Below are 72,089 nucleotides of genomic sequence, written 5' to 3' on the forward strand. Positions count from 1 at the left end.
CCCCTAGTCGACACAGGAGGGTCAGCAGAGGTGGAAGGTTGGGGAGCAGCTTGGGGTGGGGCAGCAGATGGGGGATTGTCCCTTAGGGACCTGGCGGTGGACAGCTGCTCCGCAAGAAGTTCATTCTGGCGGCTGAGGTGTTGGCCAATGCTTACTATGCCAGCCGCCAGAGTGTCGTTAATGCGGGTCAAGGCCTCACACTGCAGCCTGTTTGTGGCCTTCCACTCCGCCAGAAATTCCGCCACCTGCTGCTGACGGATCGCAGCATCCACCCCTTGCTGCTCGATCCTCTCCAGCGTCACCATCATGCTCTCTTCCCATGTCTCCTGTGGCTGGGGCTGGGGGTGTCTTCTTGGTGGAGGATGGACCACTTGCTCCACCTGTGGCTCTGCAGAGGAAGATGCTGCCGGTACATCCTGGGTTTCTGCTTCTTCTAGGATAAGAATTGAAAACAATGTCACCATCACATACGCAATAAAAAATATCTTTCTAAATACAATGCATTACTGTGACTTACCATCAAAAGCAGCATCAAAGACCTCCGCCGGGAGCTCACTGTCCATATTGGAGATCCCCCTGATCTCCCCCACATCAATCACGTCCAAGGAGTCCTGCTCCAGGGGGGTATACTCCAAATGGTCAGGCATAGGACCTCTCCCGGTGGACATGCTGTGGTTGTACCGGTCAGTCATCTTCCTCTTCAGTGTACTTTTGAAGTCAGTCCACCTACAAGTTTAAAAATACAAATATCACCATGAGATATGTGCACCACTGTGCTACGTGTAGGGTTACCACCTAGTCCCTTAAATTCCGGACACATGTTAATTACACAGGTTCTGTGGCAGTTTAAAATTAGGTGAAGTGGAGTCTTGAAGTCAGCCAGCCACAGAACCTGTGTAATTAATATGTGTCCGGAATTAAAGGGACTATGTGGTACCCCTAGCTACGTGACATTTCCTAGTGTGGGTGCTCTTATGTTTTTTTGCCATATGTGTCCCACACACACATTCATGTCTCAATTAGGAGGCATTTCAGTGTCTCATCTCATTCATTAGGCCACTAAATGCACATACATACATCACTATGCAGAAATGACATCATCCATGGCCAAATTAGGCACCTCCACCTGGTGTGAAACTACACATTCCACCATAGCTTGACAATGTGGTTATTATGGAGTAATTTAACTATGGAATGGCATACTGGGATGTGTAGTTTCTCACCAGCTACATGTGCACAGTTTGGTCATTCTTGTTTCAGTAGCATCATATGGAACATGTTACAACAACTCTTTCAAAAACACACTTTCTCTTGTCCCATCACATACTTCACATGAGCAGAACTGTGCCCATAACCTCACATCACACCAATGGTGCATGTTTCATATATCAATGTGGGTTATTAGACATGGTTGTGTTCACATGTGACATTGAAGTGTAGCACTATCTACAAACACACCTTTCTATTAGTCTCAAAACATACATGTAACATATGTACACACATATGACATCAGGGGGACAAAGACCAGGGCAATTTTTCAGCAGTCTCCAGCAGGAACTAAGGCCCTTATTCTAGTTCACTCTTTCTGCCCAAATATTTCTTTGATGGACAAAACCATGTGCACTGCAGGTGAGGCAGGTGTAAAACCCCACCCAAATCTGATTATCTCTGCACAAGTAACACCTGCCTCACCTGCAGTGCACATGGTTTTGTCCATCTAAGAAATATTTGGGCAGAAAGAGTGAACTAGAATAAGGGCCTCAGTTCCTGCTGGAGACTGCTGAAAAATTGCCCTGACAAACACACTAACCTTTTCTTCACCGCGTCCCAATTTCTGACCACTGGTGCCACCTGGTTCACTTCCTCTGTGATCTTCTCCCAAAGGTTTCTCCTTGCACTGGCACTAGGCTTCCTGGTTGCCAATTCAATCCATTCGCGTGCCCTGGGCACTAGAATTCGCATTTCGGCCTCTACAAATGCAGGGTTTCTCTTTCTGGTGGTGGTATCCTGCTCAGTCCTCACCCTAGATGTTGCAGCACGTTTTCTGGTGGCCCCAGTTCTCTCACCATGCACCTGCTGGGTCACACCTGTTTGGAGAGATGCAACCTCTTGTTCTGGCTGGTTGCTTGGCCCTTGTGGAGCTGGTGGAGGTTGAACAGGGCCTGTTACTGAGGGGCCCGCTTGGCCTTGGGTCCTCCTTGTCCTCTCCTGCTCCCTCTGCCTCAACCTTTCCAGCAAGGATTCTGCTCTGGCTCTCTGGAGAGCGTCCTCAGCTGCGGAATCGTCTGAACTAGACATGTTTGCAGCAATTGTGGCCTGCATCTGACTGAATATTTATATGTTAATCTCCCGCCATGAACAAGGGGGCGTATATTTTTTCCCGCAATTGACTTGCTAATTTACGCCGATATTTCCCGCCGATAACTGCCGCTTAAATTACGCAGGTCTCCGCGCACCTGATCAATCACCTGTATATGCACATACACAGGTTGTGGAGCATTGTGTTCTGCATCGTGAAATGTGTGCACCTGACATTCCAATGATGAGTGTTGTCAGCTGGTATCTGTTGGAGTTCGTGTATGCTTTGTGAGTCACATTTCAAAACATCGTTATAATGCTTTCCTTACATATGTAATGAGTCTGAAATTGTCATACACCAACATGTTGCATTGTGCCCCTTTAAGCAGCGTATTTGTAAGTAGACGCTTGCGTGTATTAATTTCCGCACACTGTATATACAGTACGTCTCTCCATGGAAAACGGTGTATTGTGCCCCCCTTTAAGCAGCGTACTTGTAAGTAGACGCTTGCGTGTATTATTTTTCGCACACTGTATATACAGTTCCTCTCTATACATTGAATGCATGCTGTTGGTTTTGGTCTGTGTATATCGGAACGGTCTGCGTAAGTTTCTATTCGCATCCAGTTTGTTCATGTAAGAAGGATTAATAAAGTTAATACCAAACAAACAATTTTTTACACCAATCAGCAAGCACCAAAAGTGATATATGTACCTGCAATTAATAACTGCGCCATTGCCACCATGACTTCAACCAGGGCTAGGGCGTTTTCTACCCAGGAGCTATTGGCCTTGGTTGAGGTCATGGACCGCCGCCTGGGGCCCAGGGGCCCTTATGTGTCAAATAATGACAGGCGGCGGGCATATAATGCTGCCCGCCGGCTAATTTTCGCCCGGACCGGCGTGGATAGGAACCTGGGACAACTTGAGCTACGCTGGTCTGACCTGCGCCGGCGGCAGCCAGTGTTGCTTTGCTCACTTCGCCGCCATATTGCCCGATGTAAGTTTTTATTTACTAGTATGCCTGCGTTTTTTTTTGCGAATGTTTTCTGTACTTTTTATAAATATGTTCCTGAGTATGTGGGTGTATAGGGGGTGTATATGGGGTGTATATGGGGTGTATATGGGGTGTATAGGGGGTGTATATGGGGTGTATAGGGGGTGTATAGGGGGTGTATAGGGGGTGTGGGGTGTATAGGGGGTGTATAGGGGGTGTACATGGGGTGTATAGGGGGTGTATAGGGGGTGTATAGGGGGGGGTTTAAGTAGTTGCTCAGTTTTTGGGTGTAGCATATCAATTAGTTTGCATGATAAATGTCTGAAATATAACAGCAATGATAATTTGGAAGGTTATGAGCATGACTAATGTGAATTTTTCTTTCCCCCTTTTTTATGCAACCCAATCTTCGATTTCGATGTCATCAACATGAACATTTCAGCACGGGCAAGGGCACGCATGGAAGCCCGGGAGCAGGCAGCCCGGGACCAGGCAGCCCAGGAGCAGGCAGCCCTGGAGGAGGAAGAGGAGGAGGAGGAAGAAGAGGAGGAGGAAGAGGAGAAGGAGGAAGAAGAGGAGGAGGAAGAGGAGAAGGAGGAAGAGGAGGAGGAAGAGGAGGAGGAGGAAGAAGAGGAGGAGGAAGAGGAGAAGGAGGAAGAGGAGAAGGAGGAAGAGGAGAAGGAGGAAGAGGAGGAGGAGGAAGAGGAGGAGGAAGAGGAGAAGGAGGAAGAGGAGGAGGAGGAAGAGGAGGCCGAGACAATGGCTCAAGCTTGGGCCCACACAATTTCCCCATCCCCTTCCCCCACCCCCTCCCCAACCCCCACCCCCTCCCCAACCCCCACCCCCTCCCCACCCCATTTCCTACCCCCCTACACCTCTCCACCACCCACCCCCAAACCTCTCCAATCCCCACTCACACCCACTACCTCTATCCAAATTCCCATCCCATCCCCCTTGCTCCTGATCCCCCCAACCACCGCACAGCCAACCAGCGGCGACCAGGATGGCTCAAGTAGCCGTAAGTAAATAATGTGTCTAATGTTTACCTACACATTTCTACACATAAACAATCACAACAACCACATATGTGTATCCAACATCAACATTAGTTGCAACATATCACTGCAGGGCGACCATGAGGTGTGTCCAGTGGCGTAACTATACCTCCGCAGCCCCCGCGGTGGCGGGGGGGCGCAGAGAAATTGGGGGCGCCGCCGGGGGGGCTGCGGAGGTATAGTTACCTGTGGTCTTCGTCTCGCCCGGCTCTCTGCCGGGACCTGCCTGACGTCACGGTCCCGGCCGGCTCCTGCTGCAATGAAAACTGACTATTATAAAATGGCTGCCCCCATACTGCAGACAGTTTTCTGTCTGCAGTATGGGGGCAGCCATTTTCTAAGAGTCAGTTTTCATTGCAGGAGCCGGCCGGGACCGTGACGTCAGGCAGGTCCCGGCAGAGAGCCGGGCGAGATGCAGACTGCGGGGACAGGTAAGTGTGAGAAGGTGGGGGGGTGGCGGGTGGCGGGTGGCGGGCGGGCGGCGGCGGGGGGGGGCGCCGAAAAAACATCCGGCGGGGGGGCGCTGAAAACCTAGTTACGCCCCTGGGTGTGTCCTGTCCTTCTCCAGGAACAAGGGTCCCCTTGGTGGTTTTTTTGAGTGTGGCCATGCCTCACCCCTTGAATAATTGACATAACAGTACATCCAATGAGATATCCGACATTAGTGGTGTGGTAGTAATGTGGCTCCAGGTGTTGGGTAACTCCAGTTCCCAGCATGATGTGCAACATAAATGTAGAGATTGTTTTGTTAATAGTGTGTGAGGCCATGCGGATGCATGCTTTACAAACATAGCTGTAGGCCTATAATTTGTACAGCAATGTCCTAAATTTAAAATAGTAAGGAGTGCTTAAGCCACAACAATGTCATAACCCTTAAATAGCACAGCCTAATTGTGAGGTTAGAGGACAGTCCCCCAAAACCAAACTACCAATTGGGTCTCAGCATACATACATTCAAGAAGGAGTAATTGAATTAATGTTATTTACTATGTACAGTATGTGTGTGTTAACATATTATTTTTTAGTACTGTGTTTACAGCAGACCCATCTTCAATGTAGATTAAAAATGTATGTGGCCTTCACACATAACTCTGAACTTTTTATTATGTACAAATACAACAAACATTTGTGTATGTTATATATAAATTTTTTTTTTTTATCCCTTCACTACAGACACTGAACAGCAGCAGGAGGAGGTGGCAGCCCTAATGCGGGAGATCGTTCTCACCCTCCTGTACCTCCAGATCCTGTTTGGCCTTCTGGAGGCCCGCATTTAATTTTTTTTTATCCCCCCCCCCCCTTATTATTTGTGTTATAAATAAAAGTTTATGTACAGTTCGAAATTGCCTGTGTTTTTAATCACAAATATGTTAGAGGGCTTGTAAGGGTAGGTACATACAGATGTGTACTGTAAGTTATACTTGTAATTTGAGGTGAGGGGTAATGATTGATGTGTGAATGTGTGTGTTTTTGAGTAAAATAACACATAGTGAAAATGCATGAATGTTTAATGTTGTTCGATTAAAACATCACACATAACATCAGGGTAGGTATACATGTTACACATTGTGGACAAAGTAATTATGGACATAATTTAGTACATATACTGAAACACCAACATAACTTGATTTAAAAGTAACAGCAATATGGGGACACATAGATAGTGATTAAAATGCCACATTAGAACATAACAAATATACATGTAATGAGGGTTCAAATGTTGTTTTATTAGGTCTTTATTAAGGTAGACAATTGAGTTAATAGAAAACAATAATAGATTAACAAATAGATTAATTAATCAATTGTCAGAATTGTAGTTGAAAGGCAAGATTTGCAGGTCCATATATGTGAAGGGTATGGCAGCGTACACGGACGTACGCTCACTCTCACGAGCGGTGACAAGCTGTGTTTTCCATTGAAAACAATAGGGACCCGTCCGTGCAAGCTGGCGTACGCTCAGATCTACGCAAGAAGTCGGTGGGAAGACGGACGAAAGACGTCCGTAAACGGCGCCGTACGCTCAGTTGTACGCCTGTTGTCGGAGTGCAAGGCTGAGCCGTCCGCGTACGTTGCCGTACGCTCATTTGTACGCCACTCCCCTTCTGCGTTATTTCTGCCCGTACGTAAGCGGCTGATTTGTGGGTGGACTTAACCCCAACGGCCGCGTACGGCTAGCGTACGTTAATAGTGAACGTACGCACGTTTGGCCGCTCCGATCAGAATAAGGCCCACTGTGTGCAGAATCTTGTGTAAGAGGCATTGCGGTGTGTGGCATAATGCATTTTTGGGGGCTGTCCTGCTTCCCACCTGGGGCCGGCTGTGTCCTGCGGTGAATAGACGGTGTGCATATGCGCACACCGTCTATTCATAGAGGCTGGGGGCATGGCCAGCAGCTCTCAGAGTGCTGGCCATGCCCCCATAGCAGAAAAATGGGGGAGGCGGCCTCGCAAGAGTACCACGGTAGTAGGTCACCCCCCCTAATTTCGGGCGCATGCCGATGTCCCTTCTCCTCTGCCTCCAATGTTGGGAGGTATGTATGCGGCATATTGGACATTGCAGTGTGTGGCATAATGCGTCAGGGGGGCATTATAGTGTGTGGCATAAGTGTAAAGGGCATTTTTTTGGTTATTATGCAGGTTTTTTATTTCATTTTTATTTTAGTAGCTCTTCAGGCGGTTTATTTTGTCGCGAGTAGCTCTCGCCCCCAAAAAGGTTGGAGACCACTGTTCTAGATAGATTCTCAAAAAATATACACAAAGAAAGAGAGCAAAGAATGTCTGTTATGGTGCACCTTGAAAACAATTGTACAATAAAATTTAACTTTTAATGAGGATGTTTTAAAAGGTTGCGAACATATAAAAACACACTAACATACATACACACACACAACTGGTGATTTAAAAGAGGAAAAAATCCTTATGCAGTGTGCCCCCAGATTGTAGTAATAATATCAAAGATTTATTATGTACGTCTCCTGGTGTGTATGCACCTAGGAGAAACCCACTTGTAAGTGACTGTTAGACTCAAGAACAGTTGCGGTTTTTACGCGACCCTTGAATGAGATCTACCATGAGATCGGGTTCATACGTATAAGTTCAATCTGTGTTGTGGGGAGGCTGACTGCCTGGACCCTATCAACCGCGGGTACCTGAGGTGTGTGCCCTAAAGTGTGTTTTTATATGTTCACAACCTTTTAAAACATCCTCATTAAAAGTTACATTTTATTGTACAATTGTTTTCAAGGTGCACCATAACAGAGATTCTTTGCTCTCTTTCTTTGTGTATCTCAAATTTCATGTCTCATGGTAGCACACCCTTATAAGTTTACCTAAGTGAATTTCACACGAAATAACCTTATAAAAGGGTCCACCTGATTAAACTAATACCACATTTTTCCTGTACGACTGGTACAAACCCTTGCTTTGTTTAGATTCTCAAAAAATCAGCAACACTACGGCACTTCATTTCAATTTTAAATGCTGCAAATTTTAATCTTATTCTAAAGGTCCATACACACTAGGCGAATATGCCCAGCGTGTATGGACAGCGATGATAGCGTTCATTGCTGCTGGGAAAGCCACTCAGTGCATACACTGAGCGGTTTTGCCCCTGCCCGGCGCTGACAGAGGGGGGCATGGCAGAGCGCTATGCAAAGCCGTCCTGAAAGTCGCTCATCTGCTGGTATAACCAGCAGATGAACAGCTTTCCCGGCGATTTTGCGGGAGCGCACAGCAGCGCTCACCGCAGGGCCATACACACTGGGTGGCTTTGAGCTGAAAGCTGCTCAAACCTGCTGTTTTGAGCGACTTTCAGCTCAAAGTTGCCCAGTGTGTATGGGCCTTAAGATTAAAATTCACAGCATTTAAAACTTAAATGGAGTCCCAGAGTAAGGCTGATTTTTGAGAAGCTATATATATATATATATATATATATATATATATATATATATATATATATAAATATATATAGACCTAATAAAGGACTTTTTTTGCATCTAATCCAAGTCTGGTTGAGTGCCACCGCTAATCCTCTACTGTGCATTTGGGATCCACAAGGTCTACAATTTTGGATGGCACCTCAGCATTACTTCCCACATTAAGGAGTGCCAGATTACAATGGATATAATATATATATATATATATATATATATATATATCCTGGATAGGGCTGGCACACACAGTTACAAAAACATCCGTCTGGGGTTGCACATCAGTGATACCCCTTTGACAGGGTCACAAACACAGTCCAATAGTAATAATGGCACTCACCAGGGCTTCAATTCTTCCAGCAAAGGGTTTTAATCCATATAACAGGAAAAACTTTTTACAGGCATAAAGTCTGGTCGACGTTTCGGCCACGGAACGTGGCCTTAATCATGACCGCCTCGTTCAAAGACACACAGGTAAATCCCTATTAACATGTGCCAATATTTAAGGGAACTCCAGTCCCGCCCACCAAAATACTACCAATCAGGAAAATATACTCTTAAAATATGTTGCAGAGTATTTCAAGCATACTGACACACAGCCGATAACGCACATAATAACTTACTTATTCATCCTAGTATTGCTGCCACAGCCGCACCTCTTGCTGCAGCCGCGAACAAGCACAGCCATTCCGGCGTGCGTTCCACTGCGGCGGAAGTAGCTCTGTCCTCTGTCATCCAGGACCCGGAGCTTCCGCTCTACATCAGCTGATCTGCGTTCCACCCATTAGTACAGGTGGAACGCACGGCCATATTTAAATCAAGCCACATACTTTATACCAGCTTTATAGCTCTGTGTATGTTCAGCTTAAGCCACAATGCAACCTACATAATGTATTTATTATAAACCCATTATCGAGGTAATCTGGGTCCCTTCTCATATTTAGCACATGTTACTACAATTATATTAAAAATATCAAAATTACAAACTTACATACAAATAACATTAAATAATTGATGGTGCATAGATATTCAAAACGATACACCATCGTATCCGTAATCCGGTACATAAACACAATGTGGGCCTCCAAATCTTAATATTCTCCACCCTATACTGCATACAAAATCAGCATATCAATTCAGGCAAAAAAAAGTATATATGAAAAAAACAAGAAAAATATGAAAAAATCAAATTCTCTGTTTGACATGGAGCCTTATTGCAGAAAGATCCCAAGGTGATTGTATTCATTAAGCCCTTTTGGGGCCACAGTGTCCAGATCATGTATCCATCGACACTCTCTTTTCAGTAAGAACAAGTCCCTGTCACCACCCCGGCGTAGCGGAGGGACCCAATCAATAATCATGTATTTTTTTTAACATTGACACTTGATGTCCCTTCTGTACAAAATGTGCAGCCACTGGTTTGTCAGTATGCCAGGCGTATATCAGAACGATGCTGCGTCATTCTTTCATGAAAGGATGAATAAGTAAGTTATTATGTGCATTATCGGCTGTGTGTCAGTATGCTTGAAATACTCTGCAACATATTTTAAGGGTATATTTTCCTGATTGGTAGTATTTTGGTGGGCGGGACTGGTGTCCCCTTAAATATTGGCACATATTAATAGGGATTTACCTGTGTGTCTTTGAATGAGGCGGTCATGATTAAGGCCACGTTCCGTGGCCGAAACGTCGACCAGACTTTATGCCTGTAAAAAGTTTTTCATCCTATATGGATTAAAACCCTTTGCTGGAAGAATTGAAGCCCTGGTGAGTGCCATTATTACTATTGGAATATATATATATATATATATATATATATATATATATATATATATATATATATATATATATATATATAAAGGTAGAACCGCACACTGATCAATCACAGGACAACAGGGAGGTGCTCCACTTTAGAGGAATCAGTATCCCAAATATAGCAGTCTTGTTTGAAGCAGGCACTCACCAAAAGGCATCAGAGCAAGTTGAATGAACGATTTAATTTATCATCATGCAAGTCAACGTTTCGATCCGCCACAGGGATCTTTGTCAAGACAGGACAAACAGCACCAGGTAGTGTCACACAAAATAAACAGTGCAGTAGGTATTTTTTGCTGTGTGTTAAGGTTTAGGGGCACCTCCATAGTCAACATTCTAAGGTAATTCACTGCTAAGGTAATACCTGCAGCTGCCAATCATTTCTAGGAAAAGTCCCTTATTCCAGTAATAAGCCTACAGTAAAATCTGTGTAAGAGAAAGTGAAAGCAAGTGAGTGCAATGAGTACAATCGTTTATTTTCCCTCTGGGAGTAAAAGCTGCTTCGGTTGCAGAGAACAAAACAGTTTCAAGTTTCTGAGCTGCAAAGAAATCTTCAGTCATTAAGACAACTAGTTTTAAGGTGAGCAACCTGCAGACATTTAGCTAATTATATTGCAATGATGTAAGATCACTGCATGACGAGTAATGCACAGGCATACTGTATAAACTGTATTCTCAGCCTGTTCTTACTGATAATGCTGGCTGCTGTTATTGTGATTGTAGGTTGTTGTTGTTGTTGTAGTCTTAGACAGTAGCTTTCTTGCTGCCCAAGGTTAACATAAGCTGTTTTTCCTTAAAGGTGAATCCTTTCATTTCAACCTTTCATAAAACAGACACTGTTCCCTTCTAAAAAGTCATATAGTCTTTAGTTTGCTAACCAGTAGGTGCAGGATAAGGTAGAGACTCTTGTGTTAGTCTAGGCTTGGTGAGCTATGGTGCTCTGTGACTAGTAGCCTGTGCTTCCTCTCTTCAGCCCAGCAATATCTGCTGGATTGCGCTGTGTGTGTCCTAGTCTGCATTTGCATCTCTGACCAACTAGTTTATCCCAATTACAGGGCTTCAGGGTCATGTCTCTCAAATTGTTACCTTTCACCAAGCTTTGAAAAAACCCTGAAAAATGTATCATAAGACTTTTCTCCAGACTTTTCTATTGAAGGTATTGGTATTGCTATAATTTTGCTGAAAAATTAGAGGTTTTCTAATGGGGTGTACACATGGCCCGATTCAGCGGCCGCCGATATAGATTCAATGCATGCAGAGTGCCGGCATCTGCTGGCAGGGATGGAGGGCATGGGGGTGAGCGTTATTAATGACATAGTAGAAATAGACTGTGCTGCAGAGTCTATTTCTACCTTCGAAAGAAGGCGTAGTAACAATAGATGTTCTACTTACAATACTTTTACAAAATGACCTAAATATAATGGAGATATGAGCTACTGTATACATTATTTCCTTTGCACTATACACTTTAGGACAACAAATACTCATATTTTCTATAACGTTTGAATTCACATACAGTACCCTGTATAATGAAAGTATACTGTTCCAGTAAGATAAATAACATTAAGTTAGCATGACATTAATGAGCTATATTTATGAAATAATAAAGTCTTACATCTGGCAAAGGGGTGTATTCAATGATTTTTGCGAGCTGTGACAGCGAGCAGTACTGCCTACTTGCTGTCACAGCTCACAGGGTCAGTATTCAACTGACCCCCTGCACACGCCGTTTCCCCCTCGCTAGGTTTTTGTAATGATGGGAAACGGCGAATGCGGCCGCTAAAACAGCGAGGCTCGCAGCTAAATGCAGCAGGCTCCCTGCATTAGCCGCAAGCTGTTTTGGGGAATCCTTGCCGACCTCTGATTTTCCCGGTGCATTGAATAGAGTGAGCGGCCAGCACGGGGTTAAACGGTGAGGAACACTTGTCACGAACACGATCCTTGCTGTTAAACCCCTCCGCCGGCCGCATTGAATATGGCCCAAAGCAGATGTTTTAGCTGGAAATATGACTTGCTATTTATCAAGGGGGTCACTTTTGAAATGAGGATTCCCGGGGGGCCAATATTTATCAAGCCTTGTTTTGTGGGGTTTTATTTATAAAATATCCTGCGATTTTTCTGATGGAATTAAAAGCTAAACAGCATATTATGTTTGAATACATATAGATTATTTACTGAAGTGTTGCCTTCAATAACATCGCTGTTTTAATTTGTGCAAAAAAATCAATGTTCACCGAGACAGGGACACGAGAGTGTTCATTCGTCTCAAACGCATGCACGTTGGGACATAAATGTCTCAATTATGTTTTACATTTTGTGTGCATTAAAAAACAAAAGTTACATAATCAAACTGAAATAGAAAGAATTAAATTGTATTAAAAAAGCATATGGAAATACATTACATCAATGGTTCCCAAACTTTCTTGAACCATGGTGACCTATAGCAGTGGGTTTCAACCTCAAGTACCCCCAACAGTTCACATTTTGCAGGTCTCCACACAGAATTGCAAGTGAAATACTGTATTTAACTTCACCTGTGGATCTTTTAAAATGTGTAATGAGTGCACCTGTGCGCCTGCTGAGTGACCTGGAGACCGGTGAGAATAGAGACACATTTGGAGCAAGGAAGATGCTCAGTGCAGATAAGTTGCTTAGAGGAGCTATTTGCTGTAACTTGAGCAATTAAGTTCCAATTACTGTATAAAAAAACAAGTAATAATAACCTATAATACAGAAATGTAACGTAGCATGGATTAGCTTAATCAGATCTCATTAGAAGTACACACACCATGCTTGTTAAATTAAGTTTAATATGAGATATTCACATTGCTTAAAGTGTATAGAAAAACAAGTAATGCAATTCCCAATGTCAGGTTGGCTGACATGTTTTATTGAAAACACAATACATTCCTTTTTATTTCCATGATAATTGTATGGAACATTTTCTTTCCTTTTTTAAATATGCATACAGTACTTGCTTGACAGTGGGAACACCCACATATACATCCCATTTAGCACCAGTTCTAAAGTGTCACCCCCAGGCAGGTATTGAATCCATAGTTTTACATTCATTTGTTATAAGAACTGTAGTGGAAAGTTATAGTAAGACTAAATAGTGTATTGTACCATCCCATACTTGGATATGAAAAATTTACTTTTGAAGATGTACCATTGTTGTTATATGGTCATATATTTTTGGTTATTTAAACTTTTAATGCTCATATGCATCACCGTTTATTGGGGGGTGGGATAAGAAGTCGCACATGAATTCATACTATTCAAAAACGTTTATATCTGGACCCTATATATTATAAATTTTGTTTGTAAATTGTGTCCAGCCTGAGCCGCAAAGAACGTGCACCAGTCCTCACTGGGCACACTTCAGAGGACGCGGTGGTGTGACGTCCACAATGTGGGCCTTATTCTGGTTGGTGCGGATATATCCGCGTGCGTTCGGGCCGCCGATGTTTTGTGTCTGCGCATGTGCAGAGGCGTCTCTGCGCATGTGCGAGCGGGGCGTACGGCCAAATGCCGCATGATATGTGAACACTCCGAACAGGGGGTGGAGAGGGGCGTGAAGGGCTATTTGGGCTCATTACCATATGCATACGCCCCGCGTTTCATGGGGGTTCCCATGTAAACGCTTGGCGTACGTATGGTAATGCGGCCGTGACGCACGTGTAGGGGCGGACATATGACATCGCCGGATGTCAGCTGCCCGCCCAGATCCCTGCTTTAGCACGGAAAAATGTCTGTGTGGTCTGAGGTTGCGGGAGCTGGTGGAGCACTCGGTCCTGCATTCGATGGTCTGCGACCATCGAATGATGGGGGAGGTTCCCTTAGATGGAGGAGGCGTATTCCGTGTAAAATACACGTGCGGTCCATTCGGCCAGCTTCTTACCGCGTGCGGACGGAGTTGGCGATCCGTATGGAAGGCGGGGTTTCGCACGCACGATCCTGGCCTCATAATCGGATCCGGCCGCACCGACCAGAATAAGGCCCCGTGATACTCTGATCTAGTGTGCAGATCCAAAGCCGACAGCGCTTATCTCAGGCGCGCGGCCGAATCTGTCACCTAGCGGGCGATAGCAGGAACCGTGTGCCCGAACGGTGGGGTGGTGTGGCGATCTGACTGTGAGGTGGCAGATCACGTCAGATGCTGACACCGCACTTGGACACAGGGTTAACCATATACCTACCCAGAACCCCGCCAGTGTTAATTTTGCGGGTTATCTATAACAATCATTAACCTACCTATTGCGGCATTGATCCCCATAGTATATTGATGCGGCCAGGTGGGCAATTTAATTGGCTCGCACATCAATTATAAATAAATCTGGTATGATACAGTATATAACAGTGGATTTATGATGTAATTAAAACTGATAATTTGGGAAACCTGAAAAGGGACAAAACAAAGTTGGGGTTTACTGTATTATCCCTTTTAAATCACTTTTGTGTTTAAATGTTTGTGGTTATGTGTGTCCAATATTTCGCTACTTTTTAAAGATATAACTAATAAAAGTTACTTTTTAATAAAATTACTCTCTAGGTGCATCACCCAGTGACATACTTTTTCTTTTTTTGCAAATTTCTGCATCACCGTTTATATTATTATCTATATATTATACTGACATAGTTAGACTGTTATGGTCCGTACACACTGGGTGATTTTATACAGTGTATACTGTATGCTGACAAATTCTGGGACATTGCTGTGCTGAAAAATGCTCAGTGCATACACACTGAGAGTTTTTCGACGATTTTCGACTTTGAGCTGAAACAGCAGGTTTGAGCAGCTTTCAGCTCAAAGCCACCCAGTGTGTATGGCCCGACTATGAGCGGTGCTGCACGCTCCCGCAACATTGCCAGGAAAGCCGCTCATCTGCTGGTTATACCAGCAGATGAGCGGCTTTCAGGACGGCTTTGCATAGCGCTCCGCTATGCAATGCCGTCCTCCACCCCCCCCCCATCGGCGCTGGGCAGGGGGAAAGCCGTTCAGTGTGTATGCACTGTGCGGCTTTCCCCACAGCGATGACAGCGGTCATCGCTGTCCATACACGCTGGACATAGTCGCCCAGTGTGTATGGGCCATTCATTTTATTGGTTAATTTATGGAGCTGGACTTGTGCAAGCTTCCTTATAATTTACCAGTTTATATTGAATCACCTGCACACATAGGAGGCAGCCATTTTGTGGCTGAATCATTGTTTATGGATTTGCAACCTCTTGATTCACTAGGATGTTGTAGTGCCTCAGTAATATCCCATGAATAGTGACACAGCTCACTGTGTGGACATAATAAATACCATATACCACAATATACAAAGGCAGCAGACTTGCAACAGAAACTGTTAAGATTAAAGCCATTGTGCATACAAGGAAAAATACAGTTGTCAGTTGGTAAGGAAAGAAAAAGCTAACAAAAAAGTTACCTGGGATACACCATTTATTTAATATTTATAGTGTCTTGGTACATTTTTTCACCAGTGGGAATGTAATCAGGTAATTTTTGTTTTGATTGCATGCCAAAACAATTTACCATTCTAGTGCTGTGTACACACGGGGGATATATATTGCTCAGCCATATATTGCTGAGCAATATATGGCTGAGCAATATATTGCTCAGTTTCTCCTGTTCATCAGCGACCAGAGATGGTCGCTGATGAAAAAGAAACTACCCGGGGGAGCCCAGCAGTGGTAATCAGCTGGTCGCAGGAGCATGTTCCTGCGACCAGCGATCACCACAGGGGCAAAAACGGGAGCGCGCACCCGGCGATATATCGCCGGTGCACACTCCCATTGCGGGCAATTTGGTCGCTCAGCGACCATATTTCCCGCGATTTTGGACAAAATCGCCCCCGTGTGTATGCACCTTTAGAAAACATCTCCATGTTTCCCTAATTCCTCGCTGTCACCTGATACATACATACTGTACTTACTTTTTTTTTTTAAATATATTTTATTGGGTTTTTCAATACAAAATAAAGAAACAATTGTCAAACAGATGACCGATGAAAAATAAGCGTGACATAGCAGGATCATGGTACAGATACAGTGTATACAACAGTCCTATATGACAGTGTCACATACAAATAACTTTACTCTAGAACAATAGGAATAATATAATGGAGATCCTAGAAAATATAATTATATCCGATCTAAGAAAGAATAAAAATAAATTAAAATAAGATAAGACTACTCTTGAAAACAAAAGAGCTGTATGGGGGGAAGACAGACATACAGGGGGGGGGGGGGGACAAACATTAGGAAGACAGTGTAGGGGAGTATAAAGGCCCTTATTCTGATCGGTGCGGCCCGATCAGAAATATGCAGTGATGTCCGTCTTGGCGAATCCCCGCCTTCCATACGGATCGCCACCTCCGTCCGTATGCGGATATGTGGCGGTCCGCATGAATGTGGACGGGGATACGCCTCCTCCATGGTGGGAGCAGCCCCTGCATTCGATGGTCGCCGAACATCGAATGCAGGGCCGCACGCTCCACCAGGTCCCGCAACACAAGACCACACGGACACTTGTCCGTGTGAAATCTTGTATGGGGGCGGGCAGCTGACATCCGGCGATGTCAGATGCCCGCCCCGTACCCACGCGTCACGGCCTCATTACCATGCATACGCCCCGCGTTTGCATGGGAACGCCCATGAAACGCGGGGCGTATGCATAGGGTAATGAGGATAAGTAGCCCCTCACGCCCCTCTACGCCCCCTGTGCGGCGTATAGAGAATCCTTGCGGCGAAATCGCCTGCACATGCGCAGAGTGACCTCTGCACATGCGCAGAAGATAAACATCGGCGGGCCGTACGCAAGCGGGAATATCCGCACCGATCAGAATAAGGGCCAAAGTGAGAAATCAAGGTCAGAGGATCTGGTGATGCTGTAATAAAATAAGAATGATATATATCGTATTTAATCTATCAGGAATTTCAATTACCAGTCGCAATCTGACGTAGCAGACTCCAGGAGGTATTTTCAAACAGTCTCATAATGTGATCTTGAGATTGGGTATCAAGAGTATTAATAAAGTACTCCCATTTTTTATAGAATTTCTCTACGCCTGTCTCAACATCAGGAATCGTAGAACGTCTGTCACAATATAAAATTTGGATCAATTTCTGTTTGACTTCTATAAGTGAGGGAGCAGACCGGGTAGTCCAATGAATAAGGATAATTTTTTTAGCAACTGTGATTATTGTGGCTAGTAGTCGAATTTTATATTGTTTATTTTGTGTATCGGAGCCTAAATTCCAATTTTTGAAGTTTCCACAGATGCATGCCAATGGGTCAGGGGTCAAGTGCAGGGAGAGCATGGAATTAATAAATTGAATTAAAATTTCCGTATCTTCCCGCAACCCCAGATGCAGTGGAAGAAATCTGCGTGTGATGATGTGCATTTGACACATGCCCCTGTCTCTAAATCTGTCATGTGTTTCCTCTGGGCAGGTGAGATATATGCTCTGTGGATCATTCTGATATGGACTTCCTGTAAATAGGAGGAGTGTAGATATTTAAGGGTAGAATCATATTGGGACAGAAGATCGGGCAGCGCGGAGATACTTGGGGTATCTGTGGACCATTTTTGTAAGGTTGTAGACCAACTGGAAGACGCTGTTAAAGAAGTTAATGGTATATATAGGGAGCTGATTCTGTATGGGACAGAGGGGACGAGTTTGAGAAGAGATTGGAAAAGGCATGTCGAGTTATCAGAATTATTAGGTTTAGGAAGTGATTGGACATAGTGCCTAACTTGAAGGTACATGAAGAAATTTTGAGAGGGGAGTTGGTATCGCGATTGGAGGTCAGCAAATGAAAGCAATTCACCTCCGGGGTCAAACACTTTATTAATAGAGGCCAGGCCCTTTATTTTCCATTGGGAAAAGGTGGAGTTAGTTAATGACGGAGGAAAGGCTGGATTGCCCCATAGAGAAATGTATGGGGAATATAAGGGACTACAATGAAATTTCTTTGGTTAAACAGGGTTGGTGTAGCGCTAGAGTTACCTGTGTGCGAAGGGGCTGCAGACCTAGAGTGGTCCAGACTCTGTTTACAAGTGGTTTGCAGATGGGGAGTTACTGCGCTCACCTTCTGGGTGTTAATATGGTGTGAACTAGATGCTATATGAGGCCCCAGATTAATATATGAATGACACTGCAATTGACTGATGCTAAGACACTAAGTGGTGACTAATGACACCTAAGCACAATGATAAGAGGAAAAAACAGATGTGTGCAAATACATTTATTGTAAAAAACAGGGAATAGGGGTAGGGGCTGACCACCATGCAACTTCCACTCAGTGAGTGGTGTCCGTTTGCAGGTGGATGTGGGGGCCACAGGTGGGGCAGCGATGTCCTGTGGTTGGTAGGGAACGGGTGGGCAGGTGGGTGAATGCAACAAAAAACAACAACAATGAATAGTCCCGAAAAAAGAGTCCAGAACCAATGCGGTATGAGGATGTCACCGGAGGTTGGCGTCCCAAGACACCCCAGTGGTGCATCCAGACATACCTTGAATCTGCCGCTTTGCGGGTGTTAATGCTGGTAGCCGTTGATGAAGTAATAGCCGCTGGCGTCCTGTAGTCCCGGATCGGGGTGCCAGTAATGGAGCACGCTGCTGCAACAGTGCGCCGGCGACTGCCGGAGATGCGGGCTTGCGTCACCAGGAGCGCGACGCACTGGAGTGACGTGCGCTCGACTCACTAGGGAGGAGACTTAGATGGATGTGTGAAGCTGGATGCTGTAGGTGGGCGTGTGTGTCCCAACGCGTTTCAGCCGAAGTCCGGCCTTTTTCAAGGGTTTTTGAATGAAATTTCTTTGAAATAGTTATCCAGGCTCTGTATGTATCGGTAAATAAAGGATGTTCTTTAATAAAGGTTGGGAGTTCCGACCATTTAGTGTGAAGCAGACCATTTGGTGAGAACGGGGCAAACAGAGCGGAATCTAGTTGGGTATCTGTGTATGAACTGTTGTCAAGCAGCCAGTCACCAATATACCTGAAGAATATGGCGTTGGAGTATTGTGTCAAGTCTGGAAAACCCAGTCCTCCTTTGTTACGGGGCAGACGCAGTTTGGCGAGGGCTATACTGTACTTACTTTTATGATTATTTCTGGGAGATATGGGAAGTAGGGTAAAGGTCTTTGCAATTTCTGTCCTACACACCTCAATTAACTCCCTTCACATGAGGGGGGGGGGTATTCTGGTTCACTTGCAAATTCAAATTCCTTCTCATATGGATGAAGCCATGTGCACTGCATGTGTGGCAGATGTAACTTGTGCAGAGAGTTAGCTTTGGGTGGGGTTGTGCAGTATTTTCCCTGCACAGAAACAAAAGAACCCACTCAAATTGAAAACTCTCTGCACATGTTACATATGCCCCACCTGCAGAGCACATGGTTTTGTCCATTTGAGAAGGAATTTGCCTTTGCGAGTGAACTGGAATAGGGGCCAAGATGTGAGCAGCATCCAGGGGGTGACACAACCAGAAGCTAACACACAAACACATGGAAACTGACACACACGAAGAGACAATGACATGTAGACACACTGACAGATGCTGACACGGGGAAGCTGATGCATAAATGCTGACAGGATGACACAGCAATGCTTCCACGCAGACAAATGACACACGGATGCCCATGAGGTGGGAAGCTGCTGGGTGGAAGACAGGGGTCCCAGATGACATGGACAGCTGCTGTGTGGGAGAGCAGGGGGAATAGTTTGCTGGAACGGACATATAGGTGACGGCAGGGGCGTAACTATAGCACCGCAGCCCCCGCGGGGGGCGCTGTGCATGTGGGGGCTACGGTGCTATAGTTACCCCCCCCCCCCCCAATCCCCCGCAGACTTACGTAACTCGCTGGTCCCGGCGGCTCCGTTCTTCTGATGAGGACCACCACAAAATGGGCGCCCCCATATAGCACGCTGTTCTCTGAAACTGTCTGCTGTATGGGGGCGGCCATTTTGTGGTGGTCCTCAGCAGAAGAACGGAGCCGCCGGGACCAGCGCGATAGGTAAGACTGTGCGGGGGAGGGGGTTAGCATGGGCGGCGGGGGGGTGCTTGACGGGGCGGCGGCGGAGGGTGGGTATGGGCGCCCCCCCCTAACGGCGGGGGGGGGGGCGGGGCGCCCAAAACGTAGCTACGCCACTGGGTGACGGTACAGCCCACCCAAAGGTTCAGGTGCTGTTGTTGGAATTAAAACATGCAGCAATGGCACATCGCACCCTTCGCTCTGTATATAATCAGATCTCAATGTCTGAAGTTACTGATAATACAATAGTAAATATGTATAACAATATATATGGGTTTGCACTCCCTCTCTCTGGCATCAGTGATACGAATACATTTAGTCACTACTTTTTCCAGCTTTGCCTGAGGATGATCTATACCGGCACAATCCATGCCACTTTAACACATCGCCATCATTGTCCTTTTCATAGACCAGCAGTTCCCAACCTTTTTTCTCTCCCATACGCCTTGATTAGACTTTTCATTTAGGAGTATACCCTCCTCTCCATTGGAAATATACACAATACTTGTGAGTGGAATGGAAGTGAGCGGTATGCGTGTCCTTATATTAAGGAATATCGGAGGATTAGTGTCAGGAATCTGGTCCCACTGTGTCTGTCCGCTGGCTGTTTAGTTTCTATGGGGTTCCCGCTAATGCCTGCGCGGGCCAGATGATCGCTGATGTCAACGGGCAGCACCCAGAGGATTGCTGGTTTGCCAAAAGCACAATGAGACACTGATGAGGCTGCAGATAGAGTTAAAAGTGATGCAAAGTGGTTTGTTTTCAGGGCAATTGGAGACTTCTGCAATTACCAATATTATTTTCAAGTACCCCATACCAGTCTGCTGAGTATCCCCAGGGGTACAAGTACCCCAGGTTGGGTACAACTGACACAGAAACTTATTTAACAGTAATGATTCACCACATAATCTAAAGATTAATAAAACCTGTAATCTGTTCAGTATGCCCCAAAACTGTTGTTATACTAGGGTTGTGTAACATCCTATACCTGCAGTTGCCAAGGATATGGGCTATTAATCTCTGAGCACTGCACATATTAAACAGAACACAAACTTTGTTTGGGGTGGTGAGAGATTGGTTAACATTCATAAAGTTGACCTCACAATGTTGACAATTAGGATGTCGACATATTTAAAATATCAACAGGCAACGTGCCGATATTCTCAGAATGTTGACAAGTAAAATGTTGATATTGTTGGAGTATCTACAGTAAGATTAGGCTGCAGGTGGAGGTTAAGGCGCATACACACACTGGGTGTTTTTGCCCGGGATTGCCAGTGGGCTGCTGGGTTTTCCTAACCACCTTTCATGGCTACGAGACTCTTCTTGGGGATCTTGTCTGTCAATCTTGGAACAAAGAATCTGGCTAGAGATGGTAAGCTGGGTCCTTTAGAAAAATCTTGGAAGACAGATTTGGAGGGAAATTCCACCACTACAGACTTACCATCACCAGAGCTGCCATAAGGTAAAAGTGATAACTACAGTAAATGGCTGGTGGAACAAAATATAAAAATGTTGGGTCCATGGAAATTGCCCAGACTTTAATCCCATTGAGAACTTGTGAACATGCAGATGGACAAACAAAAAAACATTAATTCGGACAAACTTCAAGCATTGATTAGCAATGGCCAGCCATCAGTCAGCATGTGGCCCAGAAGTTAATTAAAAGAATGCCGGGGTGAATTCTAGAGGTCTTGAAAAAGAAGGGTCACCACTGCAAATAATGGCTCTTTGCATAAACTCAGTAAACCAGGTCTGGCCAACCTGTGACTCTCCAGATGTTGTGAAACTACAAATCCCATTATGCCTTGCCACATTTTTATCATTTTCTTATAGCAAAACTGTGGCAAGGCATGCTGGGACTTTAAGTTTTACAACAGCTGGAGAGCCACAGGTTGGCCAAGCCTTCAGTAAATCATAAACATCTAACAAACACTGTAGCAAAGTAGCAAACATTGTAAAAACCAATACTTGTGTCATCTTAAAACTTTTGCCCATGGCTGTGGTCATTATGGTAACATTCAGAATGTTTACATGATTGAAATATTGACAGTGGAAATGGCAACAGTCACAATGTTGACAGTACATATCAGCGGTAGGTGTAAAGTGAGGGTTAGGCTGTGGTTAGGGCTTAAAACACATTAAAATTGCTATGGTGACTGTCAAAATGCTGTATGTTGACACTATGACCATGTCTACATTGCACATTTCGACATGTCAACATTCAGACCATGTTGTCATTTTGAATGTGACTATTACATACCAAACCATTCCCAATAGCCTCAGATTTTTTTTTAACACTTTACTGATTCAGGAAACATGAAAAGGTTGAGTCTTACAGTAAAAGCCTGGTAAGAAAAAGAAATGTGGGATTTCTGCACAAAAATTCACCATTCAATATCGATTGGATAAATATACTGACAATACTGCGGTTCAGGCTTCCTCAGGATACACAGAGCACTCTGTTGTATCATGAGGAAGACTGAACCGCAGGCAAAATGCGACAATTACGGAGCAATCAAAATTCCTGCAAGCTGCACTGCTGCGCAGGGAGAAAAAGTCTGCCGGCAGACAGTGATCCATTCCTGGAGACCATAAGCTTACAGCATGGTAACATTTACTCCCTATTTATAAGGTCTGGATTTTCCATTTCTTCAGTTCCTCGGCAGAGATCCTCTATCTTGTTTACCACCATACAAGAATATTTTTGGGACTGTGACCATATTATTCAGTGGAGTTGAATCTCCCTCCACTTCTATGTTTCAAGGGGGTAAGTGTGTTTGTCTTATACCGGTAATAGGCCACACCCCTTATTCATTTTTTTATTGATACTATTGTTTGTACAGAAATTAAATTGTTTATATTTCATTTAGAAAGAATTGTCAGTATATTTTTTCAACCGATATTGAATGGTGTTTTGCGCAGGAATCCCACACTTCAATTCCTTAAAAGTATTTGTATAGGGTATGTTGTAGTATACCAGTGATGGCTAACCTTGACACTCCAGATGTTGTTGAACTACACATCCCAGCATGCCCTGCATCAGTTTTAATATTTGTTCATGCTAAAATTGAAGCAGATCATTCTGGGATGTGTAGTTCAACAACAGCTGGAGTGTCAAGGTTAGCCATCACTGTAGTATACCTTGGGAAACCAGCAACATTTTTTCATCACCTGGTTACAGTAAAGCCTATGGGGCTATTTAGAAAGTGGCCACTGGTGGCCCTATGTGGCCGTCTAGTTAAATGTATTTTCTTCTACAGACTTACTGACAGGTTCCAATCAACTCAAGATTTTGTGTATTCAGATAGTATAGTAAGTAGGGACATTCAATTCATGACTTTGCAGAGTATGTGATATGTACAGTACAAGTGTGCAAAAATTATTGGTCCATGGTCATTGTAATGTCACTAACAGTGTGATTTCTCCTGCTACAGTGTCAACCAATCTATGAATCAAAAGAAAGTGAAATGCTTCGGCTATGCAAAATATATTTCATTTTACTCATATTTCCCTGTGTATGGAGCCAAGGTAATTGTTAGTACTATATCAATTCAGTACAGTAAAAAACCTAAATGCTTTTGTTTTGCCTCTAATCAAGTAATAAAATATTTCCCTATATAATAATCAGTTTTCTCTGCCTCCTTGTTTAATTCATAATGATCGGCAGAAATACAATATCCTCCCCATCTGCATGTCTGATTAGGGGGTGGGTCCTCACAGAAAGTGGGCATGATCTTGCCTGAGCCCCCATTTTACATCACTCCGGGGGTGTTCCCAGAGAGATGTTGGGCTGCCCCAGGAAAACCATACTTCACTGTCAGTTCCGTCTCAGTGACAGCAGCCAGTTGCTGCAGTTTAATGTCACACTGCAGCACCCAGCTCCTATCATGTAGAGTAGCGAACATGTTGGTGTACAGGGGGTGATACCCAGGTGTGGCCCACACCCCCCTATTGACACCACTACTACTATGATTCCTCATCCTCTGGCTGATTAGGTAGCTCAAACAGAATACTATTTTAGCAAGTTTGCCTGTCACAATCACCAGGGCTTTCTATAGTTCTAATGAGCAAAACCATTAATGGCGATTTGATGTTATATTGTATGCTAAAGTCTGGATTTTTGGAATGTTTCTGGCAGTATGGGCCTTATTCTAGTTCACTCTTTCTGACAAAATCCTTCTTAGAAGGACAAAACCATGTGCACTGCAGGGGGGCAGATGTAAAATGTGCAGAGAGAATTAGATTTGGGTGAGTTATTTTGTTTATGTGCAGGGTAAATACTGACTGCTTTATTTTTACACTGCAATATAGATCTCACTTTGAAGTAAAACCGCACCCAAATCTAATTCTCTCTGCACAAGTAACATCTTCCCCACCTGCAGTGCGCATGGTTTTGGCCATCTAAGAAGGATTTTGTCAGAAAGAGTGAACTAGAATAAGGCCCCATGTGCTTTAGTAACTCAGCAGTATGACATCCCAGTAGAAAACTGCTGAAAAATGCAAAACAGATACTTGATAAATATACTGCTTGATTTCATCCTTACAAAATGCTGAAGCATCACTGACTTCAACAACTTCCCATGACTCTCTGTCCATCATCTCCTCCCCCATCCACTGTCACCGCCATTCCTCCTACAGTAAGTATAAAGTATGTTCATCAAAATATAAACTGAGCACATGGCTAGGATTTCCTGCTCACTGGTCGTTCTCTCCCTGCACTTACCAACACCTGCCCTGACCAGGAGCTATGCTTTTACAAATTCACCATTACCTCACATGGGTCAATGCAAATTAGTGCCATGATCTTGTGAATGCTAGTCATCGTATCAGTGGCCATACTTCTCACCAACTGAGATTTGCTACTTCTTTGAACATTTTTGTGCAACGTGGGGCTGAAGGGTGTGAATGCATGTGCTATTGCTGGCATAAAAACTCCACAGCAAAGACACACACACCTGTAGCACCCATCGTGCTGAATTCAATTTACTTCATAGGATCCATTCTACGGTCACATTCTCTCATCAACTTTATATATTTAACATCATTATATCCTACTATAGCTACATCAATAATCTAATTTCAAGTGTCTAATTAAAAACCCAGTATTTATGTATCATGATATTGATCTAACGTTTTATCTCTATTCTTAGTGTTTCAGGCAGAGTGCAACGATAACAACACAGTTCAGTGTGGGAATGACTTAACGGTCACATGTAACGTGAATTACCAAGATTATATTGTCTCCCTGATACAAGATAATAACCTTATATTGAACATTTCACAACTGAAAGGCAACTACTCCAGTGACAACATTTCTGTTTTGGTGTCTGAAGACAAACTGCAACTTAAAATTACTTTTCATAATATACAATTTTCCATTAAATTAAAATATCTTATTTGGTTTCATGCACCCATTGGATTTAGGAAAGTACCTTTGAAGACGGAAGTTTATGGTAAGTGTTGGAAGGTTGTGAAAATAGCATACTGTATATGTATAGTTTATTTTTATATTTACATACTGCCATCAGAGTACCCAGTGCCTTCCAAGGTTATACTGTAAATTGAAAAAAAAAAGTAACTGCAGAATTGTTAGGAGCCTCCTCTAGAGGGTCTTTGTAACTGCAGCCTTACTCCTATATATGTTCTGTGTGCAGTTTATTTATTTGTTACCAGTTGTTTATACAGTATAGCGCACACATATTCCGCAGCGCTTTACAGAGAATATTTGAACATTCACATCAGTCCAGGCCCCAGTGGAGCTTACAATCTATATTCCCTACCACATGTACATGCACACACATTCATTCTAGGGTTTATTTTGTTGGGGGCCAATTAACCTACCTGTATATTTTTGGATTGTGGGAGGAAACCGGAGTACCCGGAGGAAACCCACGCAAGCATGAGGAGAATATACAAACTCTGCACAATTAGCGTAATGGCATACCCTCCAACATGACCCATTCCATTAGGTACAAAATGTGCTGCTACTGGACTTCCTCTTAATGTATGACTTCCGTCACCTGTGTTGAAACACCTTTCTCATCAATTAACTAGCTCACCATAGGTGATGGCAATCATACATTAAGAGGGAAGTCCAGAAGCAGAGCATTTTGTACCAAATGGAGAGGGTCATGTTGGAGGGTATGCCATGGTGGGAATCAAACCCATGACCTCAGTGGTGTGAGTCGTTAATGCCAAGCATTACACTGTCTGTGCTGCCCACATAGTAGAAACCCCAGTACTTGTTCCGTCAGGGAACAGAGGCTGTTAGAGGTGAAGCTATAGCTAGCAGGAGGCTAGATGACTGCAGGGCAAGAGAAATCATAACATTCAACAGCGCCACCTGGTGGCCATAATATCACCTGGTGGCCATAATATCAAGGATATACATTTTAGAAAGAAAATTGACTCTTAGAAGAAGCTTCCCTTTATTATGAACAGGACAATTATCCTAATGAGGATGATAAAATAGCCTAAACATCTTTTTACTGATATAGATCTCACTGTCCTAAGGATCTAATAACATGCCTTCCACTTAACTCATCTACATGGGTATCTTAATGACCACCATTGGAAGCTCTTTGGCACGTTCTAATAAAGTGATAAACCCCACTTTGAGGCACTTCTAAATCATCCTTACATATCACAACTGGTGTAGAGTGGCTCATTTTATCAGACAACCATCAACTGCAGTGGTTCCTAACCTCGGTCCTCAAGTACCCCCCAACAGTTCACGTTTTTACCCAGTCACCTGGCAGGTGCACACATGTAATCATTATTCACTGACACATATTAAAACATCCACAGGTGAAGCTAATTATTTCACTTGTGATTGTGTGTGGAGACCTAGAAAAGGTGCATTCTTGGCAGTACTTGAGGGCAGAGGTTGAGAACTACTGATCTACTGTCTGGACTACTGCACACAGAATGACTGGTAATGTTGGAATTGTTCCTGAACCCCCCTTTGGTGTAACAATCAATTTATGGAGCTATCTTTATTTGATGCTGCCTTGGAGAGAACTAGTAATTACAATTTAGTTTATCAGAAGGATTTGGATGGCTTCTCAGGCTGTTTGCTTACAGACCTAGGCAACTGGGTACACACTGGGCAATATATCATCAATGATATGGACTGTTAATGCCCCCCCCCCCCCCCCCCCCCCATCATCTCTACATGCAGCTCAATCTGACAATATTGTCAGCGACTGCATGTACAGAGAGAGGGGGGAGGGGAGAAGTGGGGGGTGAGGGCAGAAGGGGGGGTGAGGGGAGAAGGGGGGGGGGGTTGAGGGGAAAAGGGGGGGTGAAGGGAGAAGGGGGGGTGAAGGGGGGAGGGGAGGGGGGCTGGTGATGTCACTGACAGATATCATGAACTATAGAAAAACGACATTGCTTTTCCTAAGCACTATCCCTATTTTCAGTGGTTGTGTGTGTCATTGAAATCATTGTGATTGTAGTATCTGATTCAGAGATGGATGCAGTACACATACAAATGGGTATATTTACCAAAGTGCATGTCAACCAATCAGTTTCTACTTCTCCACCTAGCCCAGGCATGTCCAAACTATGGCCCTACAGCTGTTGTGAAACCACAAGTCCCATCATGCCTTGCCACAGTATTGCTATTAGGGAATGCTAAAACTATGGCAAGGCATGCTGGGATGTGTAGTTTCACAACAGCTGGAGGACCAAAGTTTGGACATGCCTAACCTAGCACCTTATAATGATTGTTTTCTATACCACTATACTATTTCCAGTTCTACAAAACCTGGACCTTAGTAAATATACCGCAGCTGCTGTGTGTAAATATGCTAATGCGGCAGGAGGCTTCTTATACACACAGATACCTGCTGCAAGCTATTGTGATCCACTGCTGTGTCTGCAGGCACAACATTGGCTCACTGCATACCTCCCAACATGACCCTCTCCAGGAGAGACACATTGCTCTGTTTCTGGACTTTCCCCTTAATGTATGATTGCCATCACCTGTGGTAAAACACCTTTCTTATCAATTAACCTGTTTGAAACAGGTGATGGTAATCAGATATTAAGAGGGAAGTCCAGGAGCAGAGCATTTTGTCCCTCCTAGAGAGGGTCATGTTGGGAGGTATGCACTGTGTAAACATCTGCCATCTGGGCAAGCCCTGGGGTTACACAGGATAGTCAATGTTTTCACTCTGCTTGGGACAGGACATTTGCATTGTAAGAGGCAGACCTGTCCAAAGCTCACCTATAAAATGGGGACAACGTGCCCTCCCTTTGTAGATTATTCCCTTTGCTGTGCCAGCTCTTACCTTCAAATGTTTGCAGCATGTCAATCATTCTGTGGCTTGGGGGAGGTACACATTTAGCATGTGCAGAATGGGTCCTGTGTGTGCACTGTCCACTTGACATCAGATTAGTAGCCAAACTATTGGGTCAGCATACTACTCTAAATCAGGTTCATTGTGCATTTTATCATTGATCAAAACTAGTTTGATCGATTGGAGGTTTCAGTTGTTTCTTGATAGTGCATTCTAGATATATGCAGGTGCGTTAAGATATGACAAGTGACTTATATGGTAGATACAATCCTGTGCAATGTACAGACCTGAATTGTTGTGTTAACGAACATTGAAAATACAGAAATCTGCCACATAGAACTTATACCTTCTTTTTGAAACTCAGGTGTTTGTGACCCAGAGATTTCCATTGGGAATTATGAATTAAGATGTGAGGTGGAGAGCCATAAGGAATTATCGATCACTTGGATGGACAGTGACAGAAAAATCTATGCAGGAGAAACTGAAGCAAACAAATTAGAGCTGGGATATAAGTTGTTCAGTTCTCTGAAAAGAACAGATGACAACAGAAAAGTCAAGATGTGCTGCTCTGTGTTTGATGTGGAGGAGAAGATGACATGCATCCCCCAAATCGAAGGTTGGTTCAGTTGGTTTTTTTTGGTCATAATGTGATCTTAATTAATTAAAATAGTACAGTATATGTAGCATTGAGAAAAGCACAAAGACCACCTGTAATGGTATGCTACTACCTATACCAGAGGCGGAACTACCATTGGACTGTTCTAGAATAAAGACATTTTCTTTATTTTGTAATAAAGAGAGATTTGGGGAAAAAAAAGATATTAATGATAGCGACTAATCAATTTGTTAGACAATTTGCATGCAAAAATACTATAAATCAACCATACATTTAAAAGAAAATAATCGCTATATAGCGCTCCAATAAGGATGACCGATCCCCTGCATATAGCCAATAATTAGGAGGATCAAATGATGTTCCAAAGAGGAATAAGTTCCCACAACTGGGCAGTTAGTGCCAACAGATTTAGTATTTCCAGTTAGTATTCTTAATGATAGATCCTTATTATCCTGATGTTAGTAAATGTTAGGGTGCCAGTGTGGGCATGATGAACCCTAACATTTACTAACATCGGGATAATAATTAAGCATACTTACTGGAAATACTAAATCTGCTGTAGTATACATATAATATAATGCAGTATATGCTATGAAGGTAGGAACATGCCAGACTCTTTTAGAAGCTGCTAGTATGTGTATAATATATGTTATCAGGGGAATCAGAATGGGGGGGCAAAGGGGCAGCTCGCTCCCACAAAACATGACAGGCACTCTCTGAAGTAGCAGAAGAGTGGTAGGTGGCCCAGATCAGTGAACATCCGCCTGTGCCTGCCACCATCACTAGCTGCAGCGCTGGCCAGTAGAATGGCTCCCCACAGCTGCATGTACTGTATGTGGCTGGCTGTGGGAGCTGGACACAGGCAGTGAGCTAAGTGCCACATTGCACTGTAATGACATTGGAGGCTGCAGCCAAGTACAGTAATTCATCTACAAATTGCTCCTCTCAGGTGCTCCAGCATCATAGTGACATTATATCATGCCAGGACATGCAACTGTCTGGCCACAAGACAGCAGGGGAGCTACACAGAGATGATTTGGGGAAAGTGCATTGAAAGGGGTGGGAAGAGGGTTGCTGTCACCAGACTTAACAAAGACCCTACCATTTTAACTAGACTTGCCCCACAAACTCTACCCTGTCACCCACCAGTGGATGGGGAATGAGCAGAGGAATGAGGAGGGGGTGCCCTACCAGACATAGGGCCTGATTCAGAGTTGATCGCTGTTGTGTGCATTTGCTGATCAAATCAAATGACTGCGCATGCATATGGATTGCAGCGCACATGCACAAGTCCAAATAGCACCAAAATCTAAATGCAATCCCCTCACAATTTGATGGTCAAGAAGCTGGCATTTCAGGGTGGTAACTGGACATTTTCGGGAAGTGTCAGGAAAAAGACAGGTGTATCAGGTGTTTTCAAGAAAAGTGTGTGTTTTCAGTGCCGGCCTTGATCTGCCTGTCTCTGTCACAGAGTTGAAGAAGGTCTGAGTTACTCACATTTCCATAGACTTAAATAAAACATTTAATAGAATTGCGTATGGATTTGCAGGTAGTGATCCATTTGCAATTCCCTCACAGGTTTGCATGGGGTTGGTTTTCTTCTTGTCTAGGTGGTGGCTATCTACTCTCAGTCATCTGCAACTTTGCAGATGAGCAATCAGGTCTGAAAAATGGCCATCATTTGTACAAGAGGCTCTACCTGGTGTCATTTAAACAAAGGAATCTACTTGGTAAGTTTGTAATGGGGTCTACCTGGTATATTGTGTCTAAGGGGCTCTACCTGGCAAAATGTGTGTAATAGGCTCTACCTGGCTTAATGTGTATAATGTGCTCCACCAGGGAAAATGTGTGTGATGGGATCTACTAAGGTGCTCCATCTGGCATAATGTGTGTAATGGGCTCTTCCTGGCATAATGTATAAGTGTTTTCAACTAGCATGTGTGTAAATGAGCTCTACCTGGCAAAATGCGTACAAGGAGTCACTTACTTTCAGCTACTCTATAGCATTCTATATCAGTACAAGCAGCTGTGCTGAGGTGGCCAGAAACTTGAGGCGTCAAACTGCGATTTTCTCTTCCCCCCCCCCACCAAAAATTTTTCTAATGCCCCTGTATACTATTAAGGTAGGAAAATGTCTTTGTTAGAAGCTGCTGTAGTGTATTGTACATATACAGTAATATAGTATATGCTATGAAGATTTAATAACTGGCTGTGTTATAAGCTGCTGTGGTATTCTGTACATATAATATTGCTATGAAGGTAGAAGAATGTTTGGCATTGTTAGAAGGTGCTGTAGTATGCCTATATTTGCTATGAAGGTACTGTAGGAGAATGTCTGGCCTTTTAGAGGTATACAATAATATAGTATATGCTGTGAATTTGACACCAAACCTATATGCTGCTGTATTTGTAAAAAGAATGGAATTAATTGTTAAATAACTTTTGCTTTTATAGAATCTCATGGTGAGGCAAAAACCAAGGTCTCTTATATCATTATTTTGTTACTGGTCGCAGTTCTGGCATCTATTTTACTCTGTCTGGCTCTGCGTGGCAGAAACAGAAGGCCCATATGTAAGTACAATCAACTGAATAGAAATACTCTTTAACAGCTTAAATTTCATTTATATATATAAAAAAAAAATAATTGTATTGCACAAAACATTTCATCATCAAATGATTTAGGAGGCTAAGGGGAATTTCTTATTATCTGCAATTGTTGAACAGGGGTAATAGGCTTACAGAGGGCAATCTACAGTATTTAGCCCCAAGAAGAATGGCTTATCTGGAATTTCATAAAGTCTGCCTTGGGCAGGTGAATCAAAATTTCCAAAAGCAGATCTATTTTCAGTGTTTTTGGGCTGCAGCGGCTGAAAATTGTTTTCGCAGGGAAATGTTTTTTTTTTTTTTTAACTGGGCATTTTAATCGGCTAGCCGATTTAAAAAATATTGTTAATACATTGGGAAATATAGTGAAAAATTATAATTGTGCATTCATTTTGTTCATCTTTAAATTGTATATAAATTTTATTCAAAACATGCAAATAATAATGCTTTACAGACTAGGTACATTGAAGTATATAAAAAAAGAGAACAAATAAATAAGTGTACAAAGAGCACATACAGTACTATAAAATACAGGTAGTGTGCAATATATTTACGAATCATAGAAGCACAAAGAACCTGCCCAAAAAGTTTATACAGTAGTGTTAATATGTGGGAGCCCTACTTAGTCCATCAATAGGTCAGTTGCATTTTAAGACAAAGAGGCTAGGAGTATTTAGCTTTTTATACTGTATATATACAGGTTGAGTATTAACCAGTCTCCAGCAATGTTCCCTCTAATTTTACGAAGGCTGTGTGCGGCAAAAGATTTTGGCTGTGCAACTTTGGAAGGAAATTTAAATGTTTGTGCGTCACTTATATATATAACTGGAAAATGACGTTCAGCATTTGTGTTAACTTTACTTTAAAATGATATTAAACATTTAAACATTGAAAACACAGCACACAATGTAATTAATGGGTGAAACATACATTAATTGAGTCCACAACTGCAAAAAGGGACCACTGCTGCTTTGTGCGCTCTGTTGTAATGTCTGTGCGCACGCTCGTCGAGTTCTGTGCGCGCGCACGTGCGCACAGCTTAGAGGGAACACTGGTCTCCAGAATGTACTTTTTTTGCTAAACACCAGCTCGGTACATCTGTAACTGGCACTACTGGGACATCTGTAACTGGCACTATTGGGGACATGCTATGTAACTGGCACTAAATATGCAAGAAAATAATTGCTTGGCGTTCACATTCAGTGCATGATAGAACACAAACTTTGTTTCAGATTTTTAAACCCTGTTTCATGCACAAATAAAATATATTTGTGTTCATCTCAAATGTTTATACAACATAAATGAATGATACTGCATTGAAATATAAAAATATTCCAAAATATGGAATAATCTGCTACCCAAAATGCTTCTGGGCCCTTATATTAACATAAAAAAAAAACTACTTCTTTCCTACTTTTTGACCTCCCTCTATGAAGTTCAAGGGGCAAGTGTGGGGCCTGATGCAATTTATGTAATTGAGACCCAATCCCCATTGTACAATGCTGTGGTTGAAATGTTTGTGTAACAGGTTTGAATAATGCTGTCTTTTGCTTGCAGGGTCAACTTTTAGAGATTGCAATGCCTTCACTTGGAGCAACAGAGTTTACCAAGATTTTCAACGATCAAGGGAAAGAATTTTCCCGCATATAGTCAGTGTGGAGAACCTCCAAGAGAATAAAGGTACAACAGAACCTGGTGTCATAACGTAATCAAACAAAGACAGCATTAACATTTTTATTTCATCTGAATAGAAACAAAGATTAAAGTCACATGATTCTACAAAGAGCTTCAATGGCTGATCCCAGTTTCTCTAATAGAGCTGTGACCCACTACATCTTTGCTGCTTATAGCAGCACTCTGAAGCTGGATCGTGATGCAAATGCATTGCAAGCCATATAGAAACACGGTGCAAACTAAAAACAAAACTACATGCAAACTAAAGTTTAAAACCATATAGCGTAGCAGGAACACGATATCACACTCATTCCACTTTTGTGTGCTGCCCGCATCACAGCAAGTATGTAACGGGACACGTCTGAAGTTATATAGGATAAAGTTGACCATAGCTCACTTGTAGGACATGTGAAAAACCGTAACAGAATCCATTTGTAGCAGTTTATATATGAGAAGAACATGCTGTTACAGTATACAAGTTATAGACTACAAACAATTCATTGACAATACTGCAGTTAAGGGGTCTAAGGGCCTGATTCATATGTGTAAGTAAAGCAAAAAAGCAAGTAACTTTATTTCTGGAACAAAACATGTTGCCATTTATATATTTACTGTGCAGGGTAAATACTGACTACTTGTGCATGTAGCCCACAGATGTTAGACAGCCTTATTTTTACACTGTCATTTACATTTCAGTTTGAACACATTCCATCCAAATATAATGTTACCTTTGCCCCACCTGCAGTGCAACATGCTTTTTCCCAGGTGCTTGCCCAATGTACTAAGCTTTGGAGAGGGATAAAGTGGATGGTGATAATGTACCAACCAACCAGCTCCTAAGTGTCATTTTTTGAACAGACTGTAACATGGCAGTCAGGAGATGTTGGCTGTTACTTTAGCTCTGTCCAGGTAGCTGCCAACCCCCTTTAGAGAAATACTGCCTTGCGAATTAATGTGCATGCTATGCAATGGATGTGTAAGCCTAGCGAAGACTTCAATGCTGTGCGAAAATATCCAAATTCATTTGTAAGCTGCCCACCCACTAAATTACTGGTTACCACCACCAGACGCCTATAGTGGCCCATACGCATGTACAGTCCATCATCGCCCACTATGTTAATTCACAGGCATGCAATCAGGTCTGAATTGGACCCTTAGTACACAGAACCCTAATTTTATTATTATACCTTTCTCGAACACCTTAACCTTCGCTTTGTTCTTTACCATTTTTCCTGCTTCAACCTCTTAATGTCAGCTTTATTTGTCAACAACTCTGAACTAAGCAGCTTTTGTTATGAACAGATGACTGTGTACGCAAGTATTAGCTTGTTTTGGAATTTGCTCTGAATAAGATAACCTGCGGTTAATGTTTGAATAGGGATTGCATATCATGTTTGTATCAATATGAAATGACATGTTGTTTATACTGCATGCGGAATTCTATCTATCTATCGAGTAAATCTAGCCCTTCTTTTTGAGTTTCTATTACTTTTGGCAGCATAGCTATTTAATTGTAATCATACTTGCCGACCCTCCAGAAGCTAAACTGCTTCAGGAATGGTTTGAGGAACATGACCGAGTTTAAGGACTCCACATTTCCCACACTTCAATTTGATCAAACATCTGTAGGATCTGCTGCAAACATAATACTGAAGAGATAATTGGAAACATGGTGCGCGAGGTCTCAGGAAGCTATTACAATATGTGAAGGCTGGGCAGCGGGGATTCCCAAATGACTTAGTTTTGTTAGTACCACACACCCTGAATCCATTATATGTCAAGGATAGTCCGTACTCACATGATCCATAGGGCGTAATCACTGAATCCATTATAGATAGCAACATCATTCCTCCTTTGGAATGAATGATTTGACTTCACCTTGGATCTTGGCACAGCAGTAAGAAACTTTTCTAGAAGTTTTAACAACTCATTTCTCATTGCTTCACATCTAGTATGCTTACCTCCTGTGCTATGCTCACTGTATGACTTGCTAACAGTATGTTTTCTCATTTCTAAACAGGACATTCTCAGGAGACCTCCATAGCGCTGATATCGCTAATGCCAACCGAACACGTATAACCAAGACTGCTACTGATGAATTATAGGAAAAGATTGATTACTCAAAGAAAATATATTCGGTTTCATTCCAATGATTGGTATATAACTGCAATAATAACTGCTGGCAAACACTGGTAAAATAAGGCTGATCGTGGGTAAATACAAAATTTAGAAAATAATTGTACCGTACAGTACTGTACAGTATGTGTCATATTGTAAATGACACAGTATGTTATATACTGGTATTAAGATCTGCATTTAAGAAGTTACGTACTGTACGTAAATGCGTGTGAAAATAAACATGACTGCACCGAATTTATTTCAGTATTATACAGTATTTGTGCCTAATGCCATGAGATGCTTGGTGTGACTTGGACAATTCTACAATGGGTAATGGTGTGTATTCTTTGCATCATAGCAGCATGCAAAGTTGCTCATAATGTGCCTGGAACAATACTGTAGTTAGTACTTTTGTCACAAATTCATTGGTATAAAATGTGGATGTCACGGATTAAGCATAACTATATGTGGCAGGAGGCATGGCACAGCTACCATGCCCTCCAACATGACCCATTCCATTAGGTACAAAATGCTCTGTTCCTGGACTTCTCTGCCAGTGGCAGTTGCAGAGTTGGGGCTGCAGCACAGTCCAATATTCAAATAGGGGAGCCACACCTAATGCCACTCCAAACATCACTGCCCTGGACTCACTGGCAGTTGATGTGACCCCCCTCTTTGAATTTTGGACTGTGCTGGAGTCCAACCTCTGTAACTGCCACTTTCAGGGAAGTCCAGGAACAGAGCATTTTGTACCTAATGGAATGGGTCATGTTGGAGGGTATGAGCTACTTGTATTGATACTCTGGTCCTGATTCAGAGCTGCATGCAGTTGATGCATGGCTGTGATTTCTCATGGATATGCCAGTGCAAAAATATGCAAATGCCAGCTTCAGCATTTCTCTTGTGTACTTCAATGCGACGGACTGAGCAAACCCTGCAACACCTACTTTGAATAACTGAGCACAGCTCAACTGCACTGTTGGATCCAATAACTTCCCCATTAGGTACCATCAGTTGCAACATCATCACCTCAAGCGGCACCTGCCTGGCACAGCGTTTCACTTGTAACTTTCTAAAAGTATAGTCCCAGAGGATGATTTGGTGGGCTATAAATTACTGTGGCTAAATGGTTCCCACTGAACTACTAACCTGGATCCCACCACATAAAGTGGCTATCTACATAATAGGAATTATTCTTTAGCTGTATTAAATGAAAACACTTAGTCTGAAATAAGGACACTTGGCCAAGAATCTTGTTATACAGCTGTTTACATTTTTACTGTATGTTGTTGTTTGATGCTAATTAACCCTTTGAGTGCCAACATCTCTGTGAGAGATGCACAAAAATGTCTGCTAAAAATGCCAACATCTCTGAGAGATGCACAAAATATGAGTGCCAACAGCTCTGTCAGCCATGTGCAAGATATCGGCTTAAAATGACAGCGTCGCTCACATTGGTTATATAAATTCAAATCAAAATGTTGCGTAAAAAAAGATTATATTTCCTATATAAAAGGTAAGCAATACAGGTCATTATGATGAATGAAAATGTTTGCTTGGCAATTTTCACACCAATTTTGACAAATTCACATGGCACTCAAAGGGTTAATGTATTTTCATAGTGTAGACACGGATAAATTAGAAAATATCCTGGAAATAGATGATTTATAGACAGTGTACAATCATTTACCTGGTATAGTACTATAGTTAATTATATTGGAAACTTGGAATATTATAGTAATAATATACTGCAGGATAATTGGTTATACTTTGTTGAGCACTACAATGCAAATTGGAAGAACTTTCTTCTTATTCTAATCCACTGTGCTTTGTATAATATCTGTATATACATAAATGGTTTTGTTCAAATGTAAGCAACCGATTGTAATATTTTTCAATGTACATGTAGCCTTTCAAATAATAGGAAATGTAAATACACCAAATGTAGCATATCTTAATACAAACTGTAGTTAAATAATAGAAAATGTACAATAAACTTAACATAGGAAAAAATAGTTATACTAAACTAAAAGGTGCATACACAGTGTACCATATGCGGCACCGATAATATCATTAATGATATAGGTGATTTCGCGAAAAACGAACAAAAATAGTGTGTACCCCATTTAACAAAGCTGCTTTTTGTCAGCTACTCCTTTTTTATGCTGTATCAATGTGTACAAACTTCCCAGTAAATGTGAAAAGTGGCAACAGTTAAAAATGTACAACTTTATATATAAAGGTTGGATAAAGAAAAGATTTCCCTTACAGTATGTCAACTGCAGATCAAGGAAATGTCTGAGGTAACATAACAAGTGAAGATTTTAAATTGTTCTCAATTAAAATACCCATGTTTGTGTGTACATTTTAGCTACAGTACAAGTTGTAAGATTTTTTTTTCTTTCTAAACATTTTTGTTTTATTGTATATACAGTATTTGCATTTTTTTTTACTTGAAGTTGTCAACACTATGCTTTCACCAGAAGACAGAGGGAGGACATGAATGGTGTGGGTTGTCTACAACAACTACTGTAGGTTAACAAGCATTGGGTAGACACCACTAGGTTGACAGGTGTCAAGGTCTACATGTGTCTAGGTCGACACAAGCATTAGGTCGACATGGACAATGTCGACATGGGGGTTTTCACTGTTTTTGGGCTGTCAACACAGTCGACATAGACACAGTTTAAAGTGCACCGCACTCGCCATGCTTCAGTCACTATTTTATTCTCCCACCACACCCTAGTGGATGGTAGGGCATGAAATACCGCCTGTTGGCACATGTCAGCTCAAAAAACAGTGAAAACCCCCATGTCGACCTGGTGGTGTTGACACAATGCTTGTCGACCTAGTTGTTGTAGACCTAATGATCATATCCTGACATGAAGGGGTTTATTCACTAAAATGGTAGTTCTATTGAAGATGGGATATTGCTATCATATAAATAAGTAGACTCTGAATGGTTGCTATGGGCAACAACTCATCGTCAATAGAACTTCAATCTTGGACCTGAAGAGTGTTTCTGTTGTACTTGTTAATCCCTTTCAGATAAAGCATTGTCTATGCACATCATCTCCAGGTAGCATGTTGAAAAAAACACCCACCAAACAAATATTTTTCGATTTTGCCCACAATTACTGTATATTCCTGTATTCCTCTTTTTAAAGGAATCCATGAGCCTTATGGGGCCTACACATGGGGAGATTCTGCTGAGTGATCTGAGCAATGAAGATTGCTCAGCATACTGCTGTGCCAGCGCTGTGTGCTGAGCAATCTGTCAGATCTGTGGACCCTACACACGGAGCGATGTAGGAGCATTTTCTAAGCAATTGAGTAAGATTGCTTAGAAAATGCCCTGAAATCGCACCATGTGTAGGCCCCTTCATTGCTCTGGTGTCTAGCTTCTGTACACCAGAAGAAAGAGAGGACCAACACCACTGTGTACATATACCCTAAATGTTTTGATACATTGTAAATATCTTTTTTATAAATTGAAGTTTTTTTTACCTTGTTACATTTGATTTATGACACTGCTGTAGTTTTCACTGTATTTTTTTTATATGTTTATCTTGTCCAGATAACCAATACATTTATAAAACTATGCTAAAGACACTTTAAGTTTACAATGTTTGTATGTTTTTATTTTTGCTATATGTAATAAATTGCAATATCTGGTATCTTTCTCTTTTTTTATTTTAAACATTGTGTCCATTTATTGTACTACAGGTGTTATATACACTAAGGGGATAAATAGGTCTTGTCAATAAGCAATAGGTGGACCCTACACTGCAGGTGCTGGGGTGTTGGCAAAACTGCTGCTTTAAGAATTGCTGGTGCTCTGTCTGCACAACATGATGATAAATCATTGTTTCCAGTTGTAGTGTCAATGGATATACAATGCTGTAAGTACTGTACTTGCTGACATCCAGCTGGAGCTTTCCAGGGTTCACATGCTGCTTGTCAACATTCATACATTCAGATTACTGACAACCAAATTGCATGGCATTAATACCCCTTCCACACAGAAACCACATTACCAGGGAAAGAAGTTCTACCCAATAATTTGTCCTTTTTCTGTGTGAAAGGGTCATCCCAGGTCATAAAACCCAGGTCTACGACAGTGCAATTTACCAGCGTCTAGGACCTGGGATTAATGACTCAGGCTGACTCTTTTACACCCCATGCCTGCATTTTCAATTGCTAAAAAAAAACTGCAGTTGCATTACAGATCTAGTGGATCATCATGACCATTGGTCACAATGCTCATATGCGACTGCAGACTTGGTAAGTCTGACCTTATTCAGGCTGACCATCACCGGGCGGCTTGCAAGGCGACAGAAATTGTGCCTTGCAGTGCAGTCCTTGCCATTGCCACTCCTCCCCTTGCTCCCAATCCTCTCAATCAGGAAGAGGCATTCTTTATTACCCGTTATGAGTGCAGGACCTGTCAGACACATCCATAGAACAGGTCCTGCACGTGTGCAGTTTCCCAAAGATTGCTAAACTGTGCTTTGGATTGCGAATGTGATCAGTGGTGAATTAGGCCCCAAGTATGGTAAGGGGGCAATCATTCCAATGTGAACAAATTCAGACCAGAAAAGATAAGAATCTGAGACAGACTTATTATTTGTAGGTGTTTCAGTTGGGTACAAATACCATGTGAGGATAACTGTCCCTGTTACTAGAAAGCTCCTTGACCGGCTGCAAGCACTACTCGCTTGGTGCGAAAACATGCACACTCACATGTCGTCAACTTGCACATATAGACATACAGATATTCCCATACAACTTGGCCAATGTTACAGGGTGCAAGTTTTAAATTAGCACCAAAAACCTTCCCAAAATGTCTGCAATATAGGAATGGATATAACAGTCATATGATTCCGATGGTCAATGTTCGACCTTCAATGGTGAAGATTCATTGTGTCATCAACAGCGCTAGGTGTTTCCCATTTCCTCAGTTTTACAAATTTTTGTGTGTTGCTACTGTGGCTGACAGAAACAATGACACTGATCAGCCAACCAGCAGAAGAAAAAAGGACAGGGGTCAGGCTGCTAGCAGCTACAGGAACTCAAGAGACGAATATAGATCTAGACAATTGGAACATGTTTCCCATGTAGAAACACGGACATCCAACCCCCCAAAATGACCTGTATATAGACACGATCCATCAGGTGCCAGACCCAAAGATAAGTATGAGGTCACTTCAGGACGTAATGTCATCCACGAGGAAAAGAGGGATTTTTTAGAATTCCTCCCATCAAAGATGCAACAGTTCCCAAACAGAGAGAGGGTGATGGGCACCCCAAAAAGAAGGAGACACAGTACAGAGGGAGGAGAGGGGGAAGAAGAGAGACTTACAAGAAATTAGCCAAAATCAGAAGGGAAAACAATAAAAAATTTATTTTCAATCTCTCTACTAAAAAAAAACTCACTGAGATAGAGAAATTATTACTCATTCGAGGTCTCAAATTTGCCCCCTCAGCAGAGCCAAACATTTTTGAATTATTTGTGGAACTAAATAGATACATCAGAACGTTATGCCGTAAACGGTTCTTCGCACGTCAGACACTATACAAGAAACAAGTAAGTGCTATGCCCATTGTTTTGGACACAGGTGACTAAACAGCAATTAACACACTTAATGAGCTATTAAGAGAAAATCAAGTAGAGAGTATTGAACCTACCCAACAAAAGATCTTTGATATATCAAGAGAAAACTTCCGTATGAAATTGGAATTTTTTCCCATTAAGTCCAAAGGACAAAATATTGAGAGTTTCTACAAAACTACTTTAGATGACTTTAGGAACCTGTGCTCAAAAATCCAAATGAAACATAAAAAAAATAATAACCCACAAAAAAAAGAACCTTAATAAACAAGAGCTGAAAGCCCTAAAAAAACTTACTAAGGACACCAGCTTAGTTATAAGGGAAGCAGACAAAGGTGTTGGTGGTGGGGAGGGGGGGGGGGGTTAGTGCTTCAGGATCATACAGAATACATAAATGAAGCCCTTAGACAACTTAATAATTCTGAATGCTATAGGAAACTTTCCTCTGATCCCACCAGCCTTTTTGTTTCAGAACTGTCAGACCTGCTTTTGAGAGGAGAAGCACAGGGGGTTATATCAAGAGATGAACTAAGATTTTTAATTTTTGAACACCCGGTCACTCCAATTTTTTATCATTTACCCAAAATACACAAATTCCTCAAAGCACCCCCAGGTAGACCTATTATTTCTGGCATTAATTCACTCACATCCAATCTTTCTTTTTATGTTGATTCTTTTTTTATTCTTTTTTGCAACCCAGGGTTTCCACCCTCAGGTCCCACATCCGAGATACCACTCATTTTTTACAAATTATACAGAATCAAACCTGGAAAGACTCTTATAATTTTTTTTACCTCTGGACGTCCAGAGCCTTTATTCAAATATTCCACATGAAACAGGTTTAAGTGTCATTACAGATAGGTTATTCTCGGATGGGGACCTGAGTTTGGATCACCAACACTTTATCACAGATGCAATAGCATTTATTTTACAGCACAATTATTTTTTGTTTCTAGACACATTCTATTTACAAATCATGGGTACTGCCATGGGGACCAGATTCGCCCTCAGCTATGCCAACCTCTATATGTGGGCGGTCGAAGACCACCTCATTTGGGGGGGGGGCTGGGGGACAGATCTGGTCCTCTATGGCAGATACATTGATGATCTATTTATTATTTGGGATGGGGATGCACTTTCTGCACAGAATTTTGTTAATCACCTCAATTCCAATCACTATAATTAAAAATTCACATACACCTTTCACGCCCATAAAACCACATTTCTTGATATAGCCCTCGAAATACGGGACAATCAAATATTTACCACCAATTATGTGAAAGAAGTAGGCACAAATGCCTACTTGCACGTTCAAAGTGCACACTATACACCATGGGTTAGAAATATACCCAAGGGGCAGTTTTTGCGCCTCAAAAGAAATTGTTTAGACAATATTTATTTTTGTGAGCAAGCTGGTGGGATGAGGAAGTCCTTTGAAGATCGGGGCTATCCTAAATACCTTTTGGACAAAGCCATCAATAATCCTAAAAAAGAAAAAGTAACAAACTCCACGAAAAGAGATCAGGTAATTACATCATCAGGCGTATTCATTATAAAAAATATATGTATATAGAAAAAATAATCTTTGGATAATGTCCTGACCCATCCTATGAAACTTGCTAAGTATACACCAATAGCTTTGTCTATATGTATATATGTATAAATGTCTCATTCTACATACGAAACTGCCAACTGTCCATCAACAGCTAACTTGTATACGTTGATATGGTTCCAGCCTTATATTATTTACAAATATACTGATGCGGCTGTAAATGTATTTAATAAGCAAACCTCCATAATATATATATATATATATATATATATATATATATATACATACAGGGGAAAAAAAAGATACCTTGTCCTGACACCCTCTCCCAATGTAAAAAAAAAAATGTCAGTGTTTATTCTTGTTCCAATATACAGATGTAGCGGGATTCATCTTTGCAGGGGATGGCGTCGCCATCGCCATCCCCAGCCCCGCCGCCATCTGTATGCCGGAAGGGGGCTCACGCGTCCCCTTCCGACAGTGCTGCCCTCGGTCGCCCGGTGCACTCCCCGCAGCCTCCTCGGGTTCCCCCTGCCCCCTCGAGTGGGAGGCGGACAGTAATGCGTCTGCCTCGCCGCCCGGATACTGACACGCGCATGCGTGGGGGACACACGCGCGTCTCAGTCCGATAGCGCCAGCAAGGATGAGGACAGATACATCTGTATGTGTGGCTACTCTCTAATATTGAACACATTAATTTGCCTTTATTACAGCCCTACTGTGCTAGTCATGTGACTGTTGCTATCAACTAACTGTGTAAGACCAGGACTCACTTCCGGGGTCTTTATGCAACATTTGACCACGCTCTTGATAAGTGAATGATATTACACACCTCCAATGACGCCTACTGGTGCGTCACTACGCATGCCGATGCTTACATATCTATCCCCTCACAGCAGATGTGGAGGTCACGTGATCCAGAGTGTGCAACACTGCGTATGTCAGTGCACTCAGGAGTCACGTGACGCATGGACGAGCGTCATCATGTGCGCCCGATTCGGCACACATCAATGCCATTTGTGAGTGCACATTTCTTTCCAAAACGAGTGGAGGTCACGTGATGTGTTTGGTGACATCACGTGACCCCGCTATTTCCATCAAATGGAAGTGGGGCATATTTTGTGCGTGCACCCACCTCAAAGAAACTATTACTATTGGTCTTCCTGGTCATATGATCAGGTCCGGTCAGGTGACCGATCTAAATATCATCATTATGCAATCTATAACTTCTAAATGGTAAATATAACTTTTATTATGTAAAACATATATTATTGTGTTATACTGCCTCCTCTTCACCTACTATTTGAAATTATGATTTTTTTAACACGATTGGATGATCTAAGCACCCAGGTGCTACTCATTGTAGTGATTACTAGGGTATATAAACCAGTCTCTGCTATGAGGGTATCCTTGATATAGCTGCAGTTTTGGGAAAGCAGCGAAGCACGTTGGGGACCCCCCAATATCTTGATCTTTGTCTTGCTGGACATCCATTGCACATTTGGACCCCATTGCCCCACCGCTGTTCCCAAAAACAGACCTCACTCCATCAGTCCATACCACATCATAGAGAGGACTCTTACTCCCTGCAAATTGGGACCCATCCCACTGGGCTCCATATAGGATATTCTATCATCCGGGACAACCAACCATCCAATTGATTGGACAGACCATTGATCCAACTTGCTCCAGCACAAGTGGAGAACACACCTTGGAACACCTCCAGTGGCCACGGAACTCAAATCCATCCCTCTCCAGGCCACCCACTAGTGAGGACCCATCGCACATCCTAGGGTGATCCGTTTGTTTCTTTCTAGCTCATTGGGGTTCAACATCATCACCCCAAACCGCGGGAGGAGTACCCAAACTCATTGGACATCGCCCAATCCACTTGCCATCAGCGGGACGACCTAGTGCACCGCACCATTGCCCATGGAGTGGTAACTATACCAATCACCCAATTGTACAATTCTATTGCTATAGTGCAAAAACGTAAAAGACTAGTCCAGCAAGCAGAGTGTTTTTATCATTATTATTTTATTTATTTTCTTATTCATTGTTCATATGTACATGATGCATCTCAACTCTTTTAAGCAAATACTGTTCACACAGGTCATTCAGTAATATTAAAATTGTTTGTAAAGATCATCCAATCTGTCAATCCATTTTAATAATTATTATCTTTAGCGCTGCTACAGAACTCAGTTCTGAACCCTTTTTGCTTTTGCTAGCAGCTACAGTATCGCGAATTCAGCTCTGAGTGATAATGTCAACAATTTACTGCATGTGATAGATATGACCGAGAGATAGAGTGTGTGACCAATGCCACAGGGGTGCAAATAGCGATGCTCAGGGTGTATATATTATATATATATATATATATATATATATACAGGTTGAGTATCCCGTATCCAAAATGCTCGGGACCAGGAGAATTTTGGATAACGGATTATTCCGTATTTCGGAATATTTTAATATTTCAATTATGTATTTTGAAGTATCTTGCATGTATGCTGTATAAACACATAAAATACACACAAATATATTTTATTACCACATAAAATACACACAAATATATTTTATTTGTTCAAAAAACAAGGTTTCAAAACATGAAACAAAATTTGTGTACTATCTCAGATATTGAATTTGAATGCCAAGCAATCATTTTCTTGCACATATATAGTGCCAGTTACATATCATGTCACCAGTAGTGCTGTTACAGATGTCCCCAGTGAGTTTTTAGCAGAAAAATATTTTTTTTTTCACTTTCTGGAATGCATGTTTTTCGGAATAATTCGGATAACGGATACTCGGATACGGGATACTCAACCTGTATATATATATATATATATATATATATATATATATATATATATACACACATAAACTATGTAATTGGAACCAGAATACACTGGGTCATTTTAGTCCACCCTCCACTTTGCCTCTTCTACCCTTCACTGTCAGATTTCTTCTGCATATTTGTCTACCCTCTCCACAACAGTATGTTCTGCACTGTGATATCTTCCACCTTCACATCATTATATTCTGCACTGTGATGTCATGGGAGTGCTCCGCAAACCCTGATTCATTGGCAACGCTAGTTTCTGCCTATGACCATCATCTGGCAACCTGGCATTGACAGGCCTATCTGATACGTCACCTCTAGGTGTTTTACAACCAACCACCATGGGTTTTGCATTGTCTTCTGTATCCCTATGTTTTGTTTATTGTCCTCTTCCCCCCCCTTCGAATTGTCAATTCAATCTATGTTTTTTATTGTGCAGTCGCCACCCCTATCCTCCATGTCTATATCTTATATTTGAATGCCCAGATCCTGTGAAGCTCCTCCACTGCCCCAGGTTCTGCCAGACAGCAACGTCATCATCATATGACGACTGCCACTGTCTGCAAGCCAAAGCTGGCTGTGCTGCTTGGAGACTGTGGGAGGTGAAGGAGTGGATCGCCTTGATGGCACATACAGTGATACCTATCTGTCGGGCACAAGTACTTGAGCAGTTGGGTTGGTAGTTAATGTGGTGCAGCATACTGGCATATTTCACCCTACATATACCACTCTATAAATTCTACAGTTTGGCCCTTATTCAGATCTGGGGCCTTATTCTACTTCACTCTTTCTGACAAAATCCTTCTTAGATGGACAAAACCATGTGCACTGCAGGGGGGCAGATGTAAAATGTGCAGAAAGAATTAGATTTGGGTGAGATATTTTGTTTCTGTGCAGGGTAAATACTGGCTGCTTTATTTTTACACTCCAATATAGATCTTTCTTTGAAGTAAAACCCCACCCAAATCTAATTCTCTCTGCACAAGTAACATCTGCCCCACCTGCAGTGCACATGGTTTTGTCCATCTAAGAAGGAATTTGTCAGAAAGAGTGAACTAGAATAACCCCCCTGATCACAGTACAAATTTGTTCTCAAAATGGGCAAAACCATGTGCACTGCATATGGGGCAGATGTAACATGTGCAGAGAGAGTTAAATTTGGGTGGGGTGTGTTGAAACTGAAATCTAAATTGCAGTGTAAAAATAATGCAGCCAGTATTTACCCTGCACAGAAACAAAATAACATACAAATCTAAAGCTGTGAACACATGGTGCAATATGATCGCTGGCAATATATAGCTAGCAATATATTGCTCAGCAATCATATTGCTCAGTGTCCCGTTTTCATCAGCAACCAGAGATGGTCGCTGATGAAAATGACACACTGCCAGGAGAAGAGGCAGGGAAAGTCGATGGTCGGAGGAGCGTGCTCCTCCGACCAGCAACCATTAGGGGGCTGAAAACGGGAGCGCGCACCTGGCGATTTATCGCCGGTGCACACTCCAATAGCTGGCAATATGGTCGCTCAGTGACCATATTGCCAGCGATTTTTGCCCGTGTGTATGCACCTTAACTCTCTCTATACATATTACATCTGCCCCACCTGCAGTTCATATGGTTTTTCCCATTTTGAGAACAAATTTATACTGCGATCAGATCTGAACAAGGGTCTATATGAAATCAAGAGAAAAAAAAAAGTACTTAAATTAGGTAATTTTAATATTATAGAACAAACAATTAAGACATATCCATTGGCATCTTGAGAAATAAACACATTGAAATATTACTAAATTCAGTGCCGCCAAGTAAAATATTGGGTTTTAATTACATATACCCATTAAACTAAATTGCTCCTTTGTTTAGTTATCTGTTTAATGCTTGTGTTGAAATTGCCAGTCTTTTTCTATCTGCATAAAGACACAGTTCAAATAAAGCAAGGCTGTGTTAGCATAACCAGGGATTTGTAGTAACAGGTACTGTATATCAATGTCTATTTGTTAGCAGCAGACAAATTAATTGCAGGTTACCTTCATCTGTCTCCCAAACCTGTACAGGCACATTATAAATAAAATAATTCAGGCATCGGTCTCACCGCTTTTAAATCTCCATACAAATGTATCTCCTGATTGCTGGTGCTTATTCTATAGCACAGTCCTTTTAAGAGTCTGTAATTGTTTGTTCCTACATTGAATAGAGGGATCCAGCACTCCAATACACCAGCCAGCACATACCATGGCTGCGTGCCCTCCTTTGAGATTGCACTCATAGGTATAGACAAAAAACATCATCAGGCGGACTTTCATACAGTGAAACAAGCGGAGTTTGTTCCACATTTTGGTGTCAGGCAGACCCTTGTGTATCGGGCTGTCTAACCCAGAAACGTAGAAAAACCACCTTTTGTTTCACTTTTATGAAAGTACATATATAGTAAGTCTCCGTCAAGATAAACATTTTAGAAGGATGATTTTTTTAGGTTTATCAGTGCATTATGAGGGGTTATTGTGGTTGATACACTCTCATGACACGTTTTTCAGCTTAGTGTACATGTCCAATTTTGATCCTCCATACAAGCTTGCACCATTGCGAACAGAAATACACTTGCAAGCAAGGCCCAGAATAAAGGCGTGGTGTGGGTGTATCTCTGGGCACAGCCTCGCAAGAGGTCTCAAATGGGCCTAAACTGGGGCGTTTACAAGGGGAATTGACCACAAGTGCTGGGTGGTGGCTTTGCAACACTGCGTGTGCACTAGCAGTGGTGGGAATGAAAATCATTTGCAAATCTAAGTGAATCTCAGGTCTTGCCTGGCTGCAGCTTAGCGGACCAACGTTTGCAACAGCAATAACCAAGCTCATGAGCTAAAATACATGCACCTGCACACACTACTCACCCATGCACCATACAAGTATTTCTCATTAACCAATTAACTAACCCCATCTACTCAATGCAGGGCCACGGTAAGCAGTTTTGTAGCTTAAACATTTACACCTTTCATGCTTCATATGTAATATACTGTATCTGTGCGCATATATGCAACACCTTAATATCATTCGCTTTACAAATTGTTGCTCTGTGCATGTGACACTTTCATTTGGAAACATGACAACTAAATCACTATAATGACTGACAATCATTGTGACAAACATGTTAAACCTATACACTCTCACAACACACATACATGTGTCATTTATTAAAACCACACTTGCATCAGCTTTTTTAATGCCTCTTATGCATCCATCACACAATCTGCTTAAACAAAGTCAACACACAATGTTAATGTGCATTTCAATAAATGTAGATGGTCACAAGTCAACATATGTCAACTGTCATAGTTGTTAACAAAAACAACCATGATGGTGTGCTGACACTACACACATCTGTGTTCTCATGCATTTCTACACCAGTGTTGTGTGCAGTGGCGTAAGTTAGACCATGTCGCTTGGAGGCAAAAAAAAAAATGGTGCACCCCTCCCCATACATAGAGATAGCAAGAGAGAGGGAGAATGAGATAGGGGGAGAGAGGGAGAATGAGATAGGGGGAGCGAGAAAGAGATGAGGAGAATGAGATTTAGGGAATCATGGAGAAAGACAGAAACAAGATAATGTGAGAGAGAGAGAGAGAGAGAGAGAGAGAGAGAGAGAGAGAGATGGTGTTGGAAAGAGAGAAGGGGTAAGAGGTTGTATTGGATAGCTAGAGAGGAGTAAGAGAGAAGGGGGTCAGATACAGAGGGTGAGAGGGGAGGTCAGGCAGAAAGAGAGAGGGGTGAGAAATAGGGGATCAGGTTGACATGTTCACCCTTACGGAGGCCTTGCAGGCCTTTGTTAAAGCGAGTCCAGGCCATCGGAATTTCCCAACGTGATTAAGTATTTGTGTTTAGTACATGAAATGTACCTTAAGACGAAGGGGTATTCTTGGCGAGATTATGATGAAAAGTTCCGTAGGAAGCAGGATGGTAACAATATTTTGCCCATGGGTTTCAAGGTTGTGGAGGTCTGGCTGGAAGTTACACAGCAGACTTCCAGAGGAGATTTGCAGGGTTAGATATCAGTTGTTTGAGGAGGTGCTGGAATTGGTACGGGAGCATGGGGGCATGGCTTTAATGGCAAAAGTTGACGTGGAGTCTGCTTTTCGGTTGTTTCCTATACACCCTGATTCTTTGCGGTTTCTGGGTTTTAGGTTAGAAGGGGAGTTTTTCTAGATGCTTGCCAATGGGGTCTCATGTGCCTATTTTGAAAAGTTGAGTTCATTTTTACATTGGTGTATTCAGGTGGCATCGGGCCAACGAGGTATTGCGCATTATTTAGATGATTTTCTTTTTGTTGGCCCGGGAGGTAGTCCCGTATGCAGCGGTTTGTTGGAGGTGACAAAACAGGTATTTGGGTCATTATAGCGGCAGACAAAACAAAGGGCCCAACACATTGTTTTACTTATCTGGGTATCAAAATAGACTCGGAGGCGGGTTGTTGCCGCCTTCCGGCCAGTAAGGTGCAGAAGTTGTTGGGTCTGTTTGGAGAAGTGGAAGGTGCTTTTGAAACAGGTACATTCTTTGTTGGGGTCCATCAATTTTGCGTGCAGGGTGATCCCAATGGGTCGAGAATTCTGCCGTAAACTTGAGCGGGCAACGGCTGGGGTGGTTACGCAACACCAAACGGTTTATCTTTCAATGGAAATCAGGGATGACCTTTGCGTGTGGTCTTCCTTTTTGGTATCATTTAACAGGGTAGTGTTGTGGCTTGCCCCCCTTGTTATAATAGCGCCCTACAGCTATACACTGATGCGTCTGGTAGTGTTGGTTTGCTGCCTTTTTTTTTAGAATGGAATGGTGTGCAGCCTCTTGGCCTAAATCATGGTCAGATAGGGGTTTCACCAAGAATTTGCTGTTGTTGGAGCTGTTTCCAATTGTTGTGGCTCTGGAATTGTGGGATCAGGATTTGGCAGATAGGCAGGTGGTATTCCGGTGTGATAACATGCCATCAATAATCAAAGGACATCTTGCCCTCTAGCCTTGCGGCTTCTCAGGCATCTGGTTTTGCAGTGTTTGCGGTTTAATGTCACTTTCTCGGCCTGCCACGTTCCCGGCATTGATATCAGGATTGCGGATGCATTGTCCAGCTTTCAGTGGGATAAGTTCTGGGAGTTGGTGCTGGGAGCAGCGGCAGTTGGTTTACGATGCCCACCTTATATCTGGCAGATTATCGAGCCGATATAGTAGGACTGGCCAGGAACACTTTGGCTCCTTCCACGCAGCGGGCTTATGGTGCGGCTTGGAGAGATTGGCAGTCCTTTCTTTGTAGGTATGGTCGGGAAGGTGAGTCATTGGAGCATAGATTCTGGGTTTTTGTGTGGGAACATTATAAAGCGAGCAGGTCAAAGGGGATATGTCTGCTGCCCTTGCGGGTATTGCATTTCATTCACGTTTGCTTTGGCAAGAAGACCCCACTCGTTCCTTTGTATTGACAAAGGCCATGAAGGGTTGGGCCAGGGTAAATCCGGTACCTGTGGATTCACGTCGGCCTATTGACTTGGCTTTATTGAAGGATTTATTGAGGAAAGCATTGTGGAGTCCCCGTATGAAGCCTCGCTTTTTAGGGCGGCTTTTGCTTTGGCACTTTTTGGAGCCTTTAGGGTGAGTGAATCAGTAGCAAAGAACAAGTCAGATAGGGACTCAGGTTTACGTTTTTGGTAATGTTCAAGTGCGCAGCGAAAGTTTGCTTTGCAAAATTGCACAGTCAAAGACAGATCAGTTGGGGCGGGGTCGTTGGGTGACTTTGGAAGCGCAGAACGAAGTGGATATCTGCCCGGTTCGGTTGGCCCAAGCCTATTTGGGACTCCGCCCTCCAGGGGTAGGTCAATTCCTAGAGCATGCTGACGGAGTGGCGCTTTCAAAGTTCCAACTTGCTGCTGTTTTAAAGCGATGCTTGAGATTCTTGGAGTTGAGACCTCAGGAATATGGAACCCATTCCTTTCGGATTGGGTCGGCTACACAGGCTGTGGCATCTGGGTCTTCTGCAGTAGCAATCCAGGCACTGGGGTGGTGGAAGTCAGGCACATACAAGTCTTATGTTCGTTTAGATAAGCTATAGTTGCGACAACCCTAAAACGTTGTTTACCTTCGGTTTTTGAACGACAGCGTTCACAAATCGAGGGTGTGAAGGTTGCTTTTACTTTTTCCTCCGAGGGGGCCTGAATTCAATTGGCTAACCATGGTCCACGGGAGGTTTTATAAGTTTTCTCCTTCACATGGGTTGAATGTACAATTTGTTGTGTTGTTGGTAAGATACTGACGGTATGGATTCTTCTTTTTCAGTTTCTATGGAGTTGTCGGGACAAATATGGTTAATCGGCCATTCTTTCATTTATTGGGCAGGGAGGCATCCAATGGCGGGGAGGTCCCAGGACTACTTGGGCGACAGAGTGTTAGGGGCTTGCATTGGGTGGATTTTCTTCAGATACTGTTTCGGCATGAGAGGAGATGGGGTCGTCCGGCATGGTTAGTCATTCACTTGGTGGTAATGTCATGGGCAGGGTCAAGGATATAGATTTAATACTGAGCATTAAGTCTGACTTAGTGGCCTTACGAGCTCACTGGCCAAATGTACAGATAGTGTGGTCAAAGATCATTCTCCGTTTTCATTGGCGTGGTGCAGTTCGTACCTCGGCAATTGAGAAAGCCCAGAAGAAGGTGATAGGGGTCTTCGTAAGGGCAATGGGAGGTCTGCTGGTCAAGCATCCACTGTTAGTGCTTAATAGTACAAGGTACAGTATGTGATGTTTTACATCCTTGCTGGCGGGTCGCCAGAACGTACGCGCTGGCGACCCGCCAGCAGCCTCGCCAGCGAGGAGACTGAGACGCACGTGCGTCTCACGCGCACGCGCGTCTCAGTCTCCGTCGCTAGCGCGACGGAAACCCTGTCCGTCTCCGCCTCAGGGAGACGGACAGGGTTAGGGGGGGTTAGGGGGGGTGCGGGCAGGCGGCGGGGACCCCGGGTTACCGCCGGCAAGCCGGCGGGGACCCGGGGGAACGGATGGAAGCGCCGTCGGAAGGGGACGTGCGCGCGCGTCCCCTTCTCACCATCGCCATGGCGCTGGCGGGGGATGGCGGCTGGCGACGCCAGCGCCATCCCCTGCAAAGATGGGACCTGACCCATCTGTACTACAGGGAAGATAAGGTGCACCTTTCCCCTGCGGGAAATTGCATATTCCTAGAGGATATTTTCTATTTGTGGGCTTAAGGATGCCACAACTGTTTCCTAGTTGGCTTTCTTAGTTGGGGATGGCGGCTGCGGTTTTGGTAACCTTGTTGTGGCGGGAAGTCGCTACCAGCCAGCGGTCAAAGAAGGGCATAAGTGGTCATTGTGGGGCACGACCCTTTTCGTAGGATGGCGGGTGGTCCTCCCAATGCAGGTGGACAAGGGGCATTCCCCTGCGGGAGCACACATTGGCTCTGCCAGGTTAGGGGGTGGGGAGTCCCTCACGATGCAGGTTGTGCAAGTAGGAGGCGGTGGTGAACCCCTCCTGGAGTTTTGTTTGCGTAGATCAAGTTGACTGGGCTGGCATTTGGTAGTGACTTATTTTTTGCCATCCTCCAAAACTTAGTTTAAAAGTTAGGGACTATAAACTCTAAATTCCAATTAGCTTAGTCTAACAAGGTCTCTTTAATACATAATATGGTCACCTTTTTAAACTTAACTTTCAGTGGTCCGTGTCTTTATTTATGGTCTGTGTGATTTATTGGTGTCGGTGCCATTTTAGTTAAGAGGTTTACATCAAGGTAAAAATATGTCAGATTAAGTTATGGGCGTCTTAATCCTATTCTGAAAAAACACAATTTTGACCCTAACTCTCTCCATCGTCCAATCTCTCAGCTCCCATGCCTCTCCAAGCTACTGGAGAGACTTATCTACTCTCACCTCACACACTTTTTTTTTAACTCTAACACTCTATTAGACCCGCTTCTGTCAGGCTTTCATTCCCAACACTCCACTGAGACAGCACTGACTAGATCTTCCTGCTGCATTTGACACTGTTGATCATACTCTTCTCATACAAACACTGCACTGGCCAAGGTCTTAATGATACAGCCCTTTCCTGGTTCACATCTTACCTATCTGATCATTCTTTCAGTGTTCGCTTCTCTGAATCTGTCAGTCGGAGTTCTGCAAGTCAGTCGGAGTTCTGCAAGGCTCAGTCTTAGGTCCTCTGCTTTTCTCAATCTATACCTCATCTCTTGGCAAACTCATCAGCTCTTTTGGATTTCAATATCATTTATATGCAGATGATACTCAAATCTATCTATCTACCCCAGAGTTGTCAACAGTGGTTTTGTGCCGAGTCTCTAAATGCCTCTCTGCCATCTCATCTTGGATGTCATCTCGCAACCTCAAAATATTTCCAAAACTGAATTACTTATATTCCCACCAGCTACAGAACAGTTACCATCCTGAGATCTCCATCACTGTTGACAACTCAACAATCTACCCTACCCCACAAGCTCGTTGCCTAGGGGTCATCCCCAACTCAGAACTGTCCTTTGTTCCCCACATTCAATCTGTCTCCAAATCAAGTTACATGCATCTAAAAAACATATCCAATATACGACTCTATCTCACACAAGACATTACTAAATCTCTTATCCTTGTACTCATTATATCCCGCATTGATTATTGCAATAGTCTCCTAACAGTCTCTCGCCACTGAAATCCTTTTTAAATGCTGCTGCTAGGCTGATCTTCCTAGCAAAGCACTCATTGTCTGCTGATCTGCTCTGCCAGTCCCTCCATTGGTTACCTGTGTTTTACAGTATTCAATATAAACCTTTCTACTAGCATATAAAGCTATTAACCATACTGCACCAGCTTATATCTCTTTACTTATCCCAAAATATCTCCCATCTCGACCACTCCACTCTGCACAAGATCTGCGTCTCTCTTCTGCACGGATCACTAGCTCCCATTCACTATTACAGGACTTTCAACGGGCTGCTCCCAGTCTATGGAATGCCCTCCCGCGCACAATAAAACTCTCCACTAGCCTCCAAATTTAAAGTGTACCCTGAAAACTCACCTCTTCAGGCAAGCCTATCATATTTAAGTTCTACACGCATAACCCTCTGAGGCACTTATGTATTATATAGATTTTCTTCTGGACTTGTAACTTGGTGGGACTGCTATGATATTACTGGTGCCTGTCCTTGTGTTTCCCTCCTATGTCCCTATAGATTGTAAGCTTGCAGCAGGGCTCGCCTACCTCCATGTCTGTCTGTTACCAAGTTTGTTTTATCTCGGTTTACAATTTAAAGCACAACAGAATCTGCTGCACTATATAAGAAACTGTAAATTAAGTATCTTCAACGTGTGTAACTTTGCCCATGACAAAAAATGCATTAGCGCCTTAGTAGTTTTGCTATGACTAATTGGCCAAAGGTCAGCATCTGTGTTGTGATACAGTAAATAATAATAAAAAACAAATAAAAGAATGGGCACAAGCAAAATTCATCACAGGCAACACTAAATATTCACACATCAGCAACATCTGAATCATATCAGATGGGTAAAGAAGTGTCAGGCCATGTGGACTTTGTGGAGCAGGAGATGCTGGTGCAAGATGGTGCATCTGAGGAAACCTAGTGACCCGTGCACCTCTCGGTATGCTGGCATTTAACACCATCTCATGATGGATCTTTTCCATTGATTCTGCCATCCTGCTTGGGCTGTCAAGAGATGTTGCTGCATCTGTTGTGCTTCCACACCCTGTTGCCGTATGTCAAGCAGAATCTGCAGGGTGGCGTCCCCAGATGATGCCAGCTCTCACCTGCTCCTCAGATAGAAGTGGTGGAAGCACCTCTTGCTCATCATCATCTGCAAAAAAAGAAAAATTACAATTATGCACATGAACATTTTGTAAGAGAAATAAAAATACACTGAAAATTTGTTGACACACCCTGGATTTCCAGAGATGCCGGAATCTGCAATGACATCCAGGGCTGTCTATAGCACACGTTAGGGAAACTTTCCATTCCCGGTGGTTTGGCTGAGTTTCCATTTGTGAGACAATTTTTGCTTTAGGCGTAGTCTTGCCATCTGGTAATTATGAGACAAAATATGTACATGTACAATTAATCACAAATATATATATATATAGAGAGAGAGAGATTTGTGCGGCCCGGCACTCTCTGCTGCTGCTCATCTGCCCTGGTGCCCTTCCACGAAATGGTTTAGAGGAAATAAAAATGCTGGCACTACGGGGACTTGAAAAACATGCTATATTGAAGCAAATTGAAAATCGTTTATTTGCTTCAATATAGCACGTTTTTCAAGTCCCCGGAGTGCCATTCTTTTTTTTCCCTCTCTCTCTCTATATATATATATTAGTTTGTTTAGGAAGGGTGTGCTGACACCTGCAGTCCTTTTAAGGGTTAAGCTGGGCTCGCCTCACGAGCGCAGGGTGTATACACTTGTCCACAATAGCTTGATTAGGACAGCTGCTCCCCAATGTCAGAGCCTGATCCCAACGGCTCAAAGATAGGAATTCTGAAACAAGAGAAAGACAGAGGGGGCGCCTGATGGTGTATTACCGCTTTTTATTCTTTAAAAAACAGACAGCTGAAACATTCATAAAACAACGGGAGTTATTGCCCGTACCAAATAGTCTATCTGCTGTGGACTAGACTACCACATGGTCCAATAAAACAACTCCCACTGGCAACACTGCTGCATCGGACACTTGTCTGGATGTTATTAGACTCACGGAACCTCAGACGCCGCCGGCAATGTCCCGCACTGTCATCACGGACCTGGGCTCCAGCAGTCCTTCTACAGCCTGGTCAGCGGGAGATCCGTCTCGCTTCTATATATATATATATATATATATATATATATATATATATTATATATATATATATACAGTATATATTAGGGCGGAGTGAAGAAGTTGAAATTGACATAATCAAAATCGGCTAGTGTGGAAAAGTTGTGACTTGACCTGAATAAGAAACATGCAAAAGCATTTTGATCAGAGTCAACATCTTCTGTTCCGGCAAGACACAGTTTAGTTATGTCAGGACGTCTTATATGGCCTACACACATGCCGATATTAAGGCATTTTCTAAGCGATTTTGCTTAGTTTGGCAAAGTCGCTTAGCAAATGCCCTTACGTCGGTGTATGTGTGGGGGATATATCGGCAGCAGTGCGCGTCCCCGCGCGTCTTTATTGCTGGCCGAGATTGATGGACAGTGTCCATCAATCTCGGCATCGGCAGGGTTCTCCCACCGGAGAACACTGGCGCTGTCTGCTCGCTTAGCACACAGAGCTGACAGCTAGCTCTGTGTGTGGGTTGTCAGCTCTGTGTGCTATGCGATAGCGGCGCAGCACAGCCTGACCTAGCATAGCTAGGTAGCCCTGCACACATCGCTATGTGTGTAGGGCCCATTAGAGTGGTTCATTAATATATTTTAGAATAGTAAAACAGAGTACAAGCTTGTCCTAGTGCAAAGATACTGCCTTTGGTGGGAGGAAAAAATCCCTGATGACCCGTTTTCATGGTCACAATTGTGAATATTTTGTGTTTTCACCCAAAAGTTTTTTTCCTTTGGGGGGGGGGGGGGGAGGATGCTCAGTTCAGTAAACAATGCATTGGGCTCTGTTATTTATGTACAGTATTTTAAACACCCTAGTTCATTGTATTTAATTGTGGCAGTTTGTTTCAAACATGAATTGGTCTGAAAAACAGTTTTGCATCCCCTATGCTGGGAGAATGTGCCAGAAGAGCAAGGTGGGTAATTTGGCACTGGGGTGGGGGGGTGGGGGGGGGGAGGTACTCATTGGAATGCGGGAGTATTACAGGTCTACTAAGAAGCTGGAGCTACCTATAAGAAATGGTAAGAAACCACTTTTCATCATGTCGACATATCCATAAAGACATACTGAATGTCAACATGGTCACTGTCAACAAGTCATACCACACCCATATGCTATGCAAAAATGTATCACAGCAACTGTAAAGACAGAATTCAAAAATCAGATATAATGTGTGTATTGAAATTAATAACAAAGTCTACTGGATATGCTATTGAGTTAGTCATTCTATCAGTGGTGTCCAGCAGTACATACAGTATATGCCAATGACTTTGTTAATTACTAGGCACAATTGATCAGCAATACTTTATTTCCTTTCTATGTGCTTACTGACTCAATTTAAGAGTCTAATAATAGTGGACATCAATCACAAGTGGTTTGTATAAGACTGAACTCAAAACACATAAAAAAACAATAAGAAGACAATACTGTATGTGCAACATCTTTGAAACCTGTTATTTTTGATTCAATGTTCTTTTTATTCTTCTAAACATTCAATTTATTTGTTTATTAGAGCATAATGCACTTTAACGTATTTAACTGTTAATATATTGGCTAATCTTTTTTCAAAATGATATGCTCTAATGCAGCCCAATCATGTTTCCAGCATAGGGGATGCAAAACTGTTTTTCAGACCAATTCATGCTTAAAAGAAACTGCCATAATTAAAGATAATAAGCAGAAGTGTTTAAAAGACTGTACCTAAATAACAGAGCCTAATGCATTGTTTACTGAACTTACTACAGCATTTAGCAAAAAGTTGGACATTAGAAGATACAGAGGTGCATTATTCTACTAAGGGCAAACAAAAGGGATTTACCCTGATTTTTTGCCCCAAGTTTTTTCCTAGGTCACTTCAATTACAGAGCATCCTCTCCCAAAAAAAACACTTTTGGGTGAAACACACAATATTCACAATTGTGACCATGAATCAGGGATTTTTTTTCCAGCCAATATCAGTAACTTTGCACTAGGACAAGCTCGTACTCTATTTTACTATGCTAAAGTATATTAATGAACCATCCTGACATACTTTTAACTACTGTAGATCGGCGCTTCTTCATAAGTTTAGTTATTTTCATCTAAAAAGAGATGTCTTGCCGGAACAGAAGATATTTTTTGATTCAGGTGGTCACAACTTTTCCACAGTTGCCGATTTTGAATATCTCAATTTAATTTTTTTCACTCTGCCCTAATTTTATATATATATATATATATATATATATATATATATATATATATATATATATATATATATATATATATATACACACGTTTCAAATGTCCCGCACTCTGGTGCTGAAAGTAACAGCGCGTCCGGTGCTGGCGATCCCAAATGGGAAGAATATGTAGAGTTTGTGGCAAGCACTCAGACTGTAAAGCAGCATTCACAACAAAATAAATGACAAAACCACTGGTTCTGATATCGACGTTTCGGACACTTAAGCCCTTTATCAAGACATAAAATACAAGGACAAAGAACACTTACATATATAGAAGAGTGATCAAACACCTACGTGGCACCCCATGCCCTGCACGCTGCCTGCCGGGGGTCGGATGACGTCACAGAAGCGTAGCGCGGACGGGACCGAGTCGCCCGGAGGGGCGTGTTCTAAACATTGTGTACCCATCACCAAGGTGATCTGTAATGGAAAAATAAAAACAACAAGTACGGTAAGCACTGGTACAATATGGCAATGCTCAAGAACAACAGCGGCAATGGGTCACATTAGTCATACATACAGTGTAGACAATAATGCAAAAACAATGCAAGATATGCGGCAAGCTACTGAGTAACCCACGGAGGGGGATGTCAGATCACATGAGTCAAAAAAGCATAATGTAACAGCAGTGGTCACGGTTCAAGAAAATTTAAGGCAAACTGTAATGTAAACATCAATGGGACAATATAACATTGCTCAGGAACAACAGCAGCAATTTACCAAATGAATCATACATACAGTGTAGATAATGTTGCAAAGGCAATGCAAAAATAATCGTGGGCGCTGTTCTAGGAAACAAGTACCAACGTTTTTTTTAAAACCACATGCACTTGCCTTCAGCGGACATGTTTCCATTCCCTAGTGTATGGAGACACTTTATTCACTTCTTCTGTTATCTGATTCCAGATTCTCTCCTTTTAACCTATTCTTTTCCGTCCAAACTCAATCAGGTACTGGTGCTTGGAGAACCAAGATCTCCAGTTCACGGTTTGTAAATGGAGCATTTATGATTTTGCCTTGGGAATCCTGGCTAGCAACATTACTAGCAGCAGGAGATCCGGTATTGCCAGGGCCTGGCAATCCAGCTGGCACCTGCTGTGAGCCAAATGCTGCTGATATGAGAATAGTTTGCGGTGCCTGTGACGTTGTGAGTTGTTCATTACCCATCGTTCTCTTACACTGGCAGTGATTCCGGCCAAGGCTACCTCGATAGTGCCAGTATCTGAACACGATGACATCTCAGCAGCAATGAGAAGTGTACATGCTGCTATTTATACGCAACACTTTGGTGCAGATTTACTCAGTAATGCTTTAATTAGCCAAAAAGCAGCCCAGTTGCTACAAGAATATGTAGCTAATCTGCATACACATACAGCTATCCATGATTGTTGTGGAATGCTGTTAAAAACTTGTAGAAAGGTGAAAAATAACATAAAAGAAGTGATAGTGGCTGTTTGTGGCATGTTAAAATTATTAGCTCCCTGCGAATGTGTGAAATGTGTTTAGCAAGGATTACGTATGCCAGATTTTGCCTTTCACTCGCAACATCCATCGGCAAATCCTTCATGCTTTGCGTGCATACCAGGTGTAATTATGCAAATCATGCATGCCATATGCAATCTTCCTATATAAGGAATAGCTGTCATTGTGCTGGTGTCTGTTTGTCAGTGTCAGAAGCTTCATCCCACATTTTCCCTTTGGACTTCAGGTGAGTGTTGCCCTTGTAGGAAGCAGTGCTACATGTTTTTTTTTTTTTGTTTAATTTTTAGTGATTTTTGGTAGTACATCCCATTGAAATATATTTGTATTCTTATTTATCCCAGCTTGCTTCAAGCATGAATTTTGTTCCCAATGTGTTGTTAGTATGTATTTGATACTAAACATATTTGAACGTGATCTCAATATGTGTGTTAACATTCATTGCAGTGACCAATTTTGTTATTTATATTGTCTTGTAGTATGCTGAGGTGGTAATGCATGTTGTGGTGGCTCCACAAGGACAACGTGCGCCTCCAACTTTTAGGGGAAAGAGGCCAGGGTGTACGAAAATCTTTTGCACACGCGTTTCCCTCTTCGGGATGCCTGACGATGAGGTACTAACGAGATATCCTTTACCTCCACATGAGATTCTAGACACTCTCGGTTTAATAGAGTGATCTAGAAAGTTGTCACAAGGTCTCGATAGTAATACCGCCGCTCACCCAGTGGTTGGCGGTGTTGCCAACAAATAGTGTGAGTGCCTGCTGGAGGCATGCTTTCAGCAGCATCCTTAGGTGCATTATGTCTGCCATGTTTTAGGGCAAGGGGCACTTCATGGCAATGCCATTTGACCAGGATACACTTGAATTTCACCACCTTGCTGGCTTCCCTAATGTGATAGTCTAGAAAAAACAATTTGTCAAAAGCGCAGAGATGCAAATATATATTCTTGGATCTGCTGCTGTCACTATCAAGGGGATACTCCACCCCTTGAAAATGTACAGAAAACCACAAAAGAAAATTAGAGACAGCGCTGATTCAAGTTTTTAAACAACATATATAATTTATTAAAAATTATTAGCAATTATCAATTACACATTAATCACCGGCCGGTAATCTATAATAAAAAATTAATTAATCATAAAATTGGGGAAAAGGGGTTAATCAAGGGACAATCACTTTAGGAAGTGCTTATTATATTGTCAGCCCAACTTGGATTAGTATGCTCGCATTCTTGTATTAGCCTATGTAAGGCAATGTTAGTCCAGTTAATATAGGTGGCTCTCTCACAGCTCCTATGGATTAGTGGATATTAGTATACAATGTCCAAAGAACACTTGCTAATTTGCAATAGCATCAACCAAGGTTATTGTTTGGAGGGGGGTAACTTGCCAAGCTTCAGATGTAGCTCTAGGGGTTCCAGCTGCAGATTCTCTGCAAGTGCAGCTAAGCGGACTCGTCTACGCTCCCGGATTGATGGCAGAAGAATTGTTTCCAACAATGTATGGTACCGGTACCGATGTCTAGTTTCCTTTACGCGTTTCTCCGCCTCGGGGTTCAGCGGCTTCCTCAGAAGGGTGTATGTACACTGTGTTTCTTTCACGATTTATATAGTGCCGTTCATTAGGTCAGCGTCTGCGCGCTGTGTTGTGCGGTTCAGGCCTCGTTCACGGCTGCTGTTTGTACCGCCCACAATCTCCGGCCTCGATATAGGCTCGTATTGCATGTATGCGGTTCGTGCCTCACTTTCGTATGGGACGCACATCACGTGGTCCGCTTGTCACTTTGTGATAGAGTTCCAGCTTTATTGACAACACCTGTTTTTGCGCGTTAGCATTGTTATCAGGTCATTAGTTTGTATGTCGATCTGTTCAGTCATTTAGGAACAATGTATCATATTTGTATATGTTTGAAAGTCCTTTTGTTTAGACATATGTCTATTGTCAGCGGCATTATTTATGGCTGATAATAATCTTATATATCTATATGAATAATTGGATATCTTATTTGGGCATTTTCGCATTTATTTGGTACTTATATAATCTGATAAAAAATATATATATACATTTTATTTAAGAGAAAATTATACTATAAATTAGATATTGTGAACATCTTTATAAAAAACACAGAAACATAGATTATACTTCTAGGTGTCGCCATTTTGACATACATATATCATCTTGATATTAAAACATTTTCCACAATGGGAAGAGATATATTTTTGACAAACATCTTCAAAGAGGTATATATATATATACATATATTCTAGATATTTTCTTTTGTAGCATATATGCAAATACTTCTAAGTCGCGGAGTTTGCATATGTATTTCTTTATATGTTTTTCGGCTTTTAACCATTATAATACGATGACTATAAAAGGGTGAAGTGAGGAGCTTCTATGCTCAGCTCAATATATACTTAATGGATAATGGAAAATCCTATATATACATGCATATAGGAAAAAATGTGCAAGGAATGCCTATATTTAACACAGTGAATATTTATTTATATATAAAAAGTTGTCAAACATAGGAATTGGTGGCAGATTCTATATATATTTACACATTGGGAAATAGGAGAGGATTTCTATGTTCGATTTCTCAGTTGTTATTCTGTAATGAATCAAATGTGATAGGCATTATGGATGAGACACATGTACCATTCGTGCCACCATCATGCACCCAACGCATCTTCCGTAACAGGAAGATGTTCTACTTGCTTAACGTGATGGTGGTCTTTGGTCCATCCATGGAAATCTTGGCCTTTAATTACAACTTTCCCAGAAGTCGATTTCTCAGTTGTTATTCTGTAATGAATCAAATATCAGAGACTAGTAATGAAACTTATACATACCAATATCATATGGGTTGTTCTGCGGTAATTCAATTATCAAAAAGCTATTGATGAAGACTATATAGATACATGGGGAATTATGAGAAGAGGGGAGAAAATAGAAGAAGGAGGGAAAGTAAATGATTTTATCTTTTTAAGAAAAATATGAAGATTGAAAAAAGAAAAGAAAAAGTTGTCAAACATAGGAATTGGTGGCAGATTCTATATATATTTACACATTGGGAAATAGGAGAGGATTTCTATGTTCGATTTCTCAGTTGTTATTCTGTAATGAATCAAATGTGATAGGCATTATGGATGAGACACATGTACCATTCGTGCCACCATCATGCACCCAACGCATCTTCCGTAACAGGAAGATGTTCTACTTGCTTAACGTGATGGTGGTCTTTGGTCCATCCATGGAAATCTTGGCCTTTAATTACAACTTTCCCAGAAGTCGATTTCTCAGTTGTTATTCTGTAATGAATCAAATATCAGAGACTAGTAATGAAACTTATACATACCAATATCATATGGGTTGTTCTGCGGTAATTCAATTATCAAAAAGCTATTGATGAAGACTATATAGATACATGGGGAATTATGAGAAGAGGGGAGAAAATAGAAGAAGGAGGGAAAGTAAATGATTTTATCTTTTTAAGAAAAATATGAAGATTGAAAAAAGAAAAGAAAAAAGAAGCAAACAGAGGGAAACGGGGGATTTGGGGAGGGAGATGGGGAAAGAAGAAAGAGAAAGTAACCAGAGGAAATTTTATTAATAATGCAAGGAGAAGAATTATGCTGGTTGGGAGCTTGTATACATGTCTCCCTATATGGAGATATTTAACGCACAATGATCAGCAGAAAGAAAAAGAGAGATAGAGCGCTAGTTTACATAGCGGGTCATTCACAACAGATCAATTCTACCAAGGTGTTTTCTAGGACGGATGGGATATGGAGAGGATTCTGTTTATTATTCTCATATATTGTTTAATTCTACACAGTCATTCAGACCCTTTGGTGTTAATGTGGATAATCTGAAAATCCAGTAAGCTTCTCTCCGGCATAGGTTACCAAACCTATCTCCACCTCTTATTGTTTGTTTAATCTGTTCAATTGCTTTTATTGTTACTGCATTTATATTATTATTTTGGCAGGACGAGATATGTTTGGATAGTGGATGTGTACGTATACCTCCTAGGATATTTCGTCGATGTTCTAGATATCTGACATTAAGGCTTCTGGTGGTTCGTCCCACATATTGTAAACCACAACCGCATTCTATTACATAAATTACGAATGTGGATTTACAATTTAGATGTCCTTTTATCTGAAATTTTTCTTTTGTTTCGTATGAACTAAATTCTATTGTTTTCTTCTTTGAGTTTTGACATGTGAGACATTTATAATTGCCACATTTGTGGTAGCCTTCTGGAAGTGGAGGTAGCCAGTTCTTTATCTGTTTTTTTGGAATTTTTTCCTCCATGGAGAAATGGCTTGACACCAATTTAGATTTTAAATTATCAGCTTTGCGGAATATAACTCTGCTTTTGGTTTCTATTATGTCTTTTAATAAATCGTCCTGTAGTAGCATTTTGCTATTTTTGTTAATGATTTTTCTAATTTCTTGTGCATAGCTATTATACTGCGTAACAAACGCCACATTGTTTTTATCATATTTATCTCCCTTTTCTTTATATTTATTTTCTTTGTTTTTAGGTTTGTTGTCTGAATCTTTCTTTTCCCTTAGGAGATCCTCTCGATCTATCTGTTGGACTTCACTGTATGCTTCATTCAACAGTTCGCTAGGATATCCTTGGTTGTCAAATGAGTTGATAAGGCCTTCAATTTGTTTGTGGAATGTTTGGTCTGTCGAGCAATTCCGCCTGACTCTTATCATTTGGCTTTTGGGAATATTGGTCTTCCACTTTGTTGCGTGTGAGCTTGTAAAGTCTAGATATCGACTTTGATCTACAGGTTTTATATACGTTGCTGTGTTTAGTTTATCTTGATCTGCCGAGAGTGCTATGTCCAGAAAGTTGATATGTGACGGGTGGATGGTATGAGTAAATTTTAAACCATAATTATTGTGATTAAGACTGTCTGTGAATATGTTAAGTGACTCTGAATCCCCTTCCCAAATTATAAACAAATCGTCAATGAAATGTGTATAGAGGACCAGGTTCGCACCGAACCGCTCGCACCACACATGTTCCGCCTCAAAGGCGCCCATGTATAGGTTGGCGAAGCTCGGCGCGAACCTGGTCCCCATTGCCGTCCCCCGTGTCTGCAAATAATACTGTGAATTGAATATAAAATAATTGTGTTTAAGGATAAAGTGAATGGAATCAATAATCAGTTCACGTAGAGAGTCAGAGATGTTGGTATCTTTTTCCAGGACACTTTGTATGACTTTTACTCCCAATTCATGAGGAATATTGGAGTATAGTGCCTCTACATCACAGGTCACTAGTGTATATGTATCTTTCCATTTCACTGTGTTTATTAAATTTAGAAATTGTTTGGTGTCTCTTATGTATGATCTAAGACTCTCTAGGTGACTCTGTAGATAATAATCAACAAAAGCTGAGAGGTTATTTGTGAGTGACCCAACACCAGAAATAATAGGTCTCCCTGGTGGTTTGTGCAGTGACTTGTGAATCTTTGGCAGAAAATAAAAAGTAGGTGTGACGGGGTGTGAATTATATAGAAAGTGAAAAGTTTCTCTGGAGATAGCACCCTCGGCTATGGCTTTATCCAGTAGATAATGTAGGGCTTTCTGATATTGGACGGTGGGGTTGCTACTCAGGGGGCTATAGAACTCACTATTAGTGAGTTGCCTATATGACTCCTCTAAGTAGTCGATGGTATCCAATATTACAACCCCACCGCCCTTATCAGCCTGTTTTATGGTGATGCTTTTGTCAGCATATAGACACTTTAGTGCCCTGCGTTCTCCTGGTTTTAAATTATCTCTAATATTGCTTTTCTCAGCTTTTTCACACAGTTTTTTGAATTGTTCTTAAGTTGTTTTGTAAAAACATTCCACAAATGGTCCCTTGTATTGTAGGGGATAAAATTCTGATTTACATTTGAAATTTGGCTTTCTTTTTACATCATAAACTTTTATTGTTTCATCTAACTCTGGTCTTATTATATTATTTTGCTCTTCTTCAAGGGATTCTAGCATTTCTATTGCTGCTGCATCATCTTGGTCCAGTAAAACTGGAATGCCATCTATCTCTTTTTGAGACATCAATTTGGTTGCGAAAAAACGTTTTCTACTCAGAGTTCGTGTATATCTATTCAAATCTACAAAAAGTTTGAACAGGTTGGGTTTTGAGGAGGGTGCAAAGTTCAATCCACGTTCTAACAAATTTATTTCGTCTGTTGTTAATTTTTTAGAGGATAAGTTGAAAATACCCTTCATTTTTGGACTCATCTTATGCATTGATTTTTTATGGACCTGTTTTCCTCCCCTGGTGCCTCTTCGTCTCTGGTTCTTAGTCTTTTTAACGGGCCTATCTGATGTGCCCCTAAAAAATCCTGTTTGGGTGAGGCAGTCCATTCATCCTCTGTATCTGTAGGTGCGCTTTCTAATCTCTTATTTCTGTTAATATAGCGATTATAAGGGGATTGTACGTCCCTTAGAGGTTCGAACCTATTTTTATTTTGAAAATCTGGTGCTTTGTTGTATTTAGTTTGTTGGTCTTTCTTTTGATATCTTACTCTATATTTATTGGGTGTATGGTTTGAGTTGTCTCTCCACTTATCTCCTCTCCCACTTTCGAATTTATTTTTTCTATTTCTAATTATTGCTGTCTCTCTATAGTCCTTCCTGTATGTGTTTTGATAGCCTGTTGGCTTCCCATTTTTCCTATTGTAACTATGTACTTCTCCTCTTTCATAGTCTTGTACGTCTCTAGTTAGTTTATTTTCTTTTCTAAAGATTAATTCATGTTCAAAATCTTTTATGTTCTGATTTACTTTTATATCCCTTTCTTTATAGTCTTGAGTTTGTTCAAAGGCTTTCAATAGCCCGTAGATTTTTTCTATTTCACCTTGTAGCTCAGTTACTTTTTGTTCCCTATATTTAATTAGAAGTTTCATGAGCCCCTTGGAACAATTGTCCAAGACTGAGTTCCATTCGCCAGTGAATTGGGCGTCATCATTAAAAGTAGAGGATTTTAAAATCCTAAGGCCACGTGGGATCAGATTCCCATCCAAATATTTTTGTAGGGTTATCTGGTCCCACCAGTGCCTTGTCTCCGCAATACACAAATTTTCTAATTTATTAAATAATCTATGCATGTCTGTGCAATCATGGTCATTAGAAGTTAATTTTTGTGTTATATTTCCTTTTAAATAGGAGTTTCTTCTTTCCATGCGCTCAGACATGCACAGTAATGGCGACATCTAGAAATAAATATATATATTCACAGAAATGCTGCTTTGACTGGAGTATTTTTTGTAGCAGTCTAGAAAAAACAATTTGTCAAAAGCGCAGAGATGCAAATATATATTCTTGGATCTGCTGCTGTCACTATCAAGGGGATACTCCACCCCTTGAAAATGTACAGAAAACCACAAAAGAAAATTAGAGACAGCGCTGATTCAAGTTTTTAAACAACATATATAATTTATTAAAAATTATTAGCAATTATCAATTACACATTAATCACCGGCCGGTAATCTATAATAAAAAATTAATTAATCATAAAATTGGGGAAAAGGGGTTAATCAAGGGACAATCACTTTAGGAAGTGCTTATTATATTGTCAGCCCAACTTGGATTAGTATGCTCGCATTCTTGTATTAGCCTATGTAAGGCAATGTTAGTCCAGTTAATATAGGTGGCTCTCTCACAGCTCCTATGGATTAGTGGATATTAGTATACAATGTCCAAAGAACACTTGCTAATTTGCAATAGCATCAACCATATTAGTAAGGTTATTGTTTGGAGGGGGGTAACTTGCCAAGCTTCAGATGTAGCTCTCGGGTTCCAGCTGCAGATTCTCTGCAAGTGCAGTGCAGCTAAGCGGACTCGTCTACGCTCCCGGATTGATGGCAGAAGAATTGTTTCCAACAATGTATGGTACCGGTACCGATGTCTAGTTTCCTTTACGCGTTTCTCCGCCTCGGTTTTCAGCGGCTTCCTCAGAAGGGTGTATGTACACTGTGTTTCTTTCACGATTTATATAGTGCCGTTCATTAGGTCAGCGTCTGCGCGCTGTGTTGTGCGGTTCAGGCCTCGTTCACGGCTGCTGTTTGTACCGCCCACAATCTCCGGCCTTGATATAGGCTCGTATTGCATGTATGCGGTTCGTGCCTCACTTTCGTATGGGACGCACATCACGTGGTCCGCTTGTCACTTTGTGATAGAGTTCCATCTTTATTGACAACACCTGTTTTTGCGCGTTAGCATTGTTATCAGGTCGTTAGTTTGTATGTCGATCTGTTCAGTCATTTAGGAACAATGTATCATATTTGTATATGTTTGAAAGTCCTTTTGTTTAGACATATGTCTATTGTCAGCGGCATTATTTATGGCTGATAATAATCTTATATATCTATATGAATAATTGGATATCTTATTTGGGCATTTTCGCATTTATTTGGTACTTATATAATCTGATAAAAAATATATATATACATTTTATTTAAGAGAAAATTATACTATAAATTAGATATTGTGAACATCTTTATAAAAAACACAGAAACATAGATTATACTTCTAGGTGTCGCCATTTTGACATACATATATCATCTTGATATTAAAACATTTTCCACAATGGGAAGAGATATATTTTTGACAAACATCTTCAAAGAGGTATATATATATATATACATATATTCTAGATATTTTCTTTTGTAGCATATATGCAAATACTTCTAAGTCGCGGAGTTTGCATATGTATTTTTTTATATGTTTTTCGGCTTTTAACCATTATAATACGATGACTATAAAAGGGTGAAGTGAGGAGCTTCTATGCTCAGCTCAATATATACTTAATGGATAATGGAAAATCCTATATATACATGCATATAGGAAAAAATGTGCAAGGAATGCCTATATTTAACACAGTGAATATTTATTTATATATAAAAAGTTGTCAAACATAGGAATTGGTGGCAGATTCTATATATATACACATTGGGAAATAGGAGAGGATTTCTATGTTCGATTTCTCAGTTGTTATTCTGTAATGAATCAAATGTGATAGGCATTATGGATGAGACACATGTACCATTCGTGCCACCATCATGCACCCAACGCATCTTCCGTAACAGGAAGATGTTCTACTTGCTTAACGTGATGGTGGTCTTTGGTCCATCCATGGAAATCTTGGCCTTTAATTACAACTTTCCCAGAAGTGCCCATGACTCCAATGTCATCCGTCAAACCGGGCGTTGACTAAAGAGCTAGAAGGACGTGATGGGTGTATTATGGGTGACTCCGGTTACCCAAGCACACCATGGCTGTTTACTCCTTATAGCTTCCCAAACACCTGGCCCACAGAAGGCATACAATGCAGGGCTTCTGCCACCAGGCAAGTGGTGGAGTGCACGATTGGCCTGTTAAAGGGCCGTTTCTGTGTGATCCACGCACTGGTGGCAACCTGATGTATGCCCCGGTAATGGAGGATCGTGGGGATGTGTTGCTTCTTGCACTGTAAGGAGGACCGCCTGGGTTCGAAAACACAGAACGAACATAGGCGGTGCAACACAAGATGCCAGGTGGCAGACCCTCACCCAGAGGAGCTGGCAAGAGCCTCAAGCCCATCCCCAACTTGTCCTTTCCCCCACCCAATACCCACCTCTTGTTTCCTACACCCCATCCCTCCAATCCCCAACAAAGATACTCCCCATCCCCCCAACCTGTCATTTCACCTACCCTCCCCATCCCCCAACCTGTTCTTTCAAACGCCAAAGACCCCCCAAGTTTCCACCCCATCCCCCAACCAATAACCACCCCTTATTTCCTACACCCGATTAGCATACACTGTAAAACAAGCAAGGGCAGTTATTCAGGCAGATCACAATCTTGTCATCTCTGCATGATATCTCTCAATGCAACATAAATATCAGAGGGACACTTCCTTGCCAAGAAACCAGCAGAACCACTTGCTCCTATTGTACCTTGAGATGGGTGAACAGTTCGTACACCTGCAAACAGGAGCAAAATTTTAAATCAAACATGTTTTCAGTTGCACCAGCAGGTATGTGGTGTTATGCACATACAGTTGTCTCAATTCAAGTTTGTATGTGCATACAGCACATAGGGATGCTAATTAGTAGCACAATAAGCTGTTGCTCATAACATGATATATAGCATGTCTATATATTCTATGTAATTTTGATTTTATCTGCATAAAAAATGTTCTCATACAGTGTTTTCTAGCCAGCATAACGTACCCTAAAATATTATGCGTGTTATGCACATACAGTCGCAAAGAAAATAATGCCTTCCTTGGAAGTGAGTCCAAAACCACTTGTATTGCACAGCAACCATCTCTGATTAATGTAAATGTAGAGCAGCTTCCATCTGGGTATTTCTTTACAGCTAATTCACACCACATCTCACTCCATAAATACATATGTGAGAAGAGACGAGACAGATTGCAATAGTGTAATATTGCAAAAGAAATAAGTAAAAGACTTCCGGTTCCGGGTTCATGGCGTGAGGCAGCACTCGACGGAGCTCCGCCGTGTCCCGCCAGCAAAACACTTTTAACGGCCGCAAAAGCCTCTATTTCAGCCCACCCCACACCCCCACGTCCTCACCCAGCTGGGAATGGATCGATCTATCACCCCCGCAGCACCGGGCACCGCGCCCCCGCCGAGACAGGAGAAACACCGTGCGGACTTCAATATGGCGCCGGAGAAGGGCGCCCCTGATCTCTCCCCTGCCAGCATGAAGGCATCGGCGGTGAGCCTGGACCCACAGGAGAAGATATCCCGCCTGCTAGACTCCCAAGTAACATATGGGGACATTGTAGAAGCAATTAAAAGCACCATGGCCCCCCTGCTTTCACAAGCAGTCAGTGACATCTCCTCACAACTGAAAACGCTGACACACAGGGTTACCACTGCTGAGAATCATTTGGTAGCCCTCTCTCACGAGGTAGCAGATATCACACAGTCAGTCAAGTCACTAACTACAGACAATTACCCCGTCTGGAACAAGTTAGATGAAATCGAAAATAGGTCCAGGAGGAATAACATCAGACTTGTGGGCCTCCCAGAAGCTGTGAAAGGACCGGCCATTGCACACTTTGTCAGGCAAACTCTCCCTGCTATACTAGGGATCACAACAGAGTCACAGACTTAGTAGTGGAATGGGCTCACAGGGTGGGCCCCACTCCCTCCCCTAACAAACCAAGACCACGGGTCATTCTATTCAGATGCCTCAATTACCTTCACAAACAATTGATTTGGTCAGCCTCCAGGCGAGTTAAAGACATTCAATGGGAAGGCAATAAGCTATTGATTTTTCAGGACTACTCAGTGGAACTGACCAAGCCCTGAAAGCTTTTTCCCCAATTTGCTCTAAGCTCATTGCAGAGGGTCACAAATTTGGCCTCCTCTATCCCGCCAGATTGCGCATTTATGACGGCGCCTCCCATAGAGACTTTCTTTCGCCAAGAGACGCCGAGGCTTACCTCCGCAATAAAATCTTTGACTACAATCAAGACATTTCTGACCCTGCTCAAGTCCCTGAAGCCTCTTCCCGCCCAGGATAACCCTCTGTTGTTCGTTCCTCGCACTGACCCATAACTGGTGTAGTCGGACTTTCCTACAGTGCTTCGCAGAAGCTGACACCAAAACCCGTGAAACCTACTTGGAACTGTTAAAGTTACTACGAATACCTCCTCCTGGGACACCCCAGACATTCTAGTTATAACTACTTGTTCTTAACAGGTTTGATCGTTAGCTGCCTATGGCAATCACTATTGTAGTATTCTCTTGTGTTATTTAAAAAGGGAAAATAAAAAAATAAAAATAAAAGCCTAGGTTGTAATGGATGACGCAGATCTGCTCTAAATGGCATATATTTGTCCCACCATGGCTCCAACTCCCCACTCTTCTCTCCCAAACCTCACTCTCCACACCACTTATTATCTGTGGGGATTTCAATTTGATTTCCTCCACTACCATGGACAGATCCACTCGCCCTAAGAAAAGGACCACCCTCCCAAAATATGGCATCCCAGCATTTGCTGAAAGCCTTCAGAC

General features: G+C 42.1%; 1 protein-coding gene and 1 long non-coding RNA gene across 2 annotated transcripts; both read left to right on the plus strand.

The window, feature by feature from the left end:
• Positions 1-10,536: 10,536 nt before the first annotated feature.
• LOC146008772 (uncharacterized) lies at positions 10,537-36,168 on the plus strand. The gene is made up of 7 exons (XM_083148441.1): positions 10,537-10,673; positions 23,577-23,670; positions 25,293-25,595; positions 28,810-29,061; positions 31,516-31,632; positions 33,223-33,345; positions 35,360-36,168. Exons 2-7 carry the CDS (start codon positions 23,610-23,612, stop codon positions 35,416-35,418), a joined length of 915 nt encoding a protein of 304 aa, XP_083004567.1. The 5' UTR covers positions 10,537-10,673; positions 23,577-23,609; the 3' UTR covers positions 35,419-36,168.
• A 9-nt stretch (positions 36,169-36,177) lies between these two features.
• Positions 36,178-39,134, plus strand: LOC146008773 (uncharacterized). Its single transcript, XR_014444565.1, has 2 exons — positions 36,178-37,727; positions 37,761-39,134. It is a non-coding gene; the product is annotated as an uncharacterized LOC146008773 (long non-coding RNA).
• The last annotated feature ends 32,955 nt before the right edge of the window (positions 39,135-72,089 follow it).

This window comes from Crinia signifera, chromosome 6, assembly GCF_055691185.1.
Source record: "Crinia signifera chromosome 6, ASM5569118v1, whole genome shotgun sequence".
NCBI lineage: Eukaryota > Metazoa > Chordata > Amphibia > Anura > Myobatrachidae > Crinia > Crinia signifera.

What these genes read in the sequence shown, in the direction of transcription:
- LOC146008772 (XM_083148441.1), top strand. Translation starts at nt 23,610, where the DNA reads ATGCTTCGGCTATGCAAAATATATTTCATTTTACTCATATTTCCCTGT. An exon ending in ATGCATCCCCCAAATCGAAG is followed by an intron (nt 29,062 to 31,515) that starts GTTGGTTCAGTT and finishes TTGCTTTTATAG; the next exon opens with AATCTCATGGTGAGGCAAAA. An exon ending in CAGAAACAGAAGGCCCATAT is followed by an intron (nt 31,633 to 33,222) that starts GTAAGTACAATC and finishes TTTTGCTTGCAG; the next exon opens with GGTCAACTTTTAGAGATTGC.